The 70,988-nt window shown below is 50.4% G+C and overlaps 1 protein-coding gene across 1 annotated transcript; it reads right to left on the reverse strand.

Moving 5' to 3' along the window:
* Nucleotides 1-18,585: 18,585 nt before the first annotated feature.
* Nucleotides 18,586-32,417, reverse strand: LOC100587143 (solute carrier family 2, facilitated glucose transporter member 3-like). Its single transcript, XM_003281288.4, has 10 exons — nucleotides 32,403-32,417; nucleotides 30,505-30,597; nucleotides 29,684-29,844; nucleotides 27,900-28,140; nucleotides 27,136-27,298; nucleotides 26,342-26,529; nucleotides 22,343-22,447; nucleotides 20,911-21,012; nucleotides 20,052-20,255; nucleotides 18,586-18,804 (listed from the first exon to the last, which is right to left on the reverse strand). Exons 1-10 carry the CDS (start codon nucleotides 32,415-32,417, stop codon nucleotides 18,586-18,588), a joined length of 1,491 nt encoding a protein of 496 aa, XP_003281336.2.
* Between the last annotated feature and the right edge of the window lie 38,571 nt (nucleotides 32,418-70,988).

Here is a 70,988-nt window from a genome sequence, read left to right on the forward strand (position 1 = left end):
CATTTTTCACATAAATTGGTCTTACTATGACTTCTCTTTAATAAAAAAGGAGAGCAAGGGAGAGAGAGAGAGAGAGAGAGAGAGAGAGATTGTTTCAAGGGAAAAGGGTAATACTTGTTACTAAATATCAGCTTTGCCTTTTATTTTCTTGAGTACAAATTGAATCATAAAATCTTTCTCAAGGGCCATGGGAGGAGGGTGGAGGCCTTAATTCCATCCTGCAGGATCCCAGGTCAGAAACAAGACCTGGGGATGCTGCTTCTGGGTTTGAGCCCCAGGTATGGGTCAAGAGGGCTCCAACTTCAAGGATGAGGTTATTTGTGGTAGAAGAAACTGTAAGTCTCCTAGGACACTCCCTTCTTGTAAGCAGGAAGCTGCCCCTTTGCTTCCAGGACAAAAAGGTATGAGGCTGATTGTCCAGCACTGACCCACCCTGGGGCTGGAAAGTCTGGGAGGGCAGGTGGGCACATCCCCAATTTGAAGGAGCCAGGTATATTCCAGGGCATTGGATGAAAATGCTAGGGTGGGCCTGTGATTAGGCCTGAGGGGAGGTCTGGCTGCCATCAGTGGAGCTGGCAATCAGGATGCCTTCCTTTGGATTCTGGCCTTCAGCCTCTTCAGACCACAGTGGTTGGGTCCACTAGGAGAATGATCTCGGCTGTCATCCAGGCCTCTGTGTATCACTGCTCCTAAAGGCAGCATTGCCCATGACACAGAAACACCTGCGCTGTGGGGGCCCGGCACAGGCTGTTCTTGGCCAAAGTGAGAACCAGCTGAAGGGCCTGGGCAAAAGCCTAGTTGCCCTCACCTTTTTGCTCAGGCTCAGCAGCAGGTAACCCCAAGAGCAGAAGTCTCCATCCATCTTGGGAGGTCGTTGTCCCCTGAATCTTCCTGGAGTACATGGTCCAGGTCTGCAAGGGCTCATCCAAACACCTGCAGCTTGGGCAGGCAACCAGCAGATGAAGGTGACAGGCCCTGCTGCCACCAGCCAGGATGGCCAACCGTCAGTAGCCCAGTGCCCTGCCCAGGATGCCCTGCATCCAGGAGGGTGCTGGCTTCCTGGGCAGTGGCCTGCACAGAGGACACAGAAGGAGGGAGGGAACACAGGGTCAGCCCAGAAAGGCCATCGTTCCCTCACTTGCAGAGCTCCTCTCTGTAGCCATCCTCTGCTGGCTCCCTGGGGAGTGTGAACTCCTGGGCTGCAGAGGTGCTGCCCACTTCTTCCAGAGGGCTTGGCCATGGATGAGAGCCCCGGGTAGAAGACACCCTCCCTGCAATTCCCACTCCCCTGGAAGCTGTAAAGCCCAGCTTATACCCTTGAAGGGTAAGTGACCAACTCAGGGCCTGGCATCCTTGTCCACCGCTACTCTACCTGGCCCTCAGATCAGGCACCTGGATTTACCTCCTCATGCTTCTCCCCTGGCTGTCCCACTGCTCCACCCACTTGACCCAGCTTCCCTTGCCTGGGTGACTGCCATGACCTCCTTCCTCTGCTCCTCAGCAAAGGACTCTCTCCAACAGGCCCTATGATAGAGCCAGGCAGCCAGCTCACATCTACATTCCACAGGCTGCCCCAGCCTTTAGGACAGTGGCAAACATGGCCTCTGTCCATCCCAGTCTCTGAGCACCCCTTCTTACCCCAAGGGCAGTTGCTAACCAATGAGCTGCTGGGGGGCCTCCTTCTCCCATTCCCACTGCACTGTGTCCAGAGTGGCCAGCACCAGCCCCAGGTATCAGGGGTCAGTGCATTTGCCTCGGTGGGAATGGCAGAGTGGGTGCTTCCTGAAGGGCTGTGCTGGACTCAGCCCATAGCCTCCATGTGTCCCATGGGGCAGGGCCAAAGGAGGCAGTCAGCAAGGGCCATCCACCCCAGCCTGTCTCTCCCTGGGGACTGCTGGACTGAGGGTCCAGGTGGCCCAGCTCTGAGGCCTGTTGCTGGCCAGGCCTGCCCACCTCCCCTCTGTCCCCCAGGCACTTCCCTTTTCAGAGTCACGATTGAAGCTGACTCTTTGCATCAGGGTTCAGGCAGCTGCCTAAATATCTTATCTCTTCATCTCTGACCATTTCTTCAGAGTCGACTATGAGCAGAAATCACCCAGACACCCCACAGGTAAGTCCACTTGCCTCACATGGCTCTTCCTCTTCTCAAGAACCTACAAAGGCTCCCAGTGCCTGAGGAGCAGCATCTGTTGGAGACCCTGCCTTTCTTGCTGCCCCTCTCACCCTCTTCTCCAGGCAGTCAGGTGATCCTCAACACTCCTCCCCTCAAAGGAAAGCAGAGTGCACCCCAGGATTGAGCAGGGGCGCTGCTGCAGGGAGCAAACCCCACACCACTGAGATCTGCTGTCCCTGCTGAGAGGCGGGGCAACCCAGGGCCCCACCCAGGTCCAGGGTCCTGGCTCTGTTCTGCTGGGCTCCCACAGGGAAGAGTGATGGTCTCTTCCCACCAGCCTGTGAGTGATAGAGAGGCAGGACTGGGGCATGAACCCCAGTCCCCCACCTTGCTGTGTGACCCTGTGTGAGCTTAACCTCTCTGTGCCAAGCTGACTCCTGATGCAAAGATAACAACCCAGGGTGGTCATGAAGTCTCCACCAGTGCAGGCCTGGCACATCTCCGCCAGGTCCATGGCAGCAGGAGGGCACAGCCTCGGACATCTATCAGCCCCGCAGGGAAGGGCTGTCCCTCTGACCTCAGGACGACCCTCCTGTTGCTCGCGGGGAGGAGCTGCTGGCAGCACAGTCACTGCCACCCAGAGGGGCAGCCTGTGGTCAGGGCGCAAAGCAGAAAGGTGGGCACAATAACTTCCGGTTATCTTACAGGTCAGCTGGCATGGCATGGTAACTGCCACGTTTCCAGTGTGGTTTCCTGTCACTTTCAAAACCGGGCTCCAGACACTGCTGCCCAGCGCCTGCCTCTGAGCTTGGAGACCCCATCTGGCCGCCTCCTCTAGACTAAGAAACCACTGCCCCAGCTGGCTGTGCACCCTGCCAGGTCCCTCCTCCCAGCTCTGAGACCACATATGGGCACTCCTCATGGCTCAGGGACCCCCAGTACCTCCTCAGAGCTCTGAGACCCAGCCGGGCCCCCTCTCCTGAGCTCCAGGTCCCCATAAACTTCTCTCAGCCCTTTCTCCTGCACATGGGCACAGCTACTTCCTCTGCATCACGGAACTGATGCTCACACTTGTCCAGCCTCAACCCCTGCATTAAATCCCTCTGATTTACCGTGCGTGGTTTCTGTTTTCCTAAGTGGCCCCAAGTGATAGAATGTACTGGAGTCACTGAAGCAGAAGCAGGTGAAATCCTGCCCCAGGTCCCACCAGGGAGTGATTTTGAGTTCCTTGGACCCCAAAGCCAGCTGTGCTCTTGGGCTCCCTGCCCATGCCTCTCCTTGCCTAACTTGGGGTGGGCCTCCTACAATGAAAACGTGCCCCGAGCTGGCTCTACCCGGCTCTAAGGGGGGCCGTTCCCTCTCCTGTGCCCCAGTCACCTGAGGCTTATACAAATAAGCTGACAGGTAGGTGGCGCTGTTGGCACTAAGCCTGCCAGAGACCATCTTCCTGGGTCTCTCTTACTCTCTTACTCAGACCAGGGTGACTCTTACTCCCACCCCGTGCCACCCCAAACCCAACTGAAATCAACCCACTGTAGGGAGTGAAGAGCTGCCCAGGCAGTGGGCCCAGGGCTCTCATGCCCATAGTGCTGGGGAAGGGCTGGGATTGGAGATTCTGTGGGGTGCTCTGTGCGCCCGGGCGAGGCCCTGCGGCTTCAATGCCTCCACGAGACATAACAGGAAAAGTGAGGTCCTGGGCATCCTTCTTGGCCAGGCATCACAGGTCCCAAGCAGTGACCCGTTTTGCTTCTTGAGCTTGAGCAGGAACAGGGTGGAGCGGGGGAGGGAGGCAGCTGCCTCTGAAGGTGGGGCGGGGTGCAGGGTCTTCTGCGGGCAGGTGCCAACAACCTTACAGCTGCCTGTCAAGAGTTCAGGGAGGACTGACAGTGGGTGGGCCTGGGGCAGGGCTTGCAAAAGAGGCGGAAATCGCTGGCCTTTCCTTCCCGGCCCTGTGCTGGTTTAGAGGGAGCAGAGGAACAGGCTCAGCCCAGGAGGAAGAAGCTGGGATCAGAGGCCACTGTGCTTCCAGGCACTTCACACAGACTCACCTCTGACCACACCCCATGACGCCAAGTAAGGCCAGTGAGTTGAGCGCTTCTAGAGGCAGCGATTGCTTTTGCAAGCAGGCTGCCTGGGTCCCCCAAGCCTCTTGGCAGGCCTGATTTCTGTTCCAGGCTGGTCCTGGAGAAGAAAGATGTGCATTTGTGGCTGAGAGCCAGCTCTCTGCCTGTTTTTTCTTGTGCTGGACAAGCATCTGTGATTACCAGGGACATGCCCATTAAACTGCTCTAAGGCAGCCATAGGGATCCTTGGAAACCTGCCTGCAGGTGCTCCCCGGGTGCCAGCACTTCCTACTAGGGGTGCCATTGGCTCTTGCCACCTTCCTCCCACTCTGTCCAGAGCCATGTGACTAGTGGCAGGGAAAGTCAGCCTGGATATCTGAAAGCCAGGATCTGGGAGTGAGGGTGAGAGCAGCGGTCCTGTCATGCCTGTGAATTTTCATGTCTTGTATGTGGGCTGAGGCCACACTACTCACTGCCCTCTCTTCCTCCACGCTGAGAAGAGGTATGGCACAGGCTTTGAGTTCTGAACTAATACCGGGTTCAGCACCAAGCTGCAGTGCTCTGAGCCCCCTCCCCATGGTCATCACAAGGGAATCTTCTCTGCCAATCACCTAGAGGGACGCTGGGCCTCCTGGAGCACAGCAGCATGAGGGAAGCAGCCCCGGGTCCCCTGAAGTCCTAGATGGGCAAACACAGACTGCAGAGAGAGCTCCCCTTTCAAATTAGTGGTGAAATGGTTTCCCACCACTGGGAGGGTGTAGAAATCTGTAGTCAAGACCTGTAGAATGTTGATTTTGGCACACAGGGACTTAAGACAATCCTGCCTGGAACAGGGCCTGGCATCCCATCAGTGCCCAATAAACAACTGCCCAGTGACGTGCACGAATGAAGGGAGGCCAAGTGTATAAGTTCTTTTATGAAAACAGAATCACTCCTTTGTTCCTCCTCTATGCAAGCAAAGAGCCACATTGGTACAGCAGAGGGGAGCCTTTTACACTCCAGGCCTCGTGCAGGAAAAAGGGTCATAGGTCAGGGAGTTTGGAGTGAAAGGGACCTGAGAAGCTGTTGTGGTCTAAGTATATTTCTCCCATTTTACATAAAGGAATACACGGGGTCAGAGGAAGGAGGACCTGTGTCCAGCCCCTGTGTTCCCCACTCCTGGGCAGACGCGTACACAGTGCAGTGAGAATGTCTGCGAGGGGGATTTGTCAGCTCCACTGCTCAGCACTGATTTTGATCAGCATTTCCACAGTGGCAAGGAGGCCCTTAGTGACCTTGTCCCTGAGGGGATCCCAATGTCCAGGAGCTGGCTCAGGAGGGCCCAGCAGCAGGAGTGGAGGCCCTGTGTGATGAGGGCTTAGGCTTGGGCCTTCAGAGGTCAGTTCTCAGGGACCACAGTCTCTGGGCCTAGCTTCAGAGCAGAGACAATGTTATACACAGTCTCCTGCAAGGAGAGAAGGCAAAGTTGGTGCAGAGTCCTCCTAACTGGAGAGGCTTAGCAGAGAGACAGAGCTGGGAGAGCTGGCTTTCATCATTTCTATTGCCTGTTTTCAGGTCTCTTGTCCTCTCCTTAGGGTCCTAGAGGATCTACCCCACCCAGCTTCATGCTCCTCCCTGCTCCCCATGGCTGCAGTCAGTATGCCCCCCATCCCGCTTCCAGTTGGACATTTGAGGAGATCCAGCTCACTGGCCTCTCCCACACTCACTCTCACATCCTGGCTTTCAGACATCCAGGCTGACTTTCCTTGCCACTAGTCCAGTGGCTCTGGACAGAGCTGGAGGAGGGTGGCAGGATCCTGTGGTACCCCTTGGAGGAAGTGCTGGCACCTGGGGACCACCTACAGGCAGGTTTCCAAGGACCCCTTATGGCTGCATCAGAGCTGTATAATTGGCATGTCCCTGCCAACTAGATGTTTGTCCAGCAAAAGAAAGGGCATAGAGCTGACTCCCAGCCACAAATGCACATCTTTCTCCTGTAGGTCCAGGCTGGCACAGAAGTCAGGCATGCCACCAGGCTTGGGGGACACAGGCATCCTGCCCTGCAAAAGCAGGCACTGTCTCTAGAGGCACTCATCTCAGTAGCCTCTGAGATTGTTTTTCCTTGCTTCTATGACTCCAACCTTTAAGAAAATCAGGAACCCTGGCAGACATATTGCCTCTGAGCTGTGCTTTTACCCAGCCAGCCAGCTAATTTCAACATCGCTCTTGGCTCATAAGTGCCCTCATCTCTGGCCCTCCAATGAGAAAGCACAGGGCACTGTGGCTGTGTCTGCCTCTGGGCAGGTCTGCCCTGTGCTGACCACCTGCCTTGTGCCTGGGAATGGACCCCTCCCACCCTTGCCCTGCATTCTGATGAGTAGACAGCTCAAGCTAATATGTCCTTCTATCCACGCTGTTTATCCAGAAGCAGGGAGCACTCTTCAGCCACAACTCCTTGCCCACCGCACCTGAATTCAACCTGAGGTTAATGAGCACTGTGGGGAGAAGACAGGAAGGGGCAGAGCCAGGCAGCACCTGGGCATGTCCCAAAGATTTCCACTTTGATCCACAAGCGGACAGCATCTGCCCCCATTTTATCCAATTTAATTGTGGTTAAACATGCATAACATAAAATTTACTGTCTTAGTTATTTTACGTGTGCGGTTCAGTGGCATGAAATACATTCATGTTTTGCAAGCATTCCCACCATCCATTTTGAGACCTTGTTCATCTTCCCATCATAAAGCTCTGTCCCTGTTAACCACTAACTCCCCATTCCCAATTCCCTATCCCGCTCTGGCCCACCATGCTAAATTTTTCTCTATGATTTATGTCTCTAAGGCCCTCATATAATTGGAATCATACAGGATTTATCCTTCTCTGGCTGACTTATTTTACTAGCATAATGTCCTCAAGGTTCATCCATGTTGCAGCAAGTGCTGGAATTTCCTTCCTTTTGAATTAAGGCTGAATAACTTCCCACTGTACGGGTAGTCCGTGTTTTGCTTATCTATTCATCCATCAGTGGATATTAGGGTTGCTCTCACATTTAAGCTATTGTGAACAATCCTGCTGTAAACATGGGTATACAAACATTGTTAAGACCCTGCTTTCAATTCCTTTGGGAATGTATGCAGAAGTTGAATTGCTGGATCCTATGGTAGTTCTATCTTTAATTTTTTGAAAAACTGTCATACTCTTTTTCATAGCTGCTGCAGCATTTTACATGTCTACCAACAGTGCACAAGGATTCCAATTTCTCCACATTGTCACCAACATTTTTTCTTTCATTTTATGTTTTTAATTACATAGTAGCCATCCTAATGAGTGTAATCCAGTTGTAATCACTGGACAGGTTTTTTTCTGCCTGCTGCACAGATGGAACCAGTTCACCAAAACTGCGGTATTGCAGTAAAAAAAAGAGTTTAATTAACATGAGGCCAGCCAGGCAGGAGATGGGATTATCACTGAAATCAGTCTCCCCCAAAAATTGAGAGGCCAGGGGTTTTTAAGGATAATTTTGTGGACAGCAGGCTAGAGAATGGGGAATGCTGATTGGTTGGGTCTGGGATTAAAATTCCGGGGAGTTAGCACTTGTAATCTTGTGCTGAGTCAGTTCCTGGGTGGGATCACAAGGCCAGATGAGAGAGTTTATTGGCTTGGATGGCACCAGCTGGTGCATCAAGATGCAAGGTCTGAAGAATAACTCAAACACCAATCTTGAGTTTTACAATAGCAATGCTATTTGTGGGAGCAACTGGGGAGGTTAGGAATCTTGTGGCCTGTGGCTTCATGACTCCTGAGCCATAATTTCTAATTGTGTGGATAATTGGTTAGTTTTACAAAGTAGGTCTTCTCCCCAAGTAAGGAGGTGATTTGTGTAAAGAAGGCATATAATCAACTTTGTTTCAAGTTAAACTATAAACTAAATTCCTCCCATAGTTAGGTTAGCCTACAGCCAGGAATGAACGAGGGTAGCTTGGAGGTTAGAAGCCAGATAGAATTCGTTAGGTCTGATTTCTTTCACTGCCATAATTTTTGCAAAGGTGATTTCACTGTAAAGTGTATCTGATTGTAGTTTTGATTTGCATTTCCTAATGCGTAGTGATGATGAGCATCTTTTTGTGTGCTTATTGTCCATTCATGTTTCTTTTTCTTGGAGAAATATCTATTCAAGTCTTTGCTCATTTTTAAATTGAGTTCTTTGTTTTATTGTTGAGTTTTAGGACTTCTGTATGTATTCTGGATATTAATTCCTTATCAAATATGTGATTGGCAAATATTGTGATTTTCTTCTATTCTGCAGGTCCTTTTTTCTGTTGTGTCTTTTGATATACATATTTTTAAAAATTTCATAAATCAAGCTTGTCTGTTTTGTTTTCTTTTGTTGCTTATGCCTTTGGTGTCGTATCCAAGAAATTACTGCCAAATCTAAAGTTGTGAAGCTTTTCTCCCATGTTTCCTTCTCTGAGTTTTATATTTTTAGATCTTACATTTAGATCTTTGATCCATTGTAAATTAATTTTTGTATATGGTGTCAGGAAATGCACCCAATGGCCCAGGATGGTGGCTCACACCTGTAATCCTAGCACTTTGGGAGGCCGAGGTGTGTGGACCACTTGAGGTCAGAAGTTCGAGACCAGCCTGACCAACATGGTGAAACCCCGTCTCTAGTAAAAAAAATACAAAATTAGCCAGGCATGGTGGCACACACCCGTAATCCCAGCTACTTGGGAGGCTGAGGCAGGAGAATGGCTTGAACCCTGGAGGTGGAGGTTGCAGTGAGCCAAGGCAGCACAATTGCACTTCATGCTGGGCAATCAGAACAAAACTCGATGTCAAAAAAAAGGAAAATAAAAAGAAAGAAAATGGCACCCATTTTTTTCCAGCAACGTTTTTGAAAAGACTGTCTCTTCCCTATTGAATAGTCTTGATCAAATCACTTGACCATATTTGCAATAGCTTACTTCTGGGTTCTCTATTGGATTCCATTGCACTGTATGTCTGGTTTATGCCAGTACCACACTGTTTCCATCACTACAGCTCAGCTGTGTAATAAATGTTGGAATAAGGAAGTACAAGTAATCTAGATTTGTCCTATTTCAGAATTGTTCAGGCTACTCAGAGTCCCTTGTCATTCCATATGAATTTTAGGATGAGCTTTAACATTACTGAGATTTTGACAGGGATTGCATGAATCTGTAGATTGATACCTTAACAATATTAAATTTTCCAATTCATAAACATGTCATATGTTTCCATTTCTTTATTTCTTTTTTAATTTCTTTCAGCAATGTTCTATACTTTTCATTGTACCAATCTTTCACCACCTTGGTTAACTCCTAAGTAATTTTTTTGATATTGTTATAAACGGAATTACAGTTGACTCTTGACCGATATAGGTTTGAACTAAGCAGGTCCATTTCTATGTGATTATTTTTAAATAAACAGAGTCAACCTTCTGTATCAGTGGCTTCTAAATTTATGACCAAATGCAGATCAAGTCTCAGGATGCAAACCCCGTGTATATCTAGCTTCCATTTTTTGTATTCACAGGTTGCAGGTTCTGCAGGGTTGACTGCGGAACTTGAGTATGCCTTGCTTTTGGTATATGAGGGTGGTCTTGGAACCAATGCCATGCAGATACCACGGGATGACTATATTTTCTTAATATCCTTTTCAGATTATTCACTATTAATGTATAGAAATGCAACTGATTTTTGTGTGTTGACTTTGTACCTTACTAATTTGCTGGGAGGTCTACCACAGAGGCCAGAAGCAATGTGGGGGCTGGATGTGGTGGCTCACGCCTGTAGTCCCAGTACTCTGGGAGGCTGAGGCGGGTTGATCACTTGAGGCTAGGAGTTCGAGACCAGCCTGGCCAACATGGCAAAACATATGAAAAATACAACTGTCAAACCAACCAACGAACCAAGCGACAACAAAACAGGTCTACACTCGAGTCACACTCTAATTTGTTCTATTTTCCTCCCTTTCTGATCCTTTATCCCACTTTCTTTTTCTTCCTCTTCCTTCTCCTTCTTCTTTGTCAAATAGAGGATTGAGTTATTATCATTGATCCATACAAAGTCCCTCTCTCATTTATTTTCTTTAATTCCCACCCCCCATTTCTATTTCCCGTCTTCCCATGTGCAACCTTCCTAATATGTTTGATATGCATCTTTTTGTTCGTATGTACTTTTAGAAAATGCTTATTGTTTTGTGTGCAAAAAAAATTAAATTAAATTAAATTTAAAAAAAAGTTGGTTGGTTTTTCTTTACGTAGTCTGTTTTCTCCCCCATATAAAATATTTGGAATTTATCATCTATAAGGCTTATTCATTTCATAGTGACTCGGTTCAAGCAATTCTACTGCCTCAGCCTCCAGAGTTGCTGGGATTACAGGCATGCACCACCGTTCTAGGCTAATTTTTGTATTTTTAGAAGAGACGGGGTTTCACTTCTTGGCCACGCTGGTCTTGACCTCCTGACCTCTAGTGATCCACCCCCCTCAGCCTCACAAAGTGCTGGGATTACAGACGTGAGCCACTGTGCTCGTCCAAATTTTTGGATTTTGTTTTGTTTTGTTTTGTTTTTGGAAATGGAGTTTTGCTCTTGTTGCTCATGCTGGAGTGCAATGGCTTGATCTCAGCTCACTGCAACCTCTGCCTCCCAGGTACAAGTGATTCTCCTGCCTCAGCCTCCCGAGTAGCTGTGATTACAGGTGTGTGCCACCATGCCCGGCTAATTTTGTATTTTTAGTAGAGACAGGGTTTCACCATGTCGGTCAGGCTGGTCTCAAACTCCTGACCTCAAGTGATCCACCCACCTTGGCCTCCCAAGGTGCTGGGATTACAGGCATGAGCTACTGTGCCCAGCCAAAAGCTACAATGTTTTAAAAAGAGAGATGATTGAGAATTTTCTAAATATTTGTTGTGTGTACTTACGTTTTTAAAAGTAGAATATACTCACGGCAAAATATTTATTTTTATTTTATTTTTTTTTTGATACGGAGTTTCGCTCTTGTTGCCCAGGCTGGAGTGCAATGGCACTATCTCGGCTCACCGTAACCTCATCCTCCCAGGTTGAAGCGATTCTCCTGCCTCAGCCTCCCGAGTAGCTGGGATTACAGGCATGAGCCACCATGCCCGGCTAATTTTGTATTTTTAGTAGAGACAGGGTTTCTCCATGTTGCTCAGGCTGGTCTCAACTCCTGACCTCAGGTGATCTGCCAGCCTTGGTCTCCCAAAGTGCTGGGATTACAGGGGTGAGCCACTGTACCAGCCCAGCAAAATATTTAAAAAGCACAAGATGGAAAAAATTTAAAAGTAAATGTCTTCTCAATAAGATCTCTTCCCATTATTCAGAGGTAATCATTATTAACAATTTATTCAATATCACTCTGGAAACTACGCTTATCTCAGCCTACATAAGTAAGGTTCCTTTTCTTGTCTTCCTCCTTCTTCTTCTTTTTTTTTAACATATGGGGTCATACTGAATATGTTATTCTCTAACTTCTTTTCTTTACTCAGTGGTACATCATGGGTGTTGTAACATAGCAGCACCAAATATCTACCTAATTATGTAGAGTATCTGCATAGCACTATATTCCACGGATGTTTCAAAATTCATGTTTACCAGTTTCTTACCAGGGGATATTTATGTTTCATTTTTTATTTATTTTATTTATGTTTTTGAGACAGAGTCTTGCTCTGTCGCCCAGGCTGGAGTGCAGTGGCGGGATATCGGCTCACTGCAAGCTGCACCCCCCGGGTTCACGCCATTCTCCTGCCTCAGCCTCCTGAGTAGCTGGGATTACAGGCGCCTGCAAACACGCCTGGCTAATTTTTTGTGTTTTTAGTACAGACGGAGTTTTACCGTGTTAGCCAGGATGGTCTTGATCTCCTGACCTCATGATCTGCCCGCCTCAGCCTCCCAAAATGCTGGGATTACAGGCATGAGCCACTGCACTTGGCCCTCCCTGTGTTCTTCACCACCTCCTCTTCCCTTCCAAGGCCACCAGTAAATCTATCTTCTTTCTCTCTGTAGAATGGCCTATTCTGGAAATTTCGTGTAAATTGAGTAATGTAATATTTGGTCTTTTATGATTGGCTTCTTTCACTTTTTTTCTTCTGTTCATTTTTTTGAGTCTCAGTCTGTCATCCAGGCTGGAGTGCAATGGCACGATCTCGGCTCACTGCAACCTCTGCCTCCCGGGTTCAAGCGATTGTCCCGCCTCAGCTTCCCAAAGTGCTGGGATGACAGGCTCGTGCCGCAGCGCCTGGCCAATTTCCTCATTTAGAAAAATGAAACAGCCGGGCGTGGTGGCTCATGCCTGTCATCCCAGCACTTTGGGAGGCCTAGGCGGGCAGATCACCTGAAGTCGGGAGTTCGAGACCAGCCTGGCTAACACGGTGAAATCCTGTTTCTACTAAAAATACAAAAAATTAGCCCAGCGTGTAGCTGGGCGTGGTGTCGAGCGCCTCTCATCCCAGCTACTCGGGAGGCTGAGGCAGGAGAATCGCTTGAAACTGGTTGGCGGAGATTGCGGTGACCTGAGATCGTGCCATTGCACTCCAGCCTGGGCAACAAGAGCGAAACTCCGTCTCAAAAAAAAAAAAAAAAAAAAAAATTGAATGTAATCCCTGAAATGTATCCCAACTCCTGAGTCAACCCTATCAAGTAACACAGCCTAGAGCAATACAGAAAGGGCAGTTAAATTCACCTACCTGCATTGGAAGGCAGGTCAAGGTCGCCGGGTTCCAGGTATATCCTGGGTCATAGCAAAGAATATTAGTGATGATGAGCAAACTAAGTAAGAATGACAGGGTTCTGCAGCTGCCACGCCTGCGCAGTGAAGAGGACTCGCGGGGCAGCCAGCGCGGCCCAGGCCCAGCCTTTCTGCAGGGTCTCCAGTTTCGCGCCCCACTTCCCCAACCCCCGCCCCCGCCTCCGTGCGCCAGTCCAGGCCTCATGCGGCGCCTGGACTGTGGGGAAGTGGGTGGTCGCGGCCGCAGCGCCAAGTCTGGGGCTGGCGGGCTCGGTGCTCGCTGGGGGCAGGGCGGCGAACTGGAGGAAGAGGGTGGACGTTGGTGAGAATCGCAGTTTCAGCCATGCCAGTGCAGCGAAGGCCCCCGATCAAAAAGACAGATTTTTACTAGATGATTCATCGGTGCCATTCTTTGGGTATCTACAGCTCATGATGAGAGAGGACGGCGTGATGAAGGCCCACAGCACGGAGCCGGAGCCGAAACCGGAGCCAGAGCGGGCCGCATAAACCTCACCTGCAGCTTGGCTGAAACAATCTCGCAGCTCTGAAGCTCCAGGCCCAGAGGCGCTCCCTCCACCTTTTCCTTGTCTCACTTGACCAGTCCTCGGCAGGCGACCCCTAGCCCAACCGCCTAACCTCAACTATCTGGGGCCACTGGGAACCTTGGCCAAGTTTCTGCAACAAACATTTGATTCCAAAAAAAAAAAAAAAAAAAGGAGGGCGTCAGGGGTGGGGGACAAGTTTTAACTTGAATTTTCTCTAAAAGCCCAGGTGGCTTTGGGAGGTGTGGAAGGGGGAAATCCCCTCAACCAAATCTCACTATTATCTACCCAGCCATCTAACACTTATTGTGCTAGTTGTCAATTTATTGTCTGTCAGCTCCGAATTCATCCCTCAATACCTGCTTTTAAATGGATGGAATTCCTTTAAGCATTTCCTTTTTAGAGTACTAAGAACAATGCTTTCTCAGTAGATGGTGCTGGAAGGATGCTGCAGGATGAAGGGGGATTCTCTTGCTGCTTCCAGTGGCTGCACCATAGGTCAGCAGTATAGATGAGAGGAAATTTGGTGGTGACCTGCCCCAGCCACACCCTCGCCTGGTGGTCACTTTCCACAGGGATGCCACACTCCAGGCCTCCTGCCCCTCTGGTGCCTCGACTCCGTCTGCACATCTGCATATCTGGTCACCAGCTCTGTGTTCCCTGCTTGCCCAGGGACTGCACACCAGCACTGACCCAGGCAAACCACCAGACTTCTCTGCTCTCCAGTAGACTGCAACTCTACATTCTCCAGTAAGGTGTGCATCTCGGTTTTGAGGAGATGGCAGTGGCCTTCATTCCAAGTATGTCCTTTCTTGGATAATCTCCTTCAGCTCTAGGAAACTGCATTTTGTCTTATACTTTTTTTTTTAAAGGAGTTTTGTTCTTATCGCCCGGGCTGGAGTGCCCTGGTATGATCTTGGTTCACTGCAACCTCTGCCTCCCCAGGTCAAGCGATTCTCCTGCCTCAGCTGGGATTACAGGTGCCTGCCACCAAGCCCAGATAATTTTTCTTTGTATTTTTAGGAGAGATGGGGTTTCAACATGTTGGCCAGACTGGTCTCGAACTCCTGACCTCAGGTGATCCACCCACCTCAGCCTCCCAAAGTGCTGGGATGACACGCATGAGCCACCGCGCACAGCCTATAGCTTGATATTCTTTGTATTAGTCTTTCCCTGTAAAAAAAAAAAAAAAAAAAAAAAAAAAGAAGTGTGATTTTTGTCTTCTGATAAGTCCCAGACTGACACTTTAAATAAACATCACTTAGGGCCGGGTGTGGTGGCTCATGCCTGTAATCCCAGAACGTTGGGAGGCTGAGGCAGGCAGATCACGTGAGGCCAGTTGAAGACCAGCCTAGTCAACATGGCGAAACCTGATCTCTACTAAAAGTACAAAAACTAGCCGGGCGTGGTGGCCTACGCCTGTAGTCTCAGCTACTTGGGAGACTAAGCCAAGAGAATCGCTTGAACCTGGGAGGCGGAGGTTGCAGTGAGCCGAGATCACACCATTGCACTGCATCCTGGGTAACAAGAATGAAGCTCCATCTCAGAAAAAAAAAATGCGTATAACAAGATGTGAAATTGCAGAGGCAAGGCTTTTAGGCAGATAGGGCAGTTTTGAAAATGAATCAAGGCAATTTAAACTGGGACCTAAGGTGACTAGATTTGTTAGTCATGGTGAAGGAGTCTGGATATTATTTTAAGTGGTAAGATGTAATTGGAAGGCTTTAAGCAGCAGAGTAACATTCAATTTTAAAAGATCACTCTGGGCCAGGTGCGGTGGCTCACGCCTGTAATCCCAACACTTTGGGAAGGCGGAGGTGGGCAGATCACTTGAGGTCAGGACTTCGAAACCAGCCTGGCTAGCATGGTGGAACCCCGTCTCTACTAAAAAATTAGCCAGGTGTGGTGGCACATGCCTATAATACCAGCTACTTGGAAGGCTGAGTCAGGAGAATGGCTTGAACCCAGGAGGCAGAGGTTGCAGTGAGCTGAGATCACACCATTGCACTCCAGCCTGGGCAATAAGCACAAAACTCCATCACCAAAAAAAAAAAAAAAAAAGACTGGAGGAGGAAAGAAGTAAAAAGAACACAAGAAACAAACAAACACACAAAAAACCTAGTTCTCAGTGAGGAAAGAAAGCAAAATAATTTATCAAGGCCAGGCACAGTGGCTCAGGCCTGTAATCCCAGCACTTTGGGAGGCCAAGGAGGGTGGATCACAAGGTCAGGAGATCGAGACCGCGGTGAAACCCCATCTGTACTAAAAATACAAAAAATTAGCCCGGCGCAGTGGTGGGCGCCTGTAGTCCCAGCTACTCCGGAGGCTGAGGCAGGAGAATGGTGTGAACCCGAGAGACAGAACTTGCAGTGGGCCGAGATTGCACCACTGCACTCCAGCTTGGGCGACAGAGCGAGACTCCATCTCAAAAAAAATAAATAAACAAAATAAAAATAATAATAATTTATCAAGTATGAAAAGCAACACATGAAAGCTTTTTTTTTTTTTTGAGACGGAGTTTTGCTCTTGTTGCCCAGGGTGGAGTACAATGGTGAAATCTCTGCTCACCACAACCTCCGCCTTCCAGGTTCAAGCCATTCTCCTGCCTCAGCCTTCAAGTAGCTGGGATTACAGGAATGAGCCATCATGCCCAGCTAATTTTTGTATTTTTAGTAGAGACGGAGTTTCTCCATGTTGGTCACGCTGGTCTTGAACTTCCGACCTCAGGTGATCCACCCGCCTTGGCCTCCCAAAGTGCTGGGATTACAGGCGTGAGCCACCGTGCCCAGCCATGAAAGCTTTTTCATTTAATCTACATAATAAACACACATTGCTATTCTCTTATATATGAAACTCTAAGAACAGAGTCTCATATGAGTATGAGGGTCTCATACAAGTCTCAAAGTCACAACAGGCACTGAGTAGCCAAGTCAGGATTTAAAGCTGATTTTGTGGTTATAGGAAGGACAAAAAGTAAATAAGCCCATAATGTCGTGTACATTCAGAATTTTTATTTTAAAACAAAGAATCAGAGTAACAATAATAGAAAATCCATATGGAAATATTCACAATCTTCTCAGTGAGAAATGGAACCCTGCCTCACTGCCAACCTACTGTTTGAGGAGCCAGAAGTTGATGTGAAGCTGCAAGGTCACCTTTTCAAGCTAAAGCCCACTCCATAGCTATGTGCATTTTTTTTTTTGAGACGGAGTCTCGCCCTGTGGCCCAGGCTAGGGTGCAATGATGCGATCTCGGCTCACTGCAACCCCTGCATCCCGGGTTCACGTGATTCTCCTGCCTCAGCTTCCCAAGTAGCTGGGATTACAGGCGCCCGCCACCATGCCCGGCTAATTTTGGCATTTTTAGTAGAGACAGGGTTTCACTATGTTGGCCAGACTGGTCTCAAACCCCTGACCGCCCGCCTAGGCCTCCCAAAGTGTTGGGATTACAGGTGTGAACCACCACACCCGGCCTCAGCTATGTGTATTTTTATTCAAAGGCTCCATGACCAGAGGGAACAGTGAGAACTGAGAACAAGAACCCTTGTGAACAGTGACAAGAACCCGTGTCACTGGCAAGGGTTTGGCTAACGGGTCTGAGATGTGTAAGCACCAAGAAGGGAAAGGGAGATTGAGCAACATATGAAAAAGGGGCTGTAGGAACAAACACAGAGAAAATAAGTCAACAATAACGTCCTTCCACCCAGAGCAAAGTGACAGTGCACATACAGTCATCCTCTCAAGTGTGGGTTACACTGCACATTGACTCATACTATCTAAACATGGTTTATTGGAAAGATTCAAGTCCCCTGAGGGCACTTGGCACAGGACCACAGTGACATGGCAACAGACATACGCCAAGTGTGCCGTGAGCCTAAAGCAACAACACAGATAATAATCGCTCAGAAAAATATCCTCTCCCAGAACTGAGGTTACAAATTCCAAGTTTGCTATAAACATTCTTTGGGGAATTCCTTTAAAGGTATGAGTTAAAATAAAACAGAAAATCAACACCTAAAATCTCCTAAAGAACAAAGTGGAGAAATAATGAATCTCTACCAAGAACCAATTATTTTAGGTTTCTCGTTTGGATGGCTCTCCCACGAGATAGGTGGCGGGATTACTTCAAAAGTAATGAGACTACTACAGGAAGAAGGAGTTATTTCGTCCAGTGAGGGGAACAGGCTTTCTAGAACTCACTTTCCCTTCCCTCGACTCCACCCAAAATTAGAACCCATCAACCGTCATTAACTAAAATGCCCATAATAGTTAATAATCCTAGATTTCAAGTACTACTACATGTAAATTATTATCTTAAAGAAAAAAGTTCCAAAGGAAATCAGTAGCTTTATTATATAGGTATATGACTTTTATGAGAAATTAAACTTAAATATTTTCCATCTGAAAGACAGAAATTGTTAAGAGGTAACGTACAGACCTCAGGCACCATATCATTTACCCTCCAATAATGAACTACATTTCTCCCTACATTCTTATTGCACCTTAACCTCTCCAGCATCAAATCATTTACTCTATAACCTCTCTTTAAACACCTCCCTCTAATCTCAATTTCCTTCTGTTTTTATTATTTGGCAAAATTACACTTAAAAAATAAATATTTATGTGATTAAACCAGAGGATAAAATAAATAAAACTCAAGTTAATTTGCCGTGTAGAGCTGTATGGAAGTGAGGAAGGTGCTCTTACATAAACCCCCTCTGCCTTCCACACTCACATGTATCTGCTTCCTGATAAGTCTGAGGTTGGGAGAACTGCACCTCTTTTCCTCTCCTGTATCCCCTAGTGTGGCAATATTAGACTCCAAGGGAGGAAAAGCTGGCAAAGTTGTCATATGCCAAGCGGCCAATCCCTCCTGAAATGAAGGTAGGTTCACTTGGTCTCTCCTAAGCAGAAGAGAATGTCCAGGAAATAAAATATTTAAAAAGCCATTGAAAATCCAACAAACCCCAGCCTTGGGTGCTCATGGAGTGCATGGGATGAGAAAGGAATCAAGTAGCAGCATTCAGAAGCAATCCTGAGTTCATCCTGGTGAGGTCTCTCCCTTGTTCAGGGAGAGGTGGCTTTCCCATGCTGGGAGGGAGGTGGAAGGAGGCATGACTTAGACATTGGTGATGGTCTCCTTAGCAGGCTTGATGCTGTTCATCTCCATGACGCCGTCCTTCCCAGATCTATTCGCACTGTGTGCCTGCCCTTCAAAGGCCCGTGTGATATCCTCAAAAGTCCTGCCACGGGTCTCAGGGACTTTGAAGAAGGTAAAGGCCAAGAAGGTAATGAGGAAGCCGGTGAAGATCATAAAAACGTAGGCTCCTAAATAGTGCTAGTGAAAGGACAGAAAAAAGGAAGGTTGTTATAAAAATCTGGTCACTGACAAACTCAATTTCCTTCACATATTTCCAAAAGGCTTTAAGCTATAACCCTTCCATATTTAATGAAAACAGGTTTCTTCGGAGATTCACTTATGATTCCATTGCTAACTTACTGTAGTTCTCTCTAGTTTTCTTTCTGTCATTCTTTTTCATTACAGTTAGATGCTTCCAAATGTCTACTGAGTATTTTTGGACTGTTGAGTATTATTTTTAAAATCTGTGTTTCTGGGCCGAGTTCGGTGGCTCACACCTGTAATCCCAGCACTTTGGGAGGTCAAGGTGGGAAGATCACTGGAACCCAGCAGTTTGAGACTAGCCTGGGCAACTCCATCTCTATTTATGAATTTTTTTTTTTTGAGATGGAATCTCGCTCTGTCACCCAGGCTGGAGAGCAGAAGCGTCATCGCAGCTCACCGTGAACTCCACCTCCTGGGTTCAAGTGATTCTCTTGCCTCAGTCTCCTGACTAGCTAGGACTACAGGTGTGTGCTACCATGCCTGGATAACTTTTTTTTTTTTGAGACAGTTTCTCATTGCCCAGACTGGAGTGCAATGGCATGATCTCGCTCACTGGGATTACAGTCGTGAGCCATGACGCCTGGCCTAATTTTTGTATTTATTGTAGAAAGAGGGTTTCACCATGATAGTCTCGCTGGTCCCCAACTCCTGAACTCAAGTTATCCACCCGCTTTGGCATCTCAAAGTGCTGGAATTACAGGCTCGAGCCACTGTGTCCGGCCGCAATTTAAACTTTATGAATTGTTTATTTCTGCAATTTTCCATTTAATATTTTCAGACTACGGGTAACTGAAACTGAAGATGAGGAGGGACTACTGTATTTTTTTATTTATTTAGGGATGGAGTCTTGCTTCCATCGAGCAGGCTAGAGTGCAGTAGTGTGATCCCGGCTCGCTGCAACCTCCACCTCCCAGGTTTAAGCAACTCTCCTTCCTCGGTCTCCCAAGTAGCTGGAATTACAGGCATGTGCCACCATGCCCAGCTAATTTTTGAATTTCACCATGTTGGCCAGGCTGGTCTCGAACTCCTGACCTCAGGTGATCCACCTGCGTCAGCCTCCCACAGTGCTAGGATTACAGGCGTGAGCCACCATGCCAGGCTCAGACTACTATATTATTAAGGAGTATCTTCAACATGTCAGCTTACATAGGCTGGTTTTAAGATAAGGTGAGTTTACTTACAGCAGCGGAGGGGAAGAGCAATCCGACTAGGAAGTTGGAGGTCCAGTTGGAGCAGCTGGCCACTGCCATGGCAGCTGGGCGGGGGCCATGGCTGAAGAGTTCAGCCACAATAAACCAGGGAATGGGGCCTGGTCCAATTTCAAAGAAGGCGACAAAGACCAAGATAGCCCCAATACAGACAAAGCTCATCCCATTATAGTTATCCTGTAAGAGGAAGGAACAGAGAAAATTAAATTTAAAGACAGTGTAACCTGGTATCTAGGTTCCCAGAAGCAGTTAATGGCAAGCTCCTCCTGTCCCTGATGTACAATACAAAGACTGGCTGTGGAATCAAAAGGCTTGGATTTATTTTTATTTTTATTTTTTGAGACAGGGTCTTACTCTGTTGCCCATGCTGGAGTGTAGTGGCACTACAATAGCTCACTGCATCATCCATCTCCTGGGCTTAAGCAATCCTCCCACCTCAGCCTCTCAAATCATTTGGACTTGAAGCATGCGCCACCACACCTGCCTAATTTAAAAAAAAATTTTTTTTGGCCAGGCGCTGTGGCTCACGCCAAGGCAGGTGGATTATTTGAGGTCAATCACACTATTAAGTGTGATTACCTTGATATTATTTTAAGAATTAAATTAGATAATGGATTTTATAAGCTACAATAATGTTCTATAATGTAAGGATTCTAACAGTTTACCTCCAGTTCTCCGATGACCCATGTTTCTTAAACTCTGGGCATCCTGCTTCTCTCTTCTGACTTTATTGACAAACTACAACCTTAACAACCCACCCCTTGTGTCACAGAAGTCAACTGTAACCTCTCTTCCTTTCCCTCTCCCTTTTCTTCACTCAAAGAGCACTCACCTTTAATAACAAAGAAACAGTCATGAGTGTAGAACAAAAAGCCATCCCTCCAAGGCCTATCATATGCAGAGTCCTTCTTCCTGCCCTTTCCACCAGAAATAGCTAGAAGAAGAAGAATATGACATGAAACTTCAGTTTTCCTTTCCATGAAAACAGTGTCTGAGCTACTTGAAATCTGCCTTACCAACAGCAGGACACTTGTTATGGATACACCTCCTGTGATTTATGATTTTATATATACACATATTGTATTCCATTCACAGGTCCTGGCTCAAAATCCCCATAGCCCTTGGTAGAGTCTTTTATCATAATGTTGGGATGCTTTAGGCCTCAGGAGCAGGCCTCAGATAACAGAATTCTTCTCTGACTTTCTCCTGCCCTCCCACTTGGCAGGATGCTAATCTGACTGTGGGTCATAAAACCCTCATTTCAGAGAGGGTCTTGCCCCACACCCTAGAGGAAGAAATGCTACAGAGAGGCCAAAATAATCCAAACATACAGGCCCAGCTAGGTTCAGATCATTCCCTTTTTGTCCAATCACATTTCAGAACAGTTGTGCATGCTTCGATCATGGAGAACCAATTAAGCCTGCATAAAAGGCCCAAAAGGCAGGGTGTGGGGAGCTTCCAGATATCTGAACCCGTGGAAGCTGACAGGAAGGTCAGCAACAAATCATCTGTGTGCTAGGAGTGCACCCCAGCTCCACGGAGACAGAAGCTCCCATGCTCAGTATCCCTCCAGACCTCGCCCCATGAATCTCTTCATCTGGTTGTTTATTTCTGTGCTTTAAAATATCCTTTAAATCAAACTAGGAAACAATTTTCCTGAGTTCTGTGAGCCACTGTAGCAAATTAATCAAACCCAAAGAGGGTGTCGTGGGAATCCTGATCTCCAGCTGGTGGGTCAGAAGCACAGGTAAACAACCTGGAGCTTGCGATTGGCATCAGGAGTGGGGGGCAGCCTTGGGAACTGGGCCACCAACCTGTGTGATCTGATGCTATCTCCAGGTAGACAGTGTCAGAATTAAATCACAGGACACCTAGATGGTGTCCACTACAGAACTGATTGCCCACTTCATGGGGAAAAATTCTCACATATTCTGGGGATCACAGATATCTTCTGTTGATTATTGTTGTTTTAGTGTAAAAACAGTGGAATAACAGAGCTTGAGAGTTTTTCCAAACACCTCTCTTCCAATTCCAAGTTCAAAGCATACTATATAGTCCCTTCTATACTCCCTCCTTTCCCATCCATCCCATATTTGCTTGAAGAGTGAAGACTACATCCAACATTAAATGTATCTCTTTTTCCCAAAGGAAAATTAAACAACAAAAAGGTAACTAAATGATGGTAGGGTCATGCAATCCATCTTTGAACATCTGTAGCAAGGATTCTTTTCTCTCCCCCAAAATTACCAAACCATCCAACTTACAGAAACTACAGTGAAGATAGTATTAACCACACCCGCGCCGATGGTGGCATAGATGGGCTCTTGAACACCTGCATCCTTGAAGATTCCTCTTGAGTAATAGAACACCTAGGAGAAAACATGCAACTTTGATACAATTCTGCACACCAGTTACACAGAACCCTCAAAAATAAACTTAAAAGTCCCAGTGGGTAAGAAGTCCTTTTTCTAGGGTTTTTGTTCAAAACTAATATCCCTTCTGCAAATGAATTATCTTCTCTATCTTATCTCCTTTCTCATTTTTTTGAGAGGGAGTCTCGATCTGTCACCCAGGCAGGAGTGCAGTGGCACAATCTCAGCTCACTGGTACCTCCACCTCCCAGATTCAAGCGATTCTCCTGCCTCAGCCTCCTGAGTAGCTGGACTACTGGACTACAGGTGCCTGCAACCACACCCAGATAATTTTTGTAGTTTTTTTTTTTTTTTTTTGAGACGGAGTCTCACTCTGTCGCCCAGGCTGGAGTGCAGTGGCGCAATCTCGGCTCACTGCAAGTTCCGCCTCCCAGGTTCACGCCATTCTCCTGCCTCAGCCTCTCTGAGTAGCTGGGACTACAGGCTCCCGCCACCACGCCTGGCTAATTTTTTGTATTTTTAGTAGAGAAGGGGTTTCACCGTGGTCTTGATCTCCTGACCTCGTGATCCGCCCGCCTCGGCCTCCCAAAGTGCTAGGATTACAAGCTGAGCCACCGCGCCCAGCCAATTTTTGTAGTTTTAAGTACAGACGGGTTTTCACCATGTTGGCCAGGCTGGTCTCGAACTCCTGACCTCAAGTGACCTGCTCGCCTTGGCCTCCCAAAGTGCTAGGATTACAGGCATGAGCCACCGCACCTGGCCCTCCTTTCTCTTTCTAAATGTTCTTAATTCTATCTACTCATTTATATTGTTTCTTCTAAAAATGCTTATTCCCACTGTTCCATTTCCTCTTGCTTATGTCCACTTCACTAACTTCTATGAAGGTGTAATTCCTACTAACTGGTTTCTTTTCTATAAATTGAGACAGAAACTCACTGCTGCCCAGGCTGCTCCTAAACTCTTGGTCTCAAGTGATCCTCCTGTCTCTCAGCCTCCCAAGTTGCTGGGATTATAGGCATGTGCCATCATGCCCAGCTAAATGCTTTTTTAATTGGCTCTTCCCCAAACCCTCAAAACATTGATAGGCACATCCATGTCTCAATTTGATAGTGAACTAATAGAATAACCTTATCCTGCTCATTGAATAAGCAGAGGTTGGGTGGTATTTCCTAGGCCAAGGCCCTTTTGAAGTGTTTTATGAAATAATACCAGCTATTATTGTAATTTAATATATATTAAGTAAATATGTTGTTTGCTAGGCACTGTGCTAAAGTCGAAAGTTGCTACAACTACCATAGGTAAGAGATATTAAAATACTGGACTCAGAACTCAAGTTAACAAGGGAACATTATCTAGGTTACCGAGGTTCACTTCAGTTTATTTCACCCAGAGTATTTGCCTCCATAGCAATATTTATTAGTCTTTTTGATGAATATGGACCTCTACATTGGGATTTACCTTCTCAAGAAACAACTCTTTAAATCCCTAGTATGTAAGATGTAAACTATGTCTATTCATATTTTCTAAAATAAGATAATTGTTTTTTGAAACTGAGATTTGTAGAGTCATTATTGAAAAACCTGCTGCTCTAGGGCTAATTAAGACTGTTAAAAAATCTCAACATATTATATGATGACGTCAAGCTTGTGGGGAAGGATATTAGGCTGGTGCAAAAGTAATTACTTGAGCAGTTTAAACAAGCAATAAATAGGTATGCCAATTCTCTTCCTTAACATAACGTCTACATGTCAAAAACCTAATGTACATGCACACATCTCAATAAAACTTCTTATAGTAAAATGACTTTGCTATCTAGTGTCACCAAGGGAGGCAAGCTAACCCCTATATCATCTCACCTAAATAGTTTATTCTGCTAGGTAAACATGATACAATGCAACCTCTTACCCACTCGCCCATAAGGGAAATTAGAAATCATCATTTGTGCAAAAGTAGGTTGGAAAAGTGACAATTTTCAGGTCTCTTACACAGGGATTCTCAAATTCAGCTGACTCAGGAATCCCAACCCCCATAATTCTGGTGCAGCCAGCTTTGGGTGAGATTATACCTGGCAAAAAATCTACTCATTGACTAAACTGGGAGCCAGCTTAGTCCAACAATAATTAATGTACATGCTGGGTGAGGTGGGTCACACCTGTAAGGCCAGCACTTTAGGAGAGAGAGATGAGGTGGGTAGATCACCTGAGGTCAGGAGTTTGAGACCAGCCTGGCCAACATGGTGATATCCCTCTATTCTCTACTAAAAATACGAAAAAATTAGCAAGGTATGGTGGCCTGCGCATGTAATCCGGGCTGTAATCCTGCCTGTAACCTCGGGAGTCTGAGGCAGGAGAATCACTTGAACCCAGGAGATGGAGGTTGTGGTGAGCTGAGATTGCACCACAGCACCCCAGCCTGGGTGATAGAGCAAGACTTCACCTCAAAAAAGAATGGGCCAGGCACAGTGGCTCATGCCTATAATCCCAGCACTTAGGAAGGCCATGGTGGGCGGATCACTAGGTCAAGAGATCGAGACCATCGTGGCCAAAATGGTGAAACCCGTTCTCTACTAAAAATACAAAAATTAGCCGGGCATGGTGGCACATGCCTGTAGTCCCAGCTACTTAGGAGGCTGAGGCAGGAGAATTGCTTGAACCTGGGAGGTGGAGGTTGCAGTGAGCCGAGATCATGCCACTGTACTCCAGCCTGGGTGCCGAGTGAGGCTCTGTTTCAAAAAAAAAATGTACACACCATACTCTGAAGTGGCAAGAGTGTCCCTCAGAGTGCTCACGGATGACTTGTCATTTCTTATAGGTGATCTTTTCCTGATCCTGTTTTGCAGGGCCCAGACTGTGGTGAGGCAGCTAGGGAGTTGCCTCAGGTGCATTCTTTTATTCTTTCTTTTTTCTTATTTTAAACAGGCACAGAACTAACGCAAGTACATTCTTTAAAGAGGTGCTCATTCTCAGGGCTACACTTGCACGTAGCTGCCTCACCTGCCTAGTCCCAGCTCTGCTGCTCTGGAAAGTCTCGGAAGCACATTTTTCTCCAGTAATACATGTGGCCTACATTCTCATTTCCAAATGAGGAAATTTCAGACTGGGATTCATCAACATCACCTAGGAGGCTTTTTCTAACTACTGTGTATTTCCTCCCAAGGTTTTTTTTTTTTTTTTTAAAGACAGGGTCATACTATATTGCCAGGCTTGACTCCTGGGCCTAAGTGATATTCCCACCTCAGCCTCCCAAGTAGTAGGGGACTACAGGCATGAGCAGCCACCACACCTGGCTCCTCATAGATTTTGACAAAACAGCCTCTAACCCCCATAAGAAGCACTGCCACTTCAAATACAAATATCCTGGTGTGCTAGGTAGGAGAAAAGTTCTAAGAACCAACTTACTATTTTGAGCATCAAAATGCTCAAAATAGTAGACTAGAAGTTGACTAGAAGGCACAGGAATACTGTCTTCCTACAATCCACAGTCAAATGCAGGAAGCTGATATTTGCATGGAATACAAGGGCTATCGGCCACATGCTAGCTTCCGTTGTGCCGCCCTCTTTAAACTATCATGCCCTCTTTAAACTACCATGCTCGCTATTCTAGTTGTAAAAACAGACTGGTAAAGTCAGTTCACTCTGAAGTTGCCAGTGTCCTTCCAGGGTCTTTTTTTTTCCCCCTTTTTTTAGATTTCAGAGACAGAGTCTCACTCTGTCACCCAGGCTGGAATGCAGTGGCATAATTACAGCTCACTGCAACCTGAAACTCCTGAGCTCAAGTGATCCTCTTACCTCAGTCTCCTGAGTAGCTGGGACTACAGGCACACTGCCACCATGCCTGGCATTTTAAGTGAAATACTGTAAGACACCTTTGACCCTAAAGTATCATACTCACAGCATTGATCCCGGAGAGCTGCTGAGAGAGCTGCAGCATGATGGAAATGATGAGGGGCTGTCGGTAGCTGGACACTCTAAAGAGCTCCAGAAGGGTGACTTGCTTTTCTTGTGACATCCTTGCACTCTCATCTTTCATCTCCTGGATGTCTTGGGATACATCCTGGGTGCCCCACAACCGCTGGAGGACTGGTGAAAAGAAGAAAGAGGAAAGGATAAAGACAATGTGCTGCCCCAAATTCATTCTTCCTGTAAGGCAGCCAGGAAAGGGCCACACGAGATGAGGTGATCAATAGCATCAATTCCTTTTTTTTTTTTTGAGATGGAGTTTCACTCTTGTTGCCCAGGCTGGAGTGCAATGGCATGATCTCGGCTCCCTGCAACCTCCACCTCCCAAGTTCACGTGATTCTCCTGCCTCAGCCTCCCAAGTAGCTGGGATTACAGGCATGGGCCACCATGCCCAGCTAATTTTGTATTTTTAGTAGAGATGGGGTTTCTCCATGTTGTTCAGGCAGGTCTTGAACTCCTGACCTCAGGTGACCCGCCTCAGCCTCTTAAAGTGCTGGATGACAGGCATGAGCCACCATGCCCGGCCTGATAGCATCCATTCCTAAACCTGCCTTTTCACCTCATTCTTTAGGGGCTGAAAATCTGACTCAGGAGTAATCAGAACCCTCCTCACTTGGATTCCGAGGGGCAGGGAAAGAGTGTAACAGAAAATAGGTCCAGTCCCCTCATCCCTAAAACCAACCACAGCCATACAATTCATGTAGTAAGGTGTGAAGGATACTCACTCCGCTTAGCATTCTCCTCTTCTTTTCTGTTAATGAGCAAAAATCTGGGACTTTCAGGGCAAAATGGAAGGGCTACACTTTGTAGGATAGTAGGAATGATGGTAAAGCCCAGTAGCAGCGGCCATAGCTCTTCAGACCCAAGGATGAATTTCAGACCAAAGATCTAGAAACCACACAAAGATAATGCTATAAACCCCATACTTCACAGGCCACAAGTTCATTAAAACACAAAAAGTTCAGAAAATCATATTCTTTTACCATGTGAAAAAATTGTGTTTCTTTTCCTTTCTCTACTCAGCCTGCTTTTTTTTTTTTTTTTGAGATGGAGTCTCCCTCTGTCACCCAGGATGGAGTGCAGTGGCACAATCTTGGCTCACTGCAAACTCCGCCTCCCATGTTCACACCATTCTCTGGCCTCAACCTCCGGAGTAGCTGGGACTACAGGCGCCCGCCACCATGCCTGGCTAATTTTTGGTATTTTTAGTAGAGATGGGGTTTCACCATGTTAGCCAGGCTGGTCTTTATCTGATGACCTCGTGATCTGCCCACCTTGGCCTCCCAAAATGCTGGGATTAGAGGCGTGAGCCACCGCGCTCAGCCTCAGCCTGCTTCTTCAGCTACTATCTATGAGTTATAGTAACAATATCTAAAACTTCCATATGTAATTGAACATGTGCCAGATATTCTTCAGTGCTTTACCTATGATAACTTTTTTAATGACCCATGAAACCAACACTCATTAAGTATGGGAAGTTCTAGAGTACCTGGGCCACCAGAATTCCAACAACGATGCCCAGCTGGTTGAGAGTGCCAAAGGCACCCTGCAGGGCAGTAGGTGAGAGCTCTCCAATGTACAAGGGCACAAAACCTGTGCAGAGTCCGCAGAAGAGGCCAATAACCAAGCGGCCCAGGATCAGCATTTCAACCGACTTAGCTACTTTACACAGTCCCATAAAGCAGCCACCAGTGACAGCCAACAGGTTGACAATCAGCATTGAATTGCGCCTGTAAGGTTAGTCAAAGACAAACTGGAATTAGCAAAGTGAGAGCCTCCTAACTTCTCTTCTGTCCTCATTATTCTGCTCTTCTCCAGGCTCATATCATCTCTTTTTTTTGATCTAACTTTTGTTTTTCACTTTCTATTATCAGAACATTTCTAGTTGGGAACCAGGTGTGATGGTGCCCACCTGTAGTCCCAGGCACTCAGGGAGCTGAGGTGGGAGGTCGAGGCTGTAGTGAGCTATGATTGGGTCATTACACTCCAGCCCAGGTGACAGAGCAAGACCCTCTTTCTTGGGGGATAAAAAAAAAAAAGAACAACATAATCAAGTAAAACAGGTTGCCTTATCAATTTTTAAATGTGAATTCCAATTGCATTTCTAGAATATCTAATTGGTAATTTTTTTTTTTTTGGAGACGGAGTCTTGGTCTGTCACCCAGGCTGGAGTGCAGTGGCGGGATCTCGGCTCACTGCAACCTGCGCCTCCCAGGCTCAAGAGATTCTCCTGACTCAGCTTCCAAGCAGCTGGGATTACAGGTGCACACCACCACGCCCAGCTAATTTTTTGTATTTTTAGTAGGGATGGGGTTTCACCGTGTTAGCCAGGTTGGTCTCCATCTCCTGACCTTGTGATCTGCCAGCCTCAGCCTCCCAAAGTGCTGGGATTACAGGGGTGAGCCACGGCGCCAGCTTTTTTTTTTTTTTTTTGAGACAGAGTTTCGCTCTTTCACCCAGGCTGGTGTGAAGTGGCCAGATCTCAGCTTACTGCAACCTCTGCACCCCCACCACAGGTTCAAGTGATTTTCCTGCCTCAGCCTCCGGAGTAGCTGGGATTATAGGTGCCTGTCACTACACCTGGCTAATTTTTGTATTTTTAGTAGAGACAGGGTTTCCCCATGTTGGCCAGGCTGGTCTCGAACTCCTGACCTCAGCTGATCCACTTGCCTCGGTTTCCCAAAGTGCTAGGATTACAGGCATGAGCCAGCACACCCTGCCTAATTGGCAAATTAAAACAGTTCCTTCATTAGTCATAACTGAAAATATATTCTACCTTCTAAAACATACTGTTAAGCTTCTATAGAATAAGAAGATTTTTTTGCCATTATCCACATTTGCCATAGACTAAGAAGTACGAAAATAATTCCTACCAATCCTGTGTAAAATAATAAAAACATTTATATGAGACCCCAGTTTTTTTTTTTTAGAAGAGTGGTCAACTTTGGACCTTATAAATTAAGTATGTTTCTGGAAACCCCATAGTTGAGTTTACTAGGGAATAATTCTGAACTATCCCTATATCCCTAGCTAGACTGCAAAGGCCAGTCACTCACACAGTTCATCTCTTGCACAGCTGGGTGGGAGCTATCCGGGGTAGTAGAGCTCCAAGCAAGGGCAGTCATATTCGGGGCCATCTGGACTAGGTTTCCCTTGATTAGAATTCAAAGTGTTCTTATTCAAAGGCATCATCACCTCCCTGCCCTAACTCTGCACACTTGTCCTCAATGCGGCTGGTAAAGCCCACTTCCTTGCCCAGTTTCTAGTCAATACCTGCCAAAACGGTTGACAAAGAGTCCGACTGAAAAGGAGCCGATCATACCCCCGACGGAGAATATGGCCACAGACAAGGACCAGAGAGACGTGAGCAGCACCTCAGAGGGAGGGGCATTTCCCTTGTCCGTCAAAGTTTTATTGATAAATTCCTTTATGATCTGCAAAATGAAAGGGTTGGTGGAAGAACAGACTGTTACCGTTGGATGAGAACAAAAGACACAAATATTAGGGATCATTTCCTTCCTAGAGAATCAAGGGAATAAATAGACGGGAATGGAAGGGGCATATAACATATTGGAATTTATGTTAACTCTCCCTGGAATAGTAAGTTTGTCCTGAAAATCCCAGTAGGTGGCAGCACCGATGTTCACAGTCCACCCCGGCCCTTTGCTAAGGGAACCCAGCTTCTTTGTAACTAACCCCTAAGGAATAATACAGGAAGTGCATCACTATGAGGTCAAAGAGTGGGAGGAAGAACAGCACCGCCCAGGGTTCAGGGAGTAAGTGAGCTTTCTGCTTTGATTAAATGACCCCACTAATTTTCCCCACCAATATTGTCTCCATCTTCAGTCTTGGACAGGATAGATATGACGTTTTTCTTAAAATCTCCTAGTTTGTGGAGGGACCCTCACTAACTGTGTTGCCCAGGATGGTGTTTAACTCCTGGGCTCAAGTGATCTTTAGGCCTCAGCCTCTGGAGTAGCTGGGACTCCAAGCGGTTTCTACCGTGCCTGGCTTTAAATTCTGATTTCTTGAAACTCTACTTAAAGGAATAACTTCCCTATTCTAAATTCTAATTACTGTGGCCTGGCACTCACCTTCTCAGGAGCATTGATGACCCCAATGTTGTAGCCAAATTGGAAACAGCCGATTGTAGCAATTGTGATGGCAAAGATCAGAGCTGGGGTGACCTGGAGGGAGGGAAGACGGAGGAGAGAATAGTCCTTAAAACTTGTGATTGATGAATGTTTCTTATTAATTTTGCAGCTGTCTTAGGAGAATTTGACCTTGAGTGGTATGAAAAGAACATCAAATGAGATTTAGGTAATTAATGGGGAAGACAAAGGAATAGATTACACTAAAGAAATTATCTGGAGATAAGAATGTGAAGTTAACTTGGTAAAAGTGGAAAGAAAACTGGGGAAGGAAGAAGTTAAGAGAAACTGGGTTAGTCAGTTTGGAAATATTTAAAAACTTGCATCAGGCAAATGTAGGCATAGAATTCAATTCAAGAACTGGAAGGGCAGAGAAAAAGACAGCCTTGGGTAAGATTACTGAGAATTGATCATTTTGGAGGCAAATACAGTGCAGTCTGATCTGTACCCCAGACTCCACGGAAGCCCGGTGGTGGTGGGGGGGTGGTAGTTTGTGTCTTCACTGCTGGGTAGCTCTTTTGAATCTCTTATCTCTCAGGACCATGTAACCTACTGGATCTACCCACTGCATCTTGGCCCCATTTCAGTCTTCATTTATTAAATACAGTTCTGCTATCCCTAACTCCCGCACAGGGGAAGAAAGTACACTCTTACTCTGAACCCGACACATAAGAGATGAACCCAACATATAAGAGATATTTCTTAGTGGGGAGAACTGCTCATCTTCACCTTGCCTGGAATAATTCAGCTGGGCAAGACATTTTCCATTTCCACCTTGGAGCAGCTCAATTTTTATACCTGAGGCCATCTTCTATGCCATTCCTCTCGCCCCACCCCACCCAAAATCCCTTCAACCTTTCATATCCCACCCAAAATCCCTTCAACCTTTCAAATCCACCCAAAATCCCTTCAATCTTTCATATCTTAAACTCCTTTCCTTTCAGGTCGGGCAGATTAGGCAGCAGGCTGGGAGCTTCAGCAGAAGTGACCTTGCCTGCAGCCTCCCAGATGTCTCAGTCACAGCTAAGCATCGGTACCCCAGAAGGGCCTGCCAGTACAATGCTCTGTGTTAAATCTTTTTCCCTTTAGTAAAAATCTCTTCTGTCTCCTCTCATCATTCACTATTAGCTGGGCACAGTGGTTCATGCCTGTAATCCCAGCTACTCTGGAGGCTGAGGCAAGAGAATCGCTTGAAACCGGGAGGCAGAGGCTGTGGTGAGCTGAGGTCGCTCCATTGCACTCCAGCCTGGGCAACAAGAGCAAAACTCAATCAGAAAAAAAAAAGCCTTTCTCCCTGCAAATATTGCGTATACAACACTCAATATTTTAGTATGTCCTGCACTCACAATTTTAATCCTAATAGGAAGGACAGCCGGAATTCTTTCTCCTTAGCATCCACGAAACTCATATGTTATAGGACAAACAGATGGCTGGACCCTGGCCTGTGCCCCCAAACACAGACCTTTTCAAGGTCTAATGCTTCCAGAGAAGTCTTCACACTGGCTCTGAGACCCACACTTGTAATCCATACAACCAAGCAGCCCGATCCTCTAAACACTCAACCATCTCGTCCTCAGTGGCAAATGGTGACCTAAAATAAACCTGAGAAGCAAACACAACTTCTCCGGGTGACTTTCCTAAGATAAGAAGGTGAACAGAACTGTATGACATTCAAAGAGAACTGATGAAGCGGCAGCAGTGCAGGCTAGAGAAGAAATGAAAAGGCCTTAAGATGGCTTGGTGACTTAGGAGAAAATAGAACAAGGCAATTACTATTAATATTTGCCTTTCTGAGTGTATCCCAAACAAGCAAAAATAACCAGTAATTATATCACTCTTACCTTCTGTGTCCCCATCACCGTAATCTAATTCAAGTCTTCAAGAAAGATCTAGGGGTATGATTCCAGAAACAGCTTTTTCAGCCAACAAAACCTTCAAAATGTCCTTCTCAGCAGCAAGTTTTCTCCAGGTCCTCAGGAAGGCTCCAAAGTCTCACCATTACAGCATCTCTGGGTCTGGCTGGGATCATGACTATTTATGATCTCCACAAAGGGTGGAGCCTGAAAGGGCGACAAGCCCCCAGCCCCACCCCACCCCACCCTACCACCCTGAAACAATCTTGTGATCTCTTGGAATTCTGTGTTATCAGAACTTCAGAACTACCCCCGCCCCCGCCCCCGCCCCTGCCCCGCAGACAATAACGCCCTCCCTCCCCCCTCTCTTAAAACCACATCCTGCCACACTCTCCACCCTTTTTTTTCCAAAAGCTCATCCTTACTCCTTCCCTCTTGTAATAGCAGCTACAGCCTCTTAGTTTCACAGACAAAATGCTACCAGAAAAGCCTGGAGGGAGGGCAAATACACTATTTTTTGCTCTCGCATCTGCTTGGGATTAAAACAATCTACAGAGAGATGAGAATCAATCTATCCATACAAAACAAAGTCAAGTGGGTGCCACTATCAGAGATTTAAGGTTGTTAGAAAGAGTGTAAGTAGTAAGAATTCTTGATCCTATGAGTTTATCAGTCGTTTTTTGTTTATAGGCTGGGTCTACAATCTTTTTTTTTGAGACGGAGTCTACAATCTTAAAGGGGAGGGAAAGACAGCCTGACAGAAGAAAATCAGGGAAATAATTTTGCCAGTGTTCCCTTCTTAGCATAATCTCACCTGGAGGGAAGAAAACCTGAATTTCTGGGAGACAGACCAACTATCAGGGCAGCAGGAAGAAGAGGTTCAACTGTTTATGGAACTCAGTCCATGTCCTTTTTTTTTTTTATATGGAGTCTCGCTCTGTCACCCAGGCTGGAGTGCAGTGGTGCGATCTCGACTTACTGCAACCTCTGCCTTCTGGGTTCAAGCAATTCTCCTGCCTCAGCCTCCCGAGTAGTTGGGACTATAGGCTCCCACCACCATGCCCAGCTAATTTTTGTATTTTTAGTAGAGACGAGGTTTCACCATATTGGCCAGGCTGGTCTGAAACTCCTGACCTTGTGATCCACCCGCCTCGGCCTCCCAGAGTGCTGGGATTACAAGTGTTAGCCACCGCCCCCGGCCCTATATTCTTTAATAAGGCATTTGCCATATCACCCATTCTGAATTCTGCATCACTTTCTGCTAGTCTCAAGCTTATAGCATCTAGAAATGCGATAAATACTGAATTCAATTAAGCAGGTATTTGCTGAGTACATGCTATGTATCAGGTACTCTCCAAGAAGTTGGTGATTCTTCAGTGAATAATAGGACAAAAGGCCAGGGTCAGGAGATCAAGAAGTCAGGAGATCAAGACCATCCTGGCTAACACGGTGAAACCCATCTCTACTAAAAATACAAAAAAAAAAAAAATTAGCCAGGCGTGGTGGTGGGCACCTGTAGTCCCAGCTACTTGGGAGGCTGAGGCAGGAGAATGGCGTGAACCTGGGAGGCGGAGCTTGCAGTGATGGCTACCTCTATGCTGGATTCCATCAACCCCACCCTGGAACACGGGCTTTGGCAGATCCTGGCCCTTCCTGGCCCTTAAGGCATTGTCAGAAACCCCATCCTTTGCTAGGATGCCCCGAATGACTGTGGCTTGCACCTCTGCAGAAACATTTGAAATCTATCCTGTACACGTGGCCACCTAAAACCACAGGAGTACAGGACACTCGGCCACCATCCACCTCCCCACTTTCGGGAGAGAATGCTGAAAGTCTCTCCCTTGACTTGAATTCTTCATGGGCACGTGGTCAAGATATAATGAGACCAGATGTATTAAGTCAGGCTGGGTGCGGTGGCTCACGCCTGCAACCTCAACACTTAGGGAGGCTGAGGCTGTAGGAAAGCTTGAGCCCAGGAGCTCGAGTTAAGTCTTGGACAACACAGCCAAAACCCAGGGTATATGCCTGTGGTCCCAGCTACTCAGGAGCCGAAGTGGGAGAATCACGTAACCATGGAGAGGTTGATGCTGCAGTCAGCCATAATGGTGTCAATGCACCACAGCCTCGGTGACAGACAGGGTGAGACACTGTCACAAACAGATGGACAGACAGACAGACAACAGCTATATTATGTTCTCAGGGTAGGAAGCAAAAATAACAGAATACAGCATTTAAGATATTTATTTTAAATTTTAATTTTTTTATTAATTTTGAGTCCAGGCCATGAAACCAGCTAATTTTTGTATTTTTGTAGAGAGGAGGTTTCACCACTTTGCCAAGGCTATACTGGATTGCCTGGGATCAAGGGATCCACATGCCCTCAGGCCCCCAAGGTGCGGGGATGACAGACATGAGCCACTGCCCCTGACAGCATTGTTTTATTTTGTTTGTTTTTTGTTTTTTCCTTTTTCAATTGCTTGTCTTTATGAGAGTTTCACTGCAGAGTGTTTGGCTGGCTTGTTTAAATTCAGTCTAAATAGAAATTGAGGATATCAGCTTCTGGCCTTATGGACTCTGAGCTGCCAAGTCCCCTGGTCTGTCTATCACAGGACCGTACACGTAATCAATAAAAAAAAAGTAACATTTACAATAAGTAATTTTGTTATACAGAAATACACAGATGCACCCAAAACACAGAAAGGATTCTTTCAAAAATTGTCTTATTCCTAGTGGGTGTGCCAGTGACTCTTTTAAGCTTGGACATTGACTGAGAGAATTTCCAGTCGGTCTCTCATCTCTGAATGGAAGTTCCAGATAATCTGATGGGTGGGGACTTAGATTGTGTTTTTCAGGGAGCCTGGCCGATTCGTTGTGGGGACCACTTGGGAGAGTACGGCTACTCACTGTGCTGTGGGGGCCTCCATCCTTCTCCTCCCTCACTCTGGATGTTCTCAATTCACTCCAGGTTGACACTCTCATTGGCAGACATCGGGCATCACCTAGCAGACACTGCTAGTCTGAAAATTGAGGCCTCAAGGAGCAAGGCAGCTCAGGCCACCTACACACAGTCCAGAGCAACTGTGTCTTCTCCACTGCCACTGCCACAACCTCCAAGTTCCTCCCTCCCTTGTTGCCTGGAAAATTGCCACACTGATGACTGGGTCTGATTGTTCTTTGCTCATATATAAAAAATATAGGCCGGGGCGGTGGTCCAGGCCTGTGATCCCAGCACTTTGGGAGGCTAATGTGAGTGGAACATGAGGTCAGGCATTTGAGAGCAGCCTGGCCAGCATGGAGAAACCCAGTTTCTACTAAAAATACAATAAATTACATGGGCATGGTGGCATGCACCTGTAATCCCAGCTACTTGGGAAGCTGAGATAGGAGAATTGCTTGAACCTGGGCAGTGGAGGTTGCAGTGAGCCAAGATTACACCGCTGCACTACAGCCTGTGTGACACAGAGAGGCTCCATTTCAGAAAAAAAAATCACAATTCACCAGGAAGGGAACAAAACTGGATGGAGAATGAGTTTGATGAATTGACAGAAGTAGGCTTCAGAAGGTGGGTAATAACAAACTCCTCTGAGCTAAAAAAGCATGTTCTAACCTAAAGTAAGGAATCTAAGAACCATGAAAAAAGGTTAGATAAATTGATAACTAGAATAGCCAGTTTAGAGAAGAATATAAATGACCTGATGGAGCTGAAAAACAAAGCACGAGAATTTTGTGAAGCATACACAAGTATCAATAGCTGAATAAATCAAGTGGAAAAAAATCAGAGATTGATAATCAACTTAATGAAATAAAGCAAGAAGACAAAATTATAGCAAGAAGACTTAAAAGGAAAGAACAAAGCCACCAGGAAATATGGGACTATGTGAAAACACCAAATCAACATTTGATTGGTTACCTAAAAGTGACAGGGAGAATGGAACCAAGCTGGAAAACACTGTTCATTATATTACCCAGGAGAACTTCCCCAACCTAGCAAGACAGGCCAACCTTCAAATTCAGGAAATACAGAGAACACCACAGAGATACTCCTCCAGAAGAGCAATCCTGAGAAATACACATAATCGTCAGAATCACCAAGGTTAAAATTAAGAAAAAAATGTTAAAGACAGCCAGAGAGAAAAGTTAGGTTACCCACAAAGGGAAGCCCATCAGACTAATATCGTGGGATATTTGGTTTTTCACTACAGGCCTCGATGGGTTCCAAAATGTCCCTTCATAGATTCTACAAAAAGAGTGTTTCCAAGCTGCTGAATCAAAAGAAAGGTTTAACTCTGTGAGATGAATCCACACATCACAAAGCAGTTTCACAGATACTTTGTTTATATTTTATTATCATGGGAAATTGTTTTTCCCTCTAGGCCTTAATGGGCTCTGAAATGTCCCTTTGTAGATTCTACAAAAATAATTTTTCCAACCTTCTGAATCAAGGGAAAGGTTTACTTCTGTGAGATGAATCCACACATTATTAGGTGGTTTCACAGACACCTTGTTTCTTGTTTTTATTGCTGGATACTAGGTTTTTCCCTATTGGCCTTAATGGGCTCCGTAATGTCCCTTTGTGGATTCTACATAAATAGTGTTTCCAACCTGCTGAATCAAAAGAAAGGTTTACCTCTGTGAGATGAATGAACACGCTGCAAAGCGACTTCACAGATAGCATGTTTCTAGTTACTGTCATGGAACATTTGGTTTTTCACTATAGGCCTCAATGGGTTCCAAAATGTCCATTCGTAGATTTAAAAAAAAGCGAGTTTCTAACCTGCTGAATCAAAAGAAAAGTTCAACTCTGTGAAATGAATCCACACATCCCAAAGTGGCTTCACTGATAGTTTGTTTCTGTTTTGTTTTTTTTTTTTTTATCTCCAGATATTCGGTTTTTCACAATAAGCCTTAATGGGCTCTGAAATGTCCCTTTGTATATTCTACAAAAAGAGTCTTTCTAACCTGCTAAATCAGAAGAAAGATTTATCTCTGTGGATTCAATGTATGAATCCACACATTGCAATGAGGTTTCACAGGTAGATTGTTTCTCGCTATTATCGTGAGATATTCATTTTTTTCCTATAGACTTCATGGGCTCTGAAATGTTCCTTCTTAGGCTCTACTAAAAGAGGTTTCCAACCTGCTGAATCAAAAGAAAGGTCCACCTCTGTGAGATGAATCCAACATCGCATAAAGGTTTCACAGACAGCTTGTTTCTAGATTTTTTTTTTTTTTGAGACAGAGTTTTGTCCTTGTTGACCAGGTTGGAATGCAATGGTGCAATCTCTGCTCACTGAAAGCTCTGCCTCCTGGGTTTAAGCAATTCTCCTGCCTCAGCCTCCTGAATAGCTGGGATTAGAAACATGCACCACAATGCCCAGAGCAATTTGTATTTTTAGTAGAGACAGGGTTTCTCCATGTTGGTCAGGCTGGTCTCAAACTCCCGACGTCAGGTGATTGGCCTGCCTTATTCTCATAACATGCTGGGATTAACCACCCCCCCCACAGTGCCTGCCCTTGTTTCTAGTTTTTATTGTGGGATATTCAGTTTTTCAAAATAGGCCTCAATGGGCTTCGATATGTCCTTCAGAGATTCTACTTAAAGAGTGTTTTCAACCTGCCAAATCAAAAAAGAGGTTTAACTCTGTGAAATAAATCTAAATATGACATAGTGGTTTCACAGATAGCTTCTTCTAGTTTGTATAGTGGGATATTCGGTTTTTCACTATAGGCCTCAATTGGCTCCGAAATGTCCCTTCACAGATTCTACAAAAAGAGTGTTTTGAACTGGCTGAATCAAAAAAAGGCTTAACTCTGTGAGATGAATCCACACATCACAAAGCAGTTTTACAGATAGCTGCTTGCTAGTCCTTATTGCAGGACATTCAATTTTTCACTATAGACTTCAATGGGCTCCAAAATGTCCCTTAGTACTTTTTTTTTTTTTGAGATGGAGTCTCACTCTGTCACTCAGGTTGGAGTACAGTGGGTGATCTCAGCTCACTGCACATTCTGCTGCCTGGGTTCATGCCATTCTCCTGCCACAGCCTCCTGAGTAGCTGGACCTACAGGTGCCCACCACCAAGTCTGGCTATTTTTTTTTGTATTTTTAGTAGATATAGGGTTTCACCATGTTAGCCAGGGTGGTCTCGATCTCCTGACCTCGTGATCTGCCCACCTCAGCATCCCAAAGTGCTGGAATTGCAGGCATGAGCCACTGCGCCCAGCCGTCCCTTAGTAGATCTTAAAAAAAGAGGATTTCCAACCTGCTGAATCAAAGAAAGGTTTAACTCTGTTAGATGAGCTCACTCATTGTCAAGTGGTTTCCCAGAGAGCTTGTTTCTAGTTTTTATCATGTGATATTCTGTTTTTCACTGTAGTTCTTGATGGGCTCAGAAATATCCTTTGTACATTCCACAAGAAGAGTGTTTGCAGAATCAAAATAATTTTTTAACTCTGTAAGGTGAATCCACACATAGCAAAGCAGTTTTACAGATATCTTGTTTCTAGTGTTTATCCTGGAATATTCAGTTTTTCACTATAGGCCTCAATGGGCTCCAAATATCCCACTGTAGATTCTAAAAAGAGAATGTTTCCAACCTGTTGAATCAAAAGTAAGTTTTAACTCTGTGCAATAACTACACACATCATAAGACAATTCAACGGAAACTTTGTTTCTAGTTTTTGTCATGGAATATTGGGTTTTTCACTATAGGCCTCACTGGGCCTTGTAATGTCCCTTCACTGATTCTACAAAATGAGGGTTTCCAACCAGCTGAATTGAAAGACAGGTTTAACTCTATGAGCTGAATCCACACACCACATAGCGGTTTCACAGATAGCTTCTTTCTAGTTTTTATCGTGGGATATTTGGTTTTTCACTATAGGCTTCAGGGGACTCCAATGTATTCTTCCACTGATCCTGCAAAAAGAGTGTTTCCACCCTGCTGAATCAAAAGATAGGTTCAACTCTGTGAGCTAAATCCACACATGCAAAGCAGTTTCACAAATAGCTTCTTTATGGGTTTTATCACGGGATATTCCATATTTCACTATAGGCCTCATAAAGCTCTGAAATGTCCATTTGTAAATTCTATACATACAGTGGTTTCAATCTGCTGGAAAAAAAGAAACGTTTATCTCAATGAAACATATCCACACATCCCAAAGTGGTTTTACAGTTAGATTCTTTCTAGTTTTTTTTTCACAGGATATTCCATTTTTCACTATAGGCCTCAATGGGATCTGAACTGTCTCTTCATAGATTCTTCACAAAGAGGGTTTACAACATGTTGAATCAAAGGAAAGGTTTAGCTCTTTAAGATGAATTCACACATTGCAAAGTGATTCTTTCTAGTTTTTATCATGGGATATTCTCAGATAGCTTCTTTCTAGATTTTATCATGGGATATTCTGTATTTCAATATAGGCATCAGTGGGCTCTGAAATATTCCTTCAAAGATTCTAGAAAAAGAGTGTTTTCAACATCCTGAATCAAAAGAAAAGTTCAACTTTTTGAATCCACACCTTGCAAAATGGTTTAACAGATAGCAACTTTCTAGTTTTCATTATGGCATATTCGTTTTTTTAATATAGGCCTCAATGGGCTGCAAAATGGCTCCTCGTAGACTCTACAAAAAGAGTGTTACCGAGCTGCTGAATCAAAAGCAAGGTTTCACTCTTAGAGATGAACTTACACATTGCAAAGCAGTTTCATAACTTCTTTCAGTTTGCATTGCGGGGTACTTAGTTTTTCACTATAGGCCTTACTGCTCCTTGAAATATCTCTTTGCAGATTCTACAGAAAGAGTGTTTACAAACTGCTGATTCCAAAGAAAGGTTTAAATCTCTGAGCTGAAACCATACATTACAAAGCTGTTTCACAGATGGCTTTTTTCTAGTTTTTATTGTGTGATATTCAGTTTTTCACTATAAGTCTCAAGGCCCACCAAAATGTCCCTTTGCAGTTTGTACAAAAAGAGTGTTTCAAAACCGCTGAACCAAAAGTAAGGTTTAAGTCTGAGCAGAATACACACGTCACAAAGCAGTATCACAGGTAGCTTCTTTCTAGGTTTTACAGTGGGATATTCGACTTTTTACTATAGGCCTCAGTGAGGTGTGAAATGTCACTTCACAGATTCTACAAAAAAAGTGTTTCTAACCTGCCGAATCAAAAGATAGGTTGAACTTTGTCAGCTGAAGCCACACCTCACAAAGCAGATTCACAGGTAGCACCTTTCCTGTTATTATGGCTGGACATTCGATATTTTACTGTAAGTCTCAGTGGAATGAAAAATGTCCCTTTGCAGATTCTACAAAAATAGTGTTTCCAACCTGCTGAATCAAAAGAAAGGTTTAACTCTCTGAACTAAAACCACACATTACAAAGCCGTTTCGCAGATAGCTTTTTTCTAGTTTTTATTGTGTGATAATCGGTTTTTCACTATAAGTCTCAAAGCCCACCAAAATGTCCCTTTGGAGTTTGTACAAAAAGAATGTTTCAAAACTGCTGAACCAAAAGTAAGGTTTAAGTCTGAGCAGAATACACACGTCACAAAGCAGTATCACAGGTAGCTTCTTTCTAGGTTTTACAGTGGGATATTCGACTTTTTACTATAGGCCTCAGTGAGGTGTGAAATGTCACTTCACAGATCCTACAAAAAAAGTGTTTCTAACCTGCTGAATCAAAAGATAGGTTGAACTTTGTCAGCTGAAGCCACACCTCACAAAGCAGATTCACAGGTAGCACCTTTCCTGTTATTATGGCTGGACATTCGATATTTTACTGTGAGTCTCAGTGGAATGAAAAATGTCCCTTTGCAGATTCTACAAAAATAGTGTTTCCAACCTGCTGAATCAAAAGAAAGGTTTAATTCTGTGAGATGAATTCACAAATTACAAAGCCATTTCACATATAGCTTCTCTCTAGTTTTTGTGACTGAATATTCAGTTCTTCTCTATAAGCCTCAGTGGGCTTCAAAATCTCCTTTCACAGATTCTACAAACCAAGTGTTTCCAACATGCTTAATAAAAAGTAAGTTTTAACTCTGAGCTGAATTGACAAATAGGAAAGCAGTTTGACAGAGAGCTTCTTTCTGGTTTTTATTGCTGGATATTTTGTTTTTCACTGTAAGCCTCGCTGTGCTCAAAATGTCCCTTCACAGATTCTACAAAAAGAGTGTTTCCAAACTGCTGATTCAAAAGTAAAGTTTAACTCTGTGAGCTGCTTTCACATATCACAAAGCAGTTTTACAGATAGCTTCTTTCTAGTTTTTATCTAGGAATATTCAGTGTTTCAGTATAGGCCTTACTGTGCTAGGAAATGTCTCTTCACAGACTCTACATAAAGAGTGTTTCCAAACTGGTGAATCAAAAGAAATGTTTAAATCTGTGAGGTGAATCCACACATCACAAAGCAGTTTCAGATATACCTTATTTCCAGTTGGTATCAAGAAATATTTGTTTTTTCACTATAGGTCAAAATGACCTCCAAAATGTGGCTTCAGAGATCCTACAAAAAGAGTGTTTTCAAATTCCCAAATCAAAAGAAAAGTTTAACCCTGTGAGCTGAATGCACACATCACAAGGCAGTTTCACAGATGCTTCTTGCTAGTTTTTATCAAGGGATATTCAGTTTTTCACTATGAGTCTCAATGACCTTTGAAATGTTGCTTTGCCAATTCTACAAAAAGAATGTTCCCAATCTGCTTAATCAAAAGAAAGGTTTCATTCCGTGAGGTGAATTGACACATAACAAAGCAGTTTTACAGATACCTTTCTTCCAGTTTTTATTGTGGAATATTCGAGTTTTCCCTATAGGCCTCAGTGGGCTTTGTAATGCCCCTTTACAGATTCTACAAAAAGAGTGTTTCCAACCTGCGGAATCAAAAGAAAGGTTCAACTCTGTGAGCTGAATGCAGCCATCACAAAGCAATTTCACAGATGGATTTTTCTAGTTTTTATCACGGGATACTCATTTTTTCACCATAGGCCTCACTGCACTCCTAAATCTCCCTTTGCAGATTGTACAAAAAGAGTGTTTCCAAACTGCTTAATCAAAAGAAAAGTTTAATTGTGTGAGCTGACTGTACACATTGTAAAGCAGTTTCTCAGATAGCTTTTTTCTGGTTTTTATCACAGGATATTTTGTTATTCACTAAAGGCCTCAGGGGGCTCTGAAATGTTTCTTCATAGATTCTACAAAAAGAGTGCTTCGAAACTACTGAATCAAATAAAAGGGTTGACTGTATGAGGTGGATCCACAAATCACAAAGCAGCTTCACAGATAGCTTCTTTCTAAATTTTCTGGTGAGATATTCCATATTTTACTATAGGTCTCAGTGAGGTGTGAAATGTCCCTTGGTTGATTCCACAAAAGATTGTTTCTAACCTGCTGAATCAAAGGTAGGTTTAACTTTCTCAGCTGAATTCACACCTCAAAAAGCAGATTCACAAATAGCATATTTTCTGTTTTTATGGCTTGATATTTGGTGTTTTACTATAGGCCTCAGTGGGCTGAGAAAAGTTCTTTAGCAGATTCTACAAAAACAGTGTTCCAACCTGCCTAATCAAAACAAAGGTTTCACTCTGTGAGCTGAATCCACACTTCACAAAGCAGTTTCTCATATAGCTTCTTTCTAGTTTTTAGCAAGGGCTATTCAGTTTTTCACTATAGGCCTCAATGCCCTTTGAAATGTTCTGATGCACAATCTACAAAAAGAATGTTTCCAAACTGCTGAATTAAAAGGAAGATTCAACTGTGTAAGCTGAATGCACATATCACAAAACAGTTTCACAGATAGCTTTTTTCTAGTTTTTATTTCAGGATGTTTGGTTTTTCACTGTAGGCCTCAGTGGGCTCAGAAATGTCCCTTTGCAGATTCTACAAAAAGAGTGTTTCCAAACTAATGAATTGAAAGTAGGGTTTAACTCTGTGAAATGCATGCACAAGTCACAGAACAGGTTCACAAATAGCTTCTTTCTTTTTTTTATTTTGGGATATTCAATTTTTCACTATAGGCCTCAGTGGGCTCTAAATTGTCCCTTTGGAGATTCTGCAAAAAGAGTGTTTTTAAACTGCTGAATCAAAAGAAAGGATTAACTCTGTGAGCTGAATGCAGACATCACAAAGCAATTTCACAGATAGCTTCTTTCTAGTTTTTATCATAGGATATTTCCAAACTGCTGAATCAAAAGAAAGGTTTCACTCTGTGAGCTGAATCCACACATCACAAAGCAGTTTCATGGATAGCTTCTTCCTAGTTTTTATCATGGGATATTCAGTTTTTTACTGTATGCCTCAATGCCCTCCAAAATTTCCATTTGCACATTCTACAAAAAGAGACTTTCCAATCTGCTGAATCAACAGTAAGGTTTAACTCTGTGAGCTGAATGTACACATCACAATGCAGTTTCACAGGTAGATTCTTACTAGTTTTTATAACAGCATATTCGGTTTTTCACTATAGGTCTCAGTGGACTCTGAAATGTCCCCTGGCTGATCTACAAAAAGACTGTTACCAAACTGCTTAATCAAAAGAAAGTTTAACCCTGAAAGCAGAATCCACACATCAGAAAGCAGTTTCACAGATAGATTCTTTCTTGTTTTCATTTTGGGATATTTGTTTTTTCACTATAGGCCTCAGTAGGCACCAAAATGTTTCTTTGCAGATACTACAAGACGAGTATCTTCAAACTGTTGAATCAAATGTTACATGGAACACTGAACTGAAAGCATACATCACCAGGGTGTGTGTCTCACCCATGGGGGTTCCCCAAAGTGGCAAGAAGGCCCATAGGGGAAGATAAGGCTTGAAAGGGGGTAGAGGCACCTGTGAAAGGAAAAAAAATGGCACGGAAGAGAAGGGGGGCCTGGGTCCTCCCATAGACAAAAGTACCTTCCCAGCAGACCATGCCTGCAGTCCGTGGGGGTTATGGCATCCCTGGCTTGCCCCCAGGGTGTGTGTCTCACCCATGCGGGGGCACCGCAAAGTGGCAAGAAGGCCAAAAAGGAAGATAAGGCTTGAAAGGAGAAGTAGAGGGACCTGTGGAAGGAAAAAATATGGCATGGCAGAGTAGGGTGGTCTGGGACCTCCCGTGGACGAAAGTGCCTTCCCAGCAGCCCTGCTTGGCACCCAGGGGATCGTGACGTCCCTGGCTCACACCTGGGGTGGGTGTTTCACCCATGGGGGGCACCCCAAAGGGTCAAGAAAACCCATAAGGGAAGATAAGGCTTGAAAGGAGAGGGAGAGACACATTTGGACAGCAAAAAAAAAAAAAAATGGCACAGCAGAGAATGGGATCCTAGGTCCTCCCATTGAAAAAAGTGCCTTTCCACCCATCATCTGGGAAGTGAGGAGCACCTTTGCCCGGCCACCCATCGTCTGGGAAGTGAGTAGCGCCTCGGCCCGGCCGCCCCGTCTGGGAAGTGAGGAGCGCCTCTGCCCAGCCGCCCCCTCTGGGAAGTGAGGAGTGCCTCTGCCCGGCCACCCATCGTCTGGGAAGTGAGGAGTGCCTCTGCCTGGCCACCCATCGTCTGGGAAGTGAGGAGCGCCTCTGCCCAGCCACCTATCTCTGGGAAGAAGTGAGGAGCATCTCTGCCTGGCCGCCCCGTCTGGGAAGTGAGGAGCACCTCTGCCTGGCCACCCCATGTCTGGGAAGAAGTGAGGAGTGCCTCTGCCCGGCCGCTCCATCTGGGAGGTCTACCATGGAGGCCAGAAGCAATGTGGGGGCTGGACGTGGTGGCTCACGCCTGTGGTCCCGGCACTCTGGGGGGCGAGGCGGGTTGATCACTTCGGGCTAGGAGTTCAAGACCAGTCTGGCCAACTTGGCAAAACATGAAAAATACAATAGACAAACCAACCAACCAACTCAGTGACAACAAAACAGGTCTACCCTGGAGTCATACTCTAATTTTTTCTATTTTCCTCCCTTTCTGATCCTTTATCCCACTTTCTTTTTCTTCCTCTTCCTTCTCCCTCTTCTTTGTTAAATAGAGGATTGAGTTATTATCACTGATCCATATAAAGTCCCTCTCTCATTTATTTTAACACCCACCCCCCATTTCTATTCCCTGACTTCCCATGTGTAACCTTCCTAATATGTTTGATATGCATCTTTTTGTTTGTATGTATTTTTAGAAAATGTTTATTGTTTTTGTGTGCAAAAAAAATTAATAAAAAAAAAAAAGAAAAAAGTGCCTTTGCAGAACCCCTGCAGGGGATCCGTGGGGGTCGTTGCATCCCCGGCTCACCCCCAGGGCACTTGTCTCACCCACAGGCGGCACCTCAAAGCTGCAAGGAGGCCCATAAGAGAAGACAAGGCTTGAAAGGGAGGTAGAGGCACCTATGGAAGGGAAAAAAATGGCGCAGCAGAGAAGGGGGGCCTGGGTCCTCCCACAGACGTAGGTGCCTTCCCAGCAAGCTTTACATAGGCCCGGGGTCATCGTGGCATCACTGATTTTCACTCACAGTGTGTTTCTCATCCACACGGGGCACCCCAAAGCGACCAGAAGGCCCATAAGGGAAGATAAGGCTTGAAATGGGAGGTAGAGGCACCTGTGGAAGGAAAAAATATTGGCGCATCAGAGAAGGGGGGTCTGAGTCCTCCCACGGACGAAACTGCCTTCCCAGCAGCCACTACTTGGGGACCGCAGGGGTCGTGGGGTGCGTGTCTCACCCACGGGGGGCACCCCAAAGGGGCAAGAAGGCCCATAAGGGAAGATACTGCTTGAAAGTGGAGGTCGAGGCACCTGTTGAAGGAAAAAAAACAACGTGGCTGGGGAAGGGGGCCTGGGTCCTCCCACGGATGGAAGTGACTACCCAGCTGACCCTGAGTGGGGCCTGTGGGGGTCATGGCGTCCCTGACTCACCCTGGGGTGCGTGTCTCACCAAAAGGGGGTCCCCAAAGCAGCAAAAAGACCCATAAGAGAAGATAAGTCTTGAAAGGGGAGGTTGAGGTACCTGTGGAAGGAAAATAAATGGCACGACTGAGAAGGGGGTCCTGGATCCTCCCATGGATGAAAGTTCCTTCCCAACAGACCCAGTGTGGGGGCTGTGGGGGTCGTGGCATCAATGGCTTGCCCCCGGGATGCATGTCTCACTCTCTGGGGGCACCCCAAAGCGGCAAGAAGGCCCATAATTTAAGATAAGACTTGAAAGGGGAGGTCGAGGCACCTGTGGAAGGAAAAGAAATGACGTGGCCAAGAAAGAGGGCCTGAGTCCTCCCACGGAAGAAAGTATCTTCCCATTAGCCCCTGCGTGGGGACCTCGGGGGTCGTTCGGTGTTTGTCTCACCCACAGGGAGCACCTTAAAGAGGCAAGAAGGCCCGTAAGGGAAGATAAGCCTTGATAGGGGAGGTCGAGGCACCTGTGGAAGGAGAAAACACGGCACGGCCGAGAAAGGGGGCTGGGTTCCTCCCACAGATGAAAATTCCTTCCCAGCAGCCCCTGCGTGGGACCCCCGGGGTTCGTGTCTCACCCACGGGGGCATCCCAAAGTGGCAAGAAGGGCCACAAGGGAAGATAAGGCTTGAAAGGGGAGGTCGACGCACCTGGGGAAGGAAAAAAAGAGGACGTGGCTGAGAAAGGCGGCCTGTGTCGTCCCACAGATGGGAATGCCTTCCCAGCAGCCCTGCTTGGGGTTGGCGGGGGTCGTGGGGTACGTGTCTCACCCACGGGAGCATTCCCAAAGCAGCAAGATGGCCCATAAGGGACGATAAGGATTGAAAGGGGAGGTCGAGGCACCTGTGGGAGGAAAAATAATGGCGCAGTCAAGAAAGGGAGCCTGGGTCCTCCCGCGGACAAAAGTTAATTCCCAACAGCCCTTGCGTGGGGTTCGGAGATGTCGTGGCATCCCTGGCTCACCTCGGGGGGGAGTGTCTCACCACAGGGGGTACCCCAAAGCGGCAAGAAGGCCCATATGATAAGGCTTGAAAAGGGAGATTGAGGCACCTGTGGAAGGAAAAAAAATGGCACAACCGAGAAAGGGGGCCTGGGTCCTCCCACGGACGGAAGTTCTTTTCCAGAAGCCCCTGCCTGGGATCCCCGGGGGTCGGGTGGTGCGTGTCTTACCCACGGGGGGCACCCCAAATTGTCGAGAAAGCGATAAGTGAACATAAGGCTTGAAAGGGGAGGTTGGGGCACCTGAGGAAGAAAAAAAAATGGCACAGCCGAGAAGGGGGTCCTGGGTCCTCCCATGGACGAAAGTGCCTTCCCAGCAGTCCACAGGTGCCTTGACCTCCCCTTTCAAGCCTTATCTTCCATTACGGGCCCTCTTGCCACGTTGGGGAGCCCCCATGTGTGAGACACCACCCGAAGACCCCTACGGACCCCACACAGGGGATGCTGGGATAGGACTTTTGTCCGTGAGAGTACCCAGGCTCCCCTTCTCCGCCGCACTGTTTTTCTTCCTTCCACAGCTGCCTCCACCTCCCCTTTCAATCCTGACCTTCACTTCGGGGACCTTAGTCACTTTGGGGTGCCCCCCATGGCCTTGTCGCACACCGCTGGCGCAGGCCAGGGATGCCACGATCCCCCAGGCCCCATGCAGGGGCTGCTTTGAAGGCTGTTTAGTCGAGGACCCAGGCCCGCCTTTTTGGCAGCGCCATTTTTTTCCTTCCACAGGTGCGACCCCGTTCAAGCCTTATCTTCCCCACGGTCCTTCTTGCCACACTAGGGTGCCTCCCGTGGGTGAAACACGCACCCCACGACTGCTGCGGACCCCACGCAGGGACTGCTGGGTAGGCACTTCCGTTCGTGGAAGGACTCAGGCCCCCAGTCTCGACTGCGCCGTATTTTTTCCTTCCACAGGTGCCTCGACCTCCCCTTTCAAGCCTTAGCTTATGAGCTTTTTGCTGCTTTGGGGTCCCCCTGTGCGTGAGACACACACCCCACGACCCGCGCGGACCCCACGCAGGGGGTTCTGAGAAGGCACTTTCGTCCGTGGGAGGACCCAGGCCCCCCTTCACTGCCGCGCTGTTTTTCTTCCTTCCACAGCTGCCTCCACCTCCCTTTTCAATTTTGACCTTCACTTCGGGGTCTTTTGTCGCTTTGGGGTGCCCTCGTGGGATTGTCGCGCACTGTGGGTGCATGCCAGGAATGCCATGATCCCACAAGCCCTGCGCAGAGGCTGCTGGAAAGGCACTTTCTTCCGTGGGAGGACACAGGCCCTGTTTCTCGGCCACGCCAATTTTTTTTCCTTCCAAAGGTGCCTCAACCTCCCCTTTCAAGGCTTATCTTCCCTTATGGGCCTTCTTGCCCTATTGGGGTGCCCCCATGTGTGAGACATGCACCCTGTGACCCCCGCGGAACATCACGCACAGGCTGCTGTGAAGGAACTTTCGTCCGTGGGGGTACCCAGGCCCCGTTTCTCGGCCGCACCTTTTTTTCCTTCTACATATGCTTCGACCTCCCCTTTTAATCCTTATCTTCCCTTACGGGCCTACTTGCCGCTTTTGGGTGGCCCCCGTGCATTAGCCACGCACCACACGACCCCCGCATACTCCACACACGGGCTGCTGGGAAGGCACTTTGGTGCCTGGGAGGACACAGGCCCGTGGCTGCGCTGTGCCATGTTTTTTCTTTCCACAGGTACCTTGACCTCCACATTCAAGCGTTATCTTCCCTTATGGGCCTCCTTGCTGCTTTGTGGTCCCCCCGTGGGTGAGAACCGTACCCCACGACTCCTGCAGACCCCACGCAGGGGTCGCTGGGAAGGTATTTTTGTCCGTGGGAGGACCCAGGCTTCCTTTCATGGCCGCACTGTTTTTCTTCCTTCCACAGCTGCCTCCACCTCCCCTTTCAATCCTAACCTTCACTTTGGGGCATTTTGTCGCTTTGCGGTGCCCCCATGGGCTTCTCTCACACCATGGATGCGGACCAGGGATGTCACGTTTGCCTGGGCCCTGCTCAGAGGCTGCTGGGAAGGCACTTTCATCTGTGGGAGGACCGAGGCGCGCTTTCTCAGCCACGCCATTTTTTTTTCCTTCCACGGGTGCCTCGATATCCTCTATCAAGGCTTATCTTCCCTTATGGGCCTTCTTGCCACTTTGGGGTGCCCAGCATGGGTGAGACACGCACCCTACGACTCCCGCAGACTCCACGCAGGGACTGCTGGGAAGGCACTTCCGTCCGTGGGAGGACCCAGGCGCCCCTTCTCGGCCGTGCCATTTTTTCTCCTTCCACAGGTGCCTTGACCACCCCTTTCAAGACTTATATTCTCTTGTCGGTCTTCTTACCGCTTTGGGGTGCCCCGTGTCCGTGAGTCACGCACAGTACGACCCCCATGGGCCCCACGCAGGGGCTGCTGGGAAGGCACTTTTGTCCGTGGGAGGGCCCAGGCCCCGTTTCTCGGCCACTCCGTTCTTTTTTCCTTCTACAAGGGACTCGACCTCCTCTTTCAAGCCTTATCTTCTCTTATGGGCCTTCTTGCTGCACTGGGGTGCCCCCGTGGGTGAGACACACACCCTGGGTGTGAGCCAGGACCACCACAACCCCCGCCACCCATATACAGTGGCTGCTGGGAAGGCACTTCCGTTCGTGGGAGGACCCAGGCCCCACTTCTTGGTCGCGGCTTTTTTTTTACCTTCCACAGGTGTCTCAACCTCCCCTTTCAAGCCTTATCTTCCCTTTTGGGCCTTGTTGACGCTTTGGGGTTCCCCCAGTGGTTGAGACACGCACACCGGGGGCAAGCCAAGACACCACGACCCCTACAGGCACCAAGGAGGGGCTGCTGGAAAGACACATTCGTCTGTGGGAGGACCCTGGCAACCCTTTGCCGCACAATTTTTCTTCCATCCACAGCTGCCTCTATCTCCCCTTTCAATCCTGGCCTTCACTTCAGGGCCTTTTGTCTTTTTGGGGTGCCCCCCATATGCTTGTTGCACACCGTGGGTGTGCGCCTGATATGCCACCATCACCTAGGCCCTGCGCAGGGGCTGTTGGGAAGGCACTTTCGTCCATGGGAGGACTCAGGACCCCCAACTCGCCCGTGCCGTTTTTTTTTCCTTCCACTGGGGCCTCAACCTCCCCTTTCAAGCATTATGTTCCATTATGGGCCTTCTTTCCACTTTGGGGTGCCCTCTGTGGTTCAGACACGTACTCACTGACACCCAGGGATCCCACACAGGGGTAGTTGGGAAGGCACTTCCCTCTGTGGGAGGACCCAGGTCCCCTTTCTCAGTCGCGCCCTTTTTTTTCCCTTCCATAGGTGCCTCAATGTCACCTTTCAGGCCTTGTCTTCCATTATGGGCCTTCTTGCAGCTTTGGTGTCCCCCTTTTGGTGAGACACGCACCCTGGGGGCAAGCTAAGGACGCCACACCCCCTGGAACCCCATGCAGGGGCTGCTGGGAAGGCACTGTCGTCCGTGGGAGTACCCAGGCCCCCCTTCTGGGCTGCACCTTTTTTCTTCCTTCCACAGCTGTCTCCACCTCCTCTTTTAATCTTGACCTTCACTTCAAGACCTTTTCTAGTTTTGGGGTGCCCACCGTGGGCTTGTTGCGCATCGTGGGTGCGGGTCAGGGAACACATGATCCCCTGGGCACTGTGCTGGGGCTGCTGGGAAGGCACTTTCGTCTCTGGGAGAACACAGGCCCCCCTTCTCAACCAGGTCATTTTTTTTTCCTTCCACAGTTGCCTCGACCTCCCCTTTCAAGCCTTATCTTCCCTTATGGGCCTTCTTGCCGCATTGGGGAGAACCCCTTGGGCTTGTTGCACACTGTGGGTGCAGGCCAGGGACGCCATGATCCCCTGGGCCCTGTGCAGGTTCTGCTGGGAAGGCACTTTTGTCCCTGGGTAGTCCCCCGCCCCCCTTCTCAGACGTGCCATTTTCTTCCTTCCACAGCTGCCGCCACCTCCCTTTTCAATCCGGACCTTCATTCTGAGGCCTTTTGTCCCTTTGGGGTGCCCGCCCTGGGCTTGTCACACACAGTGGCTGCAGGCCAGGGACACCACGATCCCCCGGGCACCACGCAGGGCCTGCTGGGAAGACACTTTCGTCCGTGGGATAACCCAGGCCCCCCTTCTCGGCCGCACTTATTTTTCCTTCCACACGTGCCTCAACCTCCACTTTCAACTCTTATGTTCCCTTATGGGCCTTCTTGATGCTTTGGGGTGCTGCATGTGGGTGAGTCATGCATCCCACAACCCCCGCGGATCCCACGCAGGGGCTACTGGGAAGGAACTTTCGTCCATTTTAGGACCCGGGCCACCTTTCTTGGCCACGCCACTTTTTCTTCCTCCCAAAGGTGCCACGACCTCCGCTTTCAAGCCTTGTCTTCCCTTAAGGGCCTTCTTGCCAATTTGGGGTGTCCCCCTTGGTTGAGACACGCACTGCATGACCCTCGCGGACCCCATGCAGGGTCTGCTGGGAAGGCGCTTTTCTCCCTGGGAGGACCCAGTCCTGCTTTCTTGGCTGTGCCAATTTTTTTCCTTCCACAGGTGCCTCAACCTCCCCTTTCAAGCCTTATCTTCCCTTATGGCCCTTCTTACCGGCTTGAGGTGCCCCCTGTGTATGAGACATGCACCCCGTGGGTGAGACACCACTAGGATCTGTGGGGGTTGTGCGGTGCGTGTCTCACGCAGGGGAGTCATCCCAAAGTGGCAAGAAGGCCCATAAGGCAAGATAAGTCTTGAAAGGGGAGGTCAAAGCACCTGTGGAAGGAAAAAAAATGGCGCAGCTGAGAAAGGGGGCCTGGGTCTTCCCACGGACAGAAGTGCCTTCTCAGCAGCCCCTGTGGGTGGCCTGGGGGATCGTCACATCCCTGGCCCGCACACACTGTGTGCCACAAGCCCACGGGGGGCACCCCAAAGTGACAAAAGTCCCCGAAGTGAAGGTCAGGATTGAAAGGGGAGGTGGAGGCAGCTGTGGAAGGACGAAAAACGGCACAAACGAGATGGGGAGCCTGGGTCCTCCCAGGGACGAAACTACCTTCCCAGCAGGCCCTGCATTGGGTCCACGGCGGTCGTCTGGTGCGTGTCTCACCCACGGGAGCCACTGCAAAGCGGCAAGAAGACCTATAATGGAAGATAAGCTTTGAAAGGTGAGGTCGAGGCACCTGTGGAAGGAAAGAAATTGGCACAGCCGAGAAAGGGGTCCTGGGTCTTTCCGAGAATGGAAGTGTCTTCCCAGCAGCCCAAGTGTGGGGTCCGCAGGGTCGTGGTGTGTGTGTCTCACCCACGGGGGTCACTGCAAAGCAGCAAGAAGGCCCATAAGGGAAGATAAGGCTTGAAAAGGGAGGGCCAGGCACCTGTGGAAGGAAAAAAGACAGAGTGGCACAGAAAGCGGGTGTGGGTCCTCCCACGGATGATAGTGCCTTCCCAGCAGACTGTGCGTGAGGCCTGGGGGATTGTGGCATCCCTGGCCTGCACCCACAGTGTGCAAAAAGCCCACGGGTGGCACCCCAAAGTGACAAAAGACCCCGAAGTGAAGGTCAGGGTTGAAAGGGGAGGTGGAGGCCGCTGTGGAAGGAAGACAAATGGCGTGGCTGAGAAGGGGGGCCTGGGTCCTCCCAGGGACAAAACTGCCTTCCCAGCAGCCCTTGTGTGGGGTCCGCGGGGGGTCACGCGGTGCGTTTCTCACCTATGCGGGCACCTCAAAGCGTCAAGAAGTCCCATAAGGGAAGCTAAGGCTTGAAAGGGGAGATTGAGGGACCTGTGGAAGGAAAGAAAATGGCGTGGCTGAGAAAGTGGGCCTAGGTCCTCACACGGACGACAGACCTTTCCCAGCAGACCCTGCATAGGGTCCGTGGGGGTCGTGCCGTGCATGTGTCAACCACAGGGGGCACCTCAAAGTGTCAAGAGAGCCCGTAAGGGAAGACAAGTCTTGAAAGGTGAGGTCAAGGCACCTGTGGAAGAAAATAAAAAGGCGTGGCTGAGATAGTGGGCCTGAGTCCTCATGCGGAAGAAAGTGTCTTCACAGCAGCCCCTGCCTGGAGTCCCCAGGGGTCTTGCAGTGCGTGTCTCACCCACAGGGGGCACCCCAAAGTGGCAAGATGGCCCGTAAGGGAAGATAAGACTTGAAAGGGGAGGTCAGGGCACCTGTGCAAGGAAAAAAATGGCGCGGCCAAGGAAGCGTGTCTGGGCCCTCCCACGGATGAAAGTGCCTTCCTAGCAGCTTAAGCCTGGTGTCCCAGGGGTCGTGCAGTGCGTGCCTTACCCTCAGGTGGCATGTCAAATTGTCAAGAAGGCCTGTAGGGAAGATAAAGCTTGAAAGGGGAGGTCGAGGCACCTGTGGATGGAAAAAAAATGGCACAGAAGGGAAAGAGGTCCTTGTACCTTCCACGGAAGAAACTGCCTTCCCAGCAGCCCCTGCCTGGGGTCCTCAGGGGCCGTGGGGTGCGTGTTTCAACCATGGGGGGCACCCCAAAGCAGCAAGAAGGCCTAAAAGGGAAGATAAGACTTCAAAGGGGAGGTCGAGGCACCTGTGGGAGGAAAATAAATTGTGATGCTGAGAAAGGCAGACTGGGTCCTCCCACGGTCGAAAGTGCCTTCCAAGCAGCCCCGGCACATGGCCCGGGGGATTGGGGCATCCCTGGCCTGCACCCACGGTGCATGACAATCCCACGATGGCACCCCAAAATCATAAAATACCCCAAAGTGAAAGTTAGAATTGTAAGCGGCAGTGGAGGCAGCTGTGGAACGTGGAAAAATGGCGCGACCGAGAAGGGGGGCCTGGTTCTTCCCACGGAGAAAACTGCCTACCCAGCAGCCCTGGTGTGGAGTACACGGGGGTCGTCGGGTCCGTGTCTCACCCACTGGGGTACCTCAAAGCGGCAAAAAGGCCCATAAGAGAAGATAAGGCTTAAAAGTGGAGGTTGAGGCACCTGTGGAAGGAAAAAAAGCAGAGCGGCAGAGAAAGGGGGACTGAGTGCTTCTAGGGATTGAAATGCCTTCCCAGAAGCCCCAACGTGGAGTCCGAGGGTGTCGTGGGGTGTGAGTCTCACCCACAGGGAGCACCCCAAAGTGGCAAGAATGCCCATAAGGGAAGATAAGGGTTGAAAAGGGAGGGCCAGGCACCTGTGGAAGGAAAAAAGACAGAGTGGCACAGAAAGCGGGTGTGGGTCCTCCTACGGATGAAAGGGTCTTCCTTGCAGCCCCTGCACTGGGCCCTGGGAATAGTGGCGTCACTGGCCCACACCAATGGTGTAGGACAATCCCATGTGGGGCACCCCAAAGTGACAAAAGGCACTGAAGTGAAAGTCAGGATTGAAAGGGGAGGTTATGGCTGCTGTGGAAGGAAGGAAAACAGCACGGCCAAGAAGTGGGCCTGGGTCCTTCCACGGATGGAAGTGTCTTCCCAGCAGCCTCTCTGTGGCATCCACGGGGGTCATAGGGTGTGTATCTGACCCACAGGGGGCACTCCCCAAAGGGGCAAGAATGCCCGAACGGGAAGCCTTGAAAGGGGAGGTCCAGGCACCTGTGGAAGGAAAAAAGTTGGCTGGCCCAAAAAGGGGGACCTTGGTCCTCACACGGATGAAGGTGCCTTCCCAGCAGCCCCCTACATGGGGCCCGGGGGATCTTGCATACCTGGCCTGCACCCAAGGTGCACAAAAAGCCCACGGGGGGCACCCTAAAATGACAAAATGCCCCGAGTGAAGGTCAGGATTGAAAGGGGAGGAGAGGCAGCTGTGGAAAGAAGAAAAACGGTGCAGCCGAGATGGGGTCCTGGGTCCGCCCTTTGGATGAAAGTGCCTTCCCAGAAACCCTTGCGTGGGGACTGCGGGGGTCATGGGGTGCGTGTCCCACCAACGGGGGCCACCCCAAACTGCAAGAAGGCCCATAAGATAACATAAGCCTTGAAAAGGGAGGTCAAGGCACCTGTGGAAGGAAAAAAAGAGGCACGGCTGAGAAAGGAGGCTCAACTGCCACGCAATTTTTTTTCCTTTCACAGGTGCCTCTACCTCCCCTTTCAAGTCTTATCTTCCCTTCTGGGCCTTCCTGCCACTTAGATGTGCCCACTGTGGGCGCGACATGCACCATCGTTGCGAACCAGATATGTCTTTATCCCCAGGGCCCCGTGCAGGGGCTGCTGGGAAGGCACTTCCTTTTCTGGGGGGACCCAGGACCCCTCCTCTGCCATGCCATTTTTTTTTCCTTCCCCAGGTGCTTCCAACTCCCCTTTCAAGCCTTATCTTCCCTTCCGGGCCTTCTTGCCAATTTGAGATCACCCCCGTGGGCGCAACCCACACCAAGATTGTGAACCAGGCATGCCAGGATCCCTGGGGCCCCACGCAGGGGGTGCTGGGGAGACACTTTCGTCCGCTGTGGGATCTAGGCCCCCCATCCTCAGCTGTGCCATTTTTTTTCCTTCCACAGCTGCCTCTACCTCCCCTTTCAAGCCTTATCTTCCCCTTTGGGCTTTCTTGCTGCTTTGGGGTGTCCTCCATGTGTGCGACACTTACTATGGGTGTGAATCAGTGGTACCAGGATCCCTGGGGTCCCATGAAGGGGCGGCTGGGAAGGCACTTTCTTCTGTTGGGGGACACGCCCCCAGTCTGTGCTGCACCATATTTTTTCCTCTTACTCTCCTTTCAAGCCCTATCTTCCCTTCTGGGCCTTCTTGCCGCTTTCTGGTGCCCTCCGTGTGGGCAACACGCACCGTGGGTGTGAACCCTGGATGTCAGCATACCCAGGGCCCCAAGCAATGGCTGCTGGGAAGGCATTTATGTCCGTTGGGGAAACCAGGCCCCTCTCTTCTGCCGTGTCGTTTTTTTTTTTTTTCCACAGGTGCCTCTAACTCCTCTTTCGAGCCTTATCTTCCCTTCTGGGACTTCTTGCCGCTTGGGGTGCCCGTAGGAGCGACAAGCACCGTGGATGTGAACCAGGGATGCCAGGAGCCCTGGGCCCCACGCATGGGTTGCTGGGGAGGCACTTTCTATTGTGGCGGTACCCAGGCCCAACTCCTCTGCCATGCCATTGCATTTCCTTCCACAGGTACCTCTACTTCCCCTTTCAAGTCTTATGTTCCTTTCTAGATTTTCATGCCGTTTTGGGGTGCCCCTGGCGGGTGTGACACACACTGTGGGTATGAACCGGTGATGTCAGTATTACCAGGGCCCCGCACAGGGGCTACTGTGTGGGCAGTTTCGTCCTTGGGAAGACCCAAGCCCCCCTCCTCTGCCACACCATTTTTTTCCCTTCCACAGGTGCCTCTATCTTCCCTTTCAAGCGTTATCTTCCCTTCTGGGCTTTCTCGCTGTTTTGGGGTGCCCCTGTGAGGGTGACACGCACCGTGGGTGTGAACCAGGGATGCCAGGATCCCCGGGGCCCCATGCAGGGGCTCCTGGGAAGGCACTTTCATCCTTGGGAGGACCCAGGACCCCATCCTCTTCCATGCCATTTTTTTCCCTCCACAGTTGCCTCTCCCTCCCCTTTCAAGCCTTATCTTCCTTTCTGGGCATTCTTGCCACTTTGGGGTGACCCCTCTGGCGTGACATGCACCTCGTGGGCATGACATGCACGGTGGGTGTGAACCAGGGATGCCAGGATACCCGGGTCCTAGCGCAGGGGCTGCAGGGGAGGCACTTTTGTTTGTGGGTACACCCAGGCTCCCCTCCTCTGCTGTGCCATTTTTTTTCTTCTACAGGTGCCTCTACCACCCCTTTAAAGCCTTGTCTTCCTTTCTGGGCATTCTTGCCACTTTGAATGCCCCTTATGGGCAGGACATGCAGCGTGGGTGCGAACCAGGCAAGCCAGGATCCCCGGGGACCCGCGCAGAGGATGCTGGGAAAGTACTTTCGTGCATGGGGCTACCCAGGCCCCCCTTCTCTGCCGCACCATTTTTTTTCTTCCACAGGGTCCTCTACCTCCCCTTTCAAGCCTTATCTTTCTTTCTGTGCCTCCTTGCCACTGAGAGGTGCCCACCATGGGCACAACACTCACTGTGTGTGCGAAGCAGGGACATTAGAATCCCCAGGGCCCTGCACAGGGGCTGCTGTGAATGCACTTTCTTCCTTCGATGGACCCAGGGCCCCCTCCTGTGCCACACCATTAGCTTTCTTTCCACAGGTGCCTCTACCTCTTCTTTCAAGCCTTATCTTCTTTACTGGGCGTTCTTGCAACTTTGGGTTACCCCCGTGGGCGCAACAAGCACCATGCTTGTGAGCCATGGATGCCAGGATCCCTGCAGCCCCACCCAGGGGCTGCTGGGAAGGCACTTTCATCCGTGGGGGGAACCAGGCCCTGCTCCTCTGGGACGCCATTTTTTTTTCCTTCCACAGGTGCCTCTACCTCCCCTTTTAAGCTGGCCCCCATTGGCCGAGGAACTCCATGGGTGTGAACCGGGGACACTCAGGATCCCTTCAGCCACACACATGCACGGTGGGGAGGCACTTTCGCCCGTGGGGGGACCTCTGCCTCTCCGTTTGTGTTTTCCTTCCACAAAACAGGTGCTCCGACCTCCCATTTCAAGCCATACTGGCGACTTGGTCTGGCCCGTGTGGACAGTAGGCACTCTGTGGGCATGAGTCAGGGACGCCCAGGGTCCCCTGGGCACCACGCATGCGGAGTGGAGAGGCACTTTCGCCCATGGGTGGGGGGAACTCTGCCTCACCATTTGTTTTCCTTCCACAACACAGGTGCCTCGTCCTCCTCTTTCAAGCCTTCCTGCCGCCTTGGCCTGGCCCCCCTGGGCCCGAGGCCCTCGGAGGGCACGAACCAGGGATACCCAGGGTCCCCTTGGCCCTGTGCGTGTGCGGTGGGGAGGCACTTTCGCCCGTGTTTGGGGACCTCTGCCTCGCCGTTTGTGTTTTCCTTCCACAACACAGGGGCCTCGGTCTCCCATTTCAAGCCTTTCTGCTCTCTTTGGCTGGCCTCCGTGGGCTCAAGGCATTCCATGGGCGTGAACCAGGGATGCCCTGGGTTCCCTTGCCCCTGAGCATTCGCAGTGGGGAGGCACTTTCGCCCGTGGGAGGGGACCTCTACCTCCCCGCTTTTGTTTTCCTTTCACAACACAGCTGCCTCGACCTCCTCTTTCAAGCATTCCTGCCGCCTTCGGCTGGCCCCTGTGGAGCTGATGCACTCTGGGCATGAATGAGGGATGTCCAGGGTCCCCTGGGACCCACACTTGCTTGGTGGGGAGACACGTTTGCCCGTGGTGGGGGACCTGTGCCTTGCTATTTGTGTTTTCCTTCCACAGAAGAGGTGCCTCGACCTCCCCTATCACGCCTTCCTGCCACCTTAGTCCGGCCCCCGTGGGCCTGAGATGCTCTGTGGCCGTGAACTAGGGCCGCTCAGGGTCCCTTGGGCACCAGACAAGCGCTTTGGGGAGGCACTTTCGCCCGTGGGTGGGGATCTCTGCCTTGTTGTTAGGGTTTTCCTTCCACAACAAAGGTGCCTCGACCTCCCATTTCAGGCCTTTCTGCCGTCTTGGACTGGCCCCCGTGGGCCTGAGGCACTCTGTGTATGGGAACCAGGGATACCCGGGATCCACTGGTCCCAGCCCATGAGCGGTGGGGAGAGACTTTCGTCCGTGTGGTGTGACATGTGCCTCGGTGTTTCTGTTTTCCTTGCCCAACACAGGTGATTCGACCTCCCCTTTCAAGCATTCCTGCCGCCTTGGGCTGGACCCCGTAGGCCCAGGCACTCTGTGTGCATGAACTAGTGACGCCCAGGGTCCCCTGGGCCCCGCGCATGCGTGGTAGGGAGGCACTTTCGCCCTTGGAGGGGGACCTCTTTCTCATGGTTTGTGTTTTCCTTCCACAACACAGAGGCCTTGACCTCCCCTTTCAAGACTTCCTGCCACATTGGGCTGGCCCCCGTGGACCCTGCGTACTCTGTGGGTGCGAAGCAGGGACACCCAGGGTCCCCTGGGCCCTGTGCATGCACAGTGGGGAGGCACTTTCGCCCGTGGCAGAGACCTCTGCCTCGCCCTTTGCGTTTTCCTTCCACACTTCAGGTGCCTCGACCTCCCCTTTCAAGCCTTCCTGCTGCCTTGGGCTGGCCCCCGAGGGCCCGAGGCGCTACGTGGCCACCATCCATGGACGCCCTGGGCCCCACGCATGCGGAGTGGGGAGGCACTTTCCCCTGGGGGTGGCGTACCTCTGCCGCGCACTTTGTTTTTTTCTTCCACACCACAGGTGCCTCGACCTCCCCATTGAAGACTTCCTGCCGCCTTGGGCTGGCCCCCGTGGGACCAAGGCCTCCCGGGCATGAAACAGGGACGCCCAGGGTGCCCTGGGCCCATTGCATGTGCAGTGGTGAGGCACTTTCTCCCGTTGGGGGTGACCTCTGCTGCGCCGTTACTGTTTTCCTTCTACAACACAGGTGCCTCAACCTCTCCTTTAAGCCTTCCTGCCGCCTTAGGCTGTCCCCATGGGTCCGAGGCGCTCCGTGGGTGTGAACCAGGGACACCCAGGGTCCTCTGGGCCCTGCACATGTGTGGTGGGGAGGAATTTTCGCCCGTGGGGTGGGACCTCTGCCTCGTCGTTTGTGATTTCCTTCCACAACACAGGTGCTTTGACCTCCCATTTCAGGCCTTCCTGCCTTCTTGGGCTGGCCTCCGTGGGCCCGCAGTGCTCCGTGCTTGGGAATCTGGGACGGATCCACTGGACCCCGCGTATGTGCGGTGGGGAGGCACTTTCACCCATGGAGGGGGACCACGGCCTCCCTGTTTCTGTTTTCCTTCCACAACACGCATGCCTCGACCTCCCCTTTCAAGCTTTCCTGCCACCTTCGGCTGGACCCCGTGAGACCGAGGCGCTCTGTGGTTGTAAACCAGGGACACTCAGCATCCCCTAGGGCTCCGGCGTGCACGTTGATGAGGCACCTTCGCCCGTGGGGGGGGCACCACTGCTGCGCCGTTTGTGTTTTCCTTCCACACCACAGGTGCCTCAAACTTCCCTTTCAACCTGTCCTGCCGCCTTGGGCTGGCCCCCGTGGGCCGAGCGCTCCATGTGCCAGAACTGGAGCCCCTGGGCCCCGCGAATGCACCGTGGGGACGCACTTTCCCCCTTGGCGCCTTACCTCTTCCACGCCGTTTGTGTTTTCCTTCCAAAACACGGGTGCCTCCACCTCCCCTTTCAAGCCTTCCTGCCGCCTTGGGCTGGCCCCCTTGGGCCCGAGGCACTCCATCGGCACGAATCAGGGACGACCCAGGTCCCCTCTGCCCTGCGCAGCCATGGTGGGGAGGCACTTTCACCTGTTGTGGGGAGACCACTGCCTTGCCGTTTGTGTTTTCCTTCCAAGACACAGGTGCCTCGATCTCCCCATTCAAGCCTTCCTGCCGCCTTGGGCTGGCCTCCGTTGGCCCATGGGGCTCTGTGGGCGAGAACCAGGGCCGACCATGTCCCCTGGGGCCTGGGCATGCGCGGTGGGGAGACTCTTTCGCCCTTGGCGGGAGACCAATGCCTCGGTGTTTGTGCTTTCCTTCCACAATATAGGTGCCTTGACCTCCCCATTCAAGCATTCCTGACACCTTGGGCTGGCTCCCATGGGCCAAGGCACTCCGTCGGTGTGAATCAGGGACGCCCAAGGTCCCCTGCACCACAGGCATGCACGGTGGGGAGGCACTTTCGCCCTTGGGGGCGACCTCTGCCTTGCCGTTTGTGTTTTCCTTCCACCAAACAGGTGCCTCGACCTCCCATTTCAAGCTATACTGGCGACTTGGTCTGGCCTGCGTGGACCGTAGGCCCTCCGTGGGCGTGAATCAGGAATGCCTGGGGTCCCCTGGGCCCCACGCATGCGCGGTGGAAAGGCACTTCCGCCAGTGTGGGGGGACCGCTCCCTCGCCGCTTGTGTTTTCCTTCCACAACACAAGTGCCTCGACCTCCCCATTCAAACTTTCCTGCTGCTTTGGGCCGGCCCCCGTGGGCCCGAGCCGCTCTGTGGGTGTGAACCAGGGATGCTCAGGGTCACCAGAGCCCCACGCATGCGGGGTGGGGAGGCACTTTCGCCCTTGGGGGGACCTCTGCCTCGCCATTTGTATTTTCCCACCACAACACAGGTGTCTCGACCTCCCTTTTCAAGCCCTCCTACCGCCTTGAGCTGGCCCCTATGGGCCGAGACGGTAGACAGGTGGAAACCAGGGGTGTCAAGGGTCCCCTGGGCCCCACACATGCCCGGTGGGGGGGCTCTTTCGCCCGTGTGTTGAGACCTCTGCCTCGCCATTTGTGTTTTCCTTCTACAACAGCGCTGCCTCGACCTCCCCTTTCAAGCGCAGCTTTGGGCTTGACCCCTGGGCCTGAGGTACTCTGAGGGTGTGAACCAGGAACGCCCAGGGTCCCCTTGGCCCCACGCATGTGCGGTGGGGAGGCACTTTCGCCCGCGGTTGGGGACCTCTACTTCGCCGTTTGCATTTTCCTTCCACTACACAGGGCCCTCGGTCTCCCATTTCAAGCCTTCCTGCTCTCTTGGGCTGGCCTCCGTTAGCTCAAGGCATTCCATGGGCACGAACCAGGGATGCCCTGTGTTCCCTCGCCCCTGAGCATTCGCGGTGGGGAGGCATTTTCGCCCGTGGTGTTGGACCTCTGCCGCGCTGTTTGTGTTTTCCTGCCACAACACAGGTGCCTCGCCCTCCGCTTTCAAGCATCCCTGCCGCCTTGGGCTGGCCCATGTGGGCCTGATACACTCCATGGGCGTGAATGAGGGACGCCCAGGGTCCCCTTGGCCCCACGCATGCTTGGTGGGGAGGCACGTTCTCCCGTGGCGGGGGGGGCTCTGCCTTGCCATTTGTGTTTTCCTTCCACAACAGAGGTGCCTCTACCTCCCTTATCACGCTTTCCTGCTGCCTTAGTCAGGCCCCTGTGGGCCGGAGACGCTCTGTGCACTTGAACTAGAAATGCCCAGGGTTCCTTGGGCACCAGGGGTGCGCGTTGGGGATCTCTGCCTCATTGTGTTTTTCTTCCACAGCAAAGGTGCCTCGACCTCCCATTTCAGGCCTTCCTGCCGTCTTGTGCTGCCCCCGTGGGCCCGATGCGCTCCGTGCATGGGAACCAGGGATGTCCAGGATCCACTGGGCCCAGCCCATGCGCGGTCGGGAGAGACTTTCATCCGTTTGGTGTGACATCTGCCTCGCACTTTCTGTTTTCCTTGCACAACACAGGTGCCTCGACTTCCCCTATCAAGCCTTCCTGCTGCCTTGGGCTGGCCCCCGTGGGCCTGAGGCGCCACGTGGGCACTTTCCAGGGATGCCCTGGGCCCCGCGCTTGCGCAGTGGGGAGGCACTTTTGCCCATGGTTAGGGACCTCTACCTCGCCGTTTGCGTTTTCCTTCCACTACACAGGGCCCTCGGCCTCCCATTTCAAGCCTTCCTGCTCTCTTGGGCTGGCTTCTGTGGGCTCAAGGCATTCTGTGGGCATGAACCAGGGATGCCCTGTGTTCCCTTGCCCCCGAGTATTCACGGTGGGGAGGCACTTTCGCCCGTGGTGTTGGACCTCTGCCGTGCTGTTTGTGTTTTCCTGCCACAACACAGGTGCCTCGACCTCCCCTTTCAAGCCTTCCCGCCGCCTTGGGCTGGCCCTAGTGGACCGTAGGCACTCCGTGGGTATGAGTCAGGGATGCCCATGGTCCCCTGGGCCCCGCACATACTCAGTGGAGAGACACTTCCGCCCGTGTTGGGGGACCTCTGCCTCGCCGTTTCTGTTTTCCTTCCACACCACAGGTGCCTCGACCTCCCCTTTCAAGCCTTCCTGCCGCCTTGGGCTGTACCCCGTGGGCCCGAAGCCATCCGTGGCCATGAACCAGGGATGCCCAGTTTCTCTGGGGCCCCACTCATGTGCGGTGGGGAGGCACCTTGGCACCTGGGGGGGACCTCTGCCTCACCGTTTTTGTTTTCCTTCCACACCACTGGTGCCTCGACTTCGCATTTCAAGACTTCCTGTCACTTAGTCTGACTTCTGTGGGCCCGAGGCACTTCGTGGGTGCGAAACGGGGACGCCCAGGATCCTCTGAGCCCCATGCATTCATAGTGGGGAGGCACTTTCGCCCGTGGGGGTGACCTGTCCCTCGCCGTTTGTGTTTTCCTTCCACAACACAGGTGCCTCGACCTCCCATTTCAAGACTTCCTGCCACCTTGGAATGGCCCCTTGGGCCGAGGCCCTCCATGGTCGTGAAAGAGGGATGCCCATAGTTTCCTGGGCCCCACTCATGCGCGGTGGGAGGGCACTTTCGCAAGTGGGGGAGGGCCTCTGCTGCACCATTTGTTTTCCTTTCACAACACACGTGCCTCGACCTCCCATTTCAAGAATTCTTGCCACCTTGGGCTGGCGCCCGTGGGCCGTGGCCCTCTAAGAGTGCGAACCAGGGATGCCAAGGAGCACCTGGGCCCCATGCATGTGTGATGGGGAGGTACTTTCTCCCGTGGTGGTGGGACATCTGTCGCACCTTTTGTGTTTTCCTTCAACAACACAGGTGCCTCAACCTTCCCTTTCAAGCATTCCTGAAGCCTGGGCCTGACCCCCTTGGGTCGAGGTGCTCCGTGGGCACAAAACAGGGACCCCCAGGGTCTGCTGGGCCCTGCGCATTTGCAGTGGGGAGGCACTTTCACCCGTGGGGGGTGGGAGCGCTCCCTCGCCCTTTCCGTTTTCCTTCCACAACACAGGCGCCTTGACCTCCCATTTCAAGCATTCCTGCCGCATTGGGCTGACGCTGTGAACGGAGGTGCTACGTGGGCAAGAACCAGGGATGCCCAGGGTCCCCTGGGAACCGCGCATGTGCCGTGGGAAGGCAATTTTGCCCTGAGGGAGGGAACTCTGCCACGCCGTTTGTGTTTTCCTTCCACACCACAGGTCCCTCGACCTCCTCTTTCAAGCCTTCCTGCCGCCTTAAGCTGGCCCCCGTGGGCTGAGGCGCTACGTGGGCAAGAATGAGGGATGCCCTGTGTTCCCTGGGCCCCGCGCTTGCGCGGTGGGGGGCACTTTCGCCTTTGAGGGGGGACCTCTGCCTCACTGTGTTTTCTTTTCACAACTCAGGTGCCTCGACCTCCCTTTTCAAGCATTCATGCCGCGTTGGGCTGACCCTGTGTGTGCTCGAGGTGCTCCATGGGCATGAGCCAGGGATTCCCAGGGTCCCCTCAGCCCTGAACATGCATGGTGGACGGTCACTTTTCCCTGTGACTGGGGGAAACCTCTGCCATAAAGTTTGTGTTTTCGTTCCTCAACACAGGTGCCTCGACATCCCCTTTCAAGACATTCTGCCACCTTGGGCTGGCGCCTGTGGGCTGAGGTACTCCACGGGCCTGAACCAGGGACACCCAGGGTCCCGTGGACCCTGTGCGTACGTGGAGGGGAGGCACTTTCGCCCGTCAGAGGGACTTCTGCCACGCCGTTTTTCTTTTCCTTCCACAATACAGGTGCCTCGACCTCCCCATTCAAGCCTTCCTGCCATCTTGGACTGGACTCCGTGGGCCGAGGTGCTCTGTGGGTGCGAACCAGGAACGCCCGCGGTACCCTGGGCCCCTTGCGTGCACGGTGGGGAGGCACTTTCGTCCATCAGAGGAGACCTCTGCCGCACCATTAGTGTTTTCCTGCCACACCACAGGTGCCTCGACCTCCCTTTTCAAGACTTATTGCCGCCTTGAGCTGGCCCCCGTGAGCCGAGGCCCTCAGTGAGCATGAAGCAGGAACCCCCAGGGTCCCCTGGGCATCACGCGTGCACGGTGGGGAGGCTCTTTCGTCCGTGGCGGGGGACCTCTGCCAGGTCTTTGTGGTTTCTTTCCACACCACAGGTGCTTCGACCTCCCCTTTCAAGACTTCCTGCCACCTTGGACAGGTCCTGGTGAGCCAACGCGCTCCGTGGGTGTGAATCAGGGAAGCCCATAGTCTCCTAGGCCCTGCACATGCGTGGTGGGGAGGCACTTTCGCCTGTGGGGGGACCCTCTGCCGTGCCGTTTATGTTTTCCTTCCACAACAGAGGTGCCTCGACCTCCCATTTCAAGACTTCCTGCCGCCTTCGGCTGGCCCCCGTGGGCCGTGGTGCTCCGTGGGTGTGAACCAGAGACACCGAAGGTACCCTGGGCCCCATGCATGCATGGTGGGGAAGCACTTTCTCCCGTGGCGTAGGGCCATTTGTCGCACCTTTTGTGTTTTCCTTCCACAACAGAGGTGCCTCGACCTCCCCTTTCAAGCATTCCTGCTGCCTTGGGCCGGCCCCCCTTGGGTCAAGGTACTCTGTGGGTGTGAAGCAGGTATGCTCACGGTCCACTGGGCCCCGCCCATGCGCGGTGGGGAAGCACTTTCGCCCATGGGGGGGAAACTCTGCCTCGCCCCTGTGTTTTCCTTCCACAACACAGGCGCCTTGACCTCCCCTTTCAAGCCTTCCTACTTCATTGGGCTGACTGTTGTGGGCTGAGGCGCTATGTGGGCGCGAACCACGGACACCCAGGGTCCCATGGGCCCCATGCATGAGCGGTGGGGAGGCACTTTCGCCCGTGTGGGGGGACCTCTGCCTCGCCGTTTGTGTTTTCCTTCCGCAACACAGGTGCCTCCACCTCACATTTCAAGCCTTCCTGCCGCCTTAGGCTGTCCCCCGTGTGCCCGACGCACTCTGTGGGCATAAACCAGGCACTCCCATGGTATCCTGGGCCCCACGCATCTGCGGTGGGGAGGCACTTTCGCCCGTGGTGGCGGGACCTCTGCAGCACTTTTTGATTTCTCCTTCCACACCACAGGTGACTCGATCTCCCCTTTCAAGACTTCCTGCCACCTTCGGCTGGCCCCCGTGGGCTGACGCAATCTGCGTGCAAGAACCAGGGATGCCCAGCATCCCCTGGCTCCCAAGAATGCACTGTGGGGCGGCACTTTCGTCCGTTGAGGGGGAACTCTGCTGCTCTGTTTGTATTCCTTCCACTCCACAGGTGCCTCGATCTCCTATTTCAAGCCTTCCTGCCGCCTTGGGGTGGCCCCCGTGGGCCAAGGCGTTCTGTGGGGATGAACCAGGGATGCTCAGCATCCCCTGGGCCCTGAGCCAGTGTGGTGGGGGGTACTTTCGCCCTTGTTGGGGGACCTCTTCTGTGCCGTTTGGGTTTTCCATCCACACCACAGGTGCCTCGACCTCCCATTTTAAGCCTTTCTGCTGCCTTGGGCTGGCCACCGTGGGCCGAGGCACTCCATGGGCGTGAACCAGGGATGGCCAGGGTCCCCTGGGCCCCACGCATACGCGAAGGGGAGGCACTTTCGCCCGTGGGGGGCACCTCTGCCTCGCCATTTGTGTTTTCCTTCCACAACATAGGTGCCTCGACCTCCCCTTTCAAGACTTCCTGTCGACTTTGGCTGGCCCCAGTGGGTCCGAGATGCTCTGTGGTCATGAATCAAGGACGCCCAGGGTCCCCTGGGCCCCACGCATGCGCGATGGAGAGGCACTTTCGCCCGTGGGTGGGGACCGCTGTGGCGCCATTTTGTTTTCCTTCCACTCCACTAGTGCCTCGAACTCCCTTTTCGAGACTTCCTGCCGCCTTGAGCTGGACCCCGTGCACCGGGGCTCTCCGTGGGCGTGAACCAGTAATGCCCCGGGTCGCCTGGGACCCGCGAATGCGCGGTGGGGAGGCACTTACGCCCTTGTGTGGGAACCTCTGCCTGGCCGTTTCTGTTTTCCGTCCACAACACAGGTGCCTCAAACTCCCCTTTCGACCTTCCTTTCGCCTTGGGCTGGCCTCTCTGGGAAAGGGGTGCTCCGTGTGCACGAACCAGGGATGCTCAGGTTTCCCTAGGCCCCACGCATGTGCGGTTGGGCAGCAATTTCTTCAGGGGGGGCGAACATCTGTCTCGCCGTTTGTTTCCTTCCACAACACATGTGAATCGACCTACCCTTTCAAGCCTTCCTACAGCCTTGACCTGGCCACCGCAGGACCAAGGCGCTCTGTGGGTGTGAACCAGGGATTCCCAGGGTCCTCTGGGCCCTGTGGACGCGCAGTGGGGAGGCAATTTTGCCCGTGGTGTGGGGCCTATGCCTCGCCATTTGTGTTTTCCTTCCACAACACAGGTGCCTCGACATCCCCTTTCAAGCCTTCCTGCCGCCTTGGGCTGGCCTCTGTGGGCCCGAGGCGCTCCTTGGACATGAACTAGTGATGCCCATCGTCCCCTGGGCCCTGCGCATGCGCGGTGTGGAGGCACTTTCACCCCTGCGGGGGCGACCTCTGCATCGCCCTTTGTGTTTTCCTTCCACAACACAGGTGCCTGGACGACACTTTTCAAGCCTTGCTGCCGTCTTGGGGTGGCCCTCGTGGGCCCCAGTTGCTCCGTAAGCATGACCCAGGGACGCCCAAAGTCCCCTGGGCCCCACGCATGCACGGTGGGGAGGCACGTTCGCCCGTGGGGGGAACTTCTGCGGCGCAGTTTTTGTTTTTATTCCACAACACAGTTGCCTCGACTTCTCCTTTCAAGACTTCCTGCTGACTTAGGCTGGCCCCTGTGGGCCCGAGGCTCTCCGTTGGCAGGAACCAGGGAATCCCAGGTTCCCTGGGCCCTGCGCATGCCCAATGGGGAGGCAATTTCATCAACAGGGAGGCCTCTGTCTCGCCGTTTGTGTTTGCCTTCCACAACACAGGTGAATCGACCTCCCCTTCCAACCGTCCTACCGCCTTGGCCTGGCACTTGCGGGCCCGAGGCACTCCGTGGATGTGAATCAGGGATGCCTAGGGTCCCCTGGGCCCCGCGCATGCGCTGTTGGGAGGCATTGTCCCTCGTGGTGGGGGGACCTCTGCCTTGCCATTTGTTTTCCTTCCACAACACAAGTGCTTCGACCTCACTTTTCAAGCCTTCCTGTCGCCTTGGGCTGGCCCCATGGGGCCGAGGCTCTCAGTGGGCGCGAACCAGGGACACCCAGGGTTCCCTGGGCCTTGTGTATGCATGGTTCGGAGACACTTTCGCTCTTGGTGGGGGAGTTCTGCCTCGTCGTTTGTGTTATCCTTCCACGACACAGGTGCCTCGACCTCCCCTTTCAAGCCTTCCTGACTCCTTGGGCTTGCTTCCGTGTCCCCGAAGTGCTCTGTGGGTGTGAATCAGGGACCCCCGGGGCCTGTGAGCCCCACGCATGCACGGTGGGGAGGCACTTTAGACCGTGGGTGTGGACTTCTACCTTGCCGTTTGTCTTTTTCTCCCACAACATAGGTGCCTCGACCTCCCCTTTCAAGACTTCCTGGCGCCTTGGGCTGGCACCCGTGGGCCCAAGGCACTCCCTGGGCACCAACCAGGGACGCCCAGGGTCCCCTGGACCCTGCACATGCGCGATAGGGAGGCACTTTCTCCCATGTTGGGCGACCTCTGCCTCGCTGTTAATGTTTTCCTTCCACAACACAGGTGCCTCGACCTCCTCTTTCAAGCCTTCCTGAGGACTTGGACTGGACCCTGTGGGCCAAGGCCCTCCGTGGGCATGAAACAGGGTTGCCCAGGGTCCCCTGGGCCCCGCGAATGTGCGGTATGGAAGCACTCTCGCCCGTGGGGTGGGACTACTGCTAGGTCGTTTCTGTTTTCCTTCCACAACACAGGTGTCTCGACCTCCCCTTTCAAGTTTCCTGCCACCTTGGGCTGGCCCCTTGTGGACCCAAGGAGCTCCGTGACCATGAACCAGGGATGTCCAGAATCCCCTGGGCAACACGCATGCGCAGTGGGGAGGCACTTTCACCCATGGTGTGGGACCTCTGCCGCGCCCTTTGTTTTCCTTCCACAACACAGGTGAATCGACCTCCCCTTTCAAGCCTTCCTGCCGCCTTGGGCTGACCCCCGTGGGCCCAAGGAGCCCCGTTGTTGTGAACCAGGGACATCTAGGGTCCCTTGGGCCCCACGCATGCATGGTGGGGAGGGAATTTTGCCTGTGGGGGTGGGGAACTCTGCCTCACCGTTTCTGTTTTACTTCCACAACACAGTTGCCTCGACCTCCCCTTTCAAGCATTCCTACCGTCTTGGGCTGGCTCCCATGTCCTCGAGGCTCTCTGTGGGCATGAACCACGGATGACAGGGTACCCTGAGCCCTGCGCATACTTGGTTGGGAATTACTTTTGCTTGTGGGGCGGGACCTCTGCCTCGCCGTTTGTGTTTCCCTTCCACATCACAGGGGCCTTGACCTCCCCTTTCAGGATTTTCTGCAGCTTTGGGCTCGCCCCTCTGGGAAGAGGCCCTCTGTGGGCATGAACGAGGGATGCCCAGGGTCGCCTGGGCCCCACGCATACGAGGTGGGGATACACTTCGCTTGTGGGGGGTACCTCTCCCATGCCATTTGTGTTTTTATTCCACACCACAGGTGTCTTGACCTCCCGTTTCAAGACTTCCTGCCACCTTGGGCTTGTCCCTGTGGGCCTAGGCACTCGTTGGGCACGTGCCAGGGATGCGCAGTGTCCCCTGGGCTGCGTGCATGCGCGATGGGGAGGAACTTTTGTCTGTTGGGGGGGACCTCTGCAGCGTTGTTTGTGTTTTCCTTCCACACAAAGCGTGCCTCGACCTCCCCATTCAAGACTTCCTGTCGCCTTCAGCTGGCTCCCGTGGCACTGGATCACTCCTTGGGCACGAATGAGGGACGCCAAGGGTACCCTGGGCCCCGTGCATGCGCTGTGGTGAGGCACTTTTGCCCTTGGTGGGGACCTTCTGCCTCGCCGTTTGTGTTACCCTTCCACAAAACAGGTGCCTGGAGCTCCCTTTTGAAGCTTTTCTGCCGCTTTGGGCTAGCCCCCGTGGGCCCCAGGCGCTCTGTGGGCGTGAACCAGGGACTCCCAGTGTCCTCTGGGCCTCGTGCATGCACGGTGGTGAGACACTTTCACCCATGGGTGTGGATCCCTGCCATGCCGTTTGTTTGTCTTCCACACCACGGGTGCCTCAACCTCCCCTTTCAAGAGTTTCTGCCGCCTTGGGCTGGTGCCTGTGGGCCTAGGCACTTGTTATGCACAAGCCAGGGATGCCCAGGGTCCCCTGGTCCCTATGCATGCATTATGGGGAGGCACTTTCGCCCATGGGGGCGACCTCTGCCGTTTTGTTTGTGTTTTCCTTTCACACCACAGCTGCCTCGACCTCTGTTTTCAAGCCTTCCTGCCTCCTTGGGCTAGCACCTGTGGGCTGGAGCCACTTCGTGGGCACGAATCAGGGACGCCCTGCATGCCCTGGGCCCTGAGCATGCGCGATGGGGAGGCCCTTTCGACCCTGTGCGGTGACATTTCCCTCACAGTTTGTGTTTTCCTTCCACAATACAGTTGCCTCGACCTCCCCTTTCAAGCCTTCCTGCCGCCTTGGGCTGGCACCCGTGGGCAAGAGGCACTCCCTGGGCACCAACTAGGATGCACAGCCTGACAAGGGCCCTGCGCATACGCGGTGGGGACGCACTTTCGTCCGTGGAGGGGACCTCCGCCTCGCCATTTGTGTTTTTCTTCCACAACACAGGTGCCTCGACCTCCCCTTTCAAGCCTTCCTGCCACCTTGGGCTGGCACCTGTGGGGTCGATGCAGTCGCTGGGCACCAATCAGGATGCACAGGGTGATGAGGGCCCTGCACATGCACAGTGGGGATGCACTGTTGCCCGTGGGGGGACCTCTGCCTCACCGTTTGTGTTTTCCTTTCACAACACAGGTGCCTCAACCTCCCCTGTCAAGCCTTCCTGCCGTCTTGGGCTGGCACCTGTGGGCCCTTGGTGACCCGTGGGTATGAACAGGGGACACCCAGGGTCC

The sequence above is a fragment of the Nomascus leucogenys genome, unplaced genomic scaffold, assembly GCF_006542625.1.
Source record: "Nomascus leucogenys isolate Asia unplaced genomic scaffold, Asia_NLE_v1 Super-Scaffold_473, whole genome shotgun sequence".
Lineage (NCBI taxonomy): Eukaryota > Metazoa > Chordata > Mammalia > Primates > Hylobatidae > Nomascus > Nomascus leucogenys.

Bases quoted from the DNA above. Each gene is read 5' to 3' on its own strand.
- LOC100587143 (XM_003281288.4), bottom strand. The intron at 22,448-26,341 runs GTGAGTATGATA...GTTTTCTCCTAG, and splicing joins AGCTCTCCGGGATCAATGCT to GTGTTCTATTACTCAAGAGG. The intron at 20,256-20,910 runs GTGAGTGCTCTT...TTCCTCTTACAG, and splicing joins CTGTTTCTTTGTTATTAAAG to GATAACTATAATGGGATGAG.